This window comes from Somniosus microcephalus, chromosome 6 (genome assembly GCF_052327205.1).
Source record: "Somniosus microcephalus isolate GS21.2 chromosome 6, FLI_Smic_1.0, whole genome shotgun sequence".
NCBI classification, from domain to species: Eukaryota; Metazoa; Chordata; class Chondrichthyes; order Squaliformes; family Somniosidae; genus Somniosus; species Somniosus microcephalus.
The window spans coordinates 87,677,544-87,749,632 of NC_140992.1; positions in this window are offsets into that span (position 1 = coordinate 87,677,544).

The following is a 72,089-nucleotide window of genomic DNA, read 5'->3' on the forward strand; positions in this document are numbered from 1 at the left end:
TTATATGCTGCTGCTTGGTGACATCATCCGAAAACACAGGTCTTATGTTCATTAATAAATAGACATTCTTATTATGAACACAGCTAGCTTTTGCTAGACACTTTTATTGAGCACATGTGGACTAGGTACAGTATCTGTAGAGGCTTCCATCTTGACTGCTGCCTTGTGGGTAGCCTAGTGCCTCATGGGTAATGTAGTCTTGATATACATACAGCTGGGTAGTGTAGTCTTATACATACAGCTATATACAGTTCTACACAGCTCTACGGCTCCACCTAGTGTCCACTATAGAATGACATGTTATTGATCATTACATCCCCCTTTCTTTGAGGTTTAACAAAATCAATATCAATCAACTTTCAAGAAAACAATAAAGATAATATCAGTAACACTTTTGTTAGTGCTCTATAAACATAAACATTTTCAAAACAGTCAACACATTTTCAAAGCTTTACATTGTACTCAAAGATTAAGTCTATCAGGCTTTTTTACTTCACGTGTGGATCTTCTCAACACGGGTAAGCCTGATGTGTCTTCATGAGATTGTTCTGGCGGTGAATGACAAGATGCAGTTGCGGCATTGTCATCAATCTGCTCTTGTATAGGTCGAGGTCTCCTTGCGATCTTTGCTTGGAGAGGGTTTCAGTGTTTCTTTCACTCTTCATGCCATAACTCTCAATGTAGTCAATGCACTCTCGAAAAACTGCTGGCAGCTGGATCCCATCATACAGCATAGTCCTCTCAGCAGCCTCGGCTAATGGAACACCAAAGATTGGCCTGAGGGAAGAAGGAGTATCCACCGGAACTGCTTCCTGCTCTGGTGCAGGCTTCTTCTTTTTCTTTTTCTCTTTCCACTGCTTAACAACATCTGCTGCAGTTATATCTTTGGACTTTTTCTCCTTGTGTTTTTCCTCTTTGTGCTTTTCTTCCTTTGGTTTCTCTTTGACCTTAAAGTATTTTTCTTTCTTCTTGGAGAAACTAGGCTTTTTGAAGACATGGATACCCTTTGGCTTTTTCATCCTTGATGGGCTCTCTGCTTCATCACCTGAGTCATCTGGTCTGCTTATGGCACAGTTTATACGGTAGACTCTCTTGACCAGTTCTAAGTCTTCACAAGCTTTGTCACCTAGTATCGAATCAAGTCTTTCAACCACAACAGAAAACATAAGATGATGCACTTTGTCTTTGACTGTCACTTTGAGTCTGCATACACCTAAGCTATCTATTTTCTGTCCATTATAGCTCTTCAGTAGTACTGACTTTTTCTGTATTTTGGGCTTTTCTTTCATATTTTTTATGTCACTCATACTGATTAAGTTTGCTTTTGCCCCAGTGTCTAGTTTCAATGTAACTAATGCTCCATTTATCTGCAGTGGGATCATCCATTTGTCCACTTTTACTGCATTGACTTTATGTTCAGCATTGTCCATTTCTGAGGGCTGCACATTTTCTGTATCTTTTTTGATATCGTCACATGACACCATTCCTACAAAAAATGTCTCACTTAAATCAGTGTCCTCAATCACATTAACTTGTTGCCCTTTCGTTGTTTTTACTTTTGAAAAGCATTGTTTGGCAAAGTGATTCTTTCCATTACACTTTGTGCACATTTTTCCAAACGCTGGGCATTGTCTTAACTGGTGTTTGTAACCACAGCGTTTACAATTAAAAATTTCATCCTCCGATTGCTTTTCATTTCTGTTCTGCCCACGTTTCTTCCCCTTGTAGGACACAGCACCAACAGCAGCATTATCATTCATTACAATCGCATCATTATTGATTTCACTGAAAGTCTTCATGTGCTTTCAAGCTAGCTCGCTGGCTTGGCATATTTTCACCGCATTTTCCAAATTTAGTTCGGTTTCTCTCAACAGACGTTCCCTGACTTTTTTATCATGAATACCAAACACAACCTGGTCACGAATCATGGATGATTTCAGCTCAGAGAAATTACATGTCTGTGCTTTCAGTTTCAGATCAGTTATAAAGCTATCAAAAGTCTCATTTTGTTGCTGTGTCCGAGAACGGAAGATGTATCTTTCATACGTCTCATTCTTTTTGGGAGAGCAATGTGCATCAATTTTTTTTAGCACATCTTCTAATTTTTCTCTGTTCTCCTCTGGATTAAATACAAATGTATTAAATACCTCTATCACCTGTGGGCCTGCAACCGTAAGCAGCAACGCTATTTTTCTTGCGTCTGGCTTCGTGCCGAATCCGATGGCAGCAATGTAGAGTTCGAATTGTTGTTTAAAAATCCGCTAATTGTAGTCAACATTTCCCTCGAGATTCAACCGCTCTGGTGGCTTCAAATTCTCCATGTCGATTTTCACAATTTTTTTGCAGATATTTACAACTCTTGGTATCCTGGTACCATCTTATGTTCATTAATAAATAGACATTCTTATTATGAACACAGCTAGCTTTTGCTAGACACTTTTATTGAGCACATGTGGACTAGGTACAGTATCTGTAGAGGCTTCCATCTTGACTGCTGCCTTGTGGGTAGCCTAGTGCCTCATGGGTAATGTAGTCTTGATATACATACAGCTGGGTAGTGTAGTCTTATACATACAGCTATATACAGCTCTACACAGCTCTACGGCTCCACCTAGTGTCCACTATAGAATGACATGTTATTGATCATTACAACAGGGGGGGCAATTTTCCCAGCCCTGGGGAGGCGGGTTTGGAGGCGGGACAGTTGGCAAAATGGCAAAACCTGAGGGCGATTCGGTCCTGCTTCCATCAGTCGGGAGAGGTAATTAAGACCCTTAAATAGTAGTTAAGGGCCTCTATAATCCTATGTTGATAGGCCTTCGTTACTTTACCACATTTTCAGTGTGTTGCACAGCCCTCCTAAACCATGCCAGCTAATCCTGGCGGGTTGACAAGTGGGTGGCCTCTGCACAGCTGCAGCTCCCCCATTAAAATGGAGCTTTCATCAGGGAGCAGTTGCCGGTGGCAGAACTTTTGTTCCAAAGGTCTTTCAGCACTTTTAGCAGGTTTACCGAAGTCGGAGGTGCTGCAGCTTCTATTTCGCAACTGTGAGACCTCCTTGGAAGACCCCCTCCCTGCTTGGGCTGAGCGCTTCCCCAACGGAGGTATCTGCCAGCAGCATGGGAACATTTATTTCCTTTCACCATGGACCTCAGATTCGGATGAGGAGCAGCCACAGCAGCAGCAGAACCAGGCAGTTCAGCAGCAGGAGCCCTAACCTCCTGCTCACCCACCTGATGCTGCACAGGGCAGAAGGCGCCAGCGCATGGAAGCACATTGTGCAAGGAATGCACTCATCCTGGCCAGATTTGCATAGGTTGCCCATTGTGGCACATGTGCTTGGCTCCTTCTTAACACATGATAGACAATGGACATGATTCTCTGGTCTCCTTTCACTCTGACCACCAATCTGACCACGCAAGTGTCGCGGAGCCCGCAATGTGGAGCTGCCTAAGCCGAAATAACAGATGCCATCATGCCAACAGTTTGCCATCACCTAATTTTAATACATTCCGACAGGGATGGCATTTCATCAATAAACAGGAACAATCACCTAATCTGCACACAGGTCTGGAGGTTGTATCCCTTGCCAGCTGGACCCACACAGCCTTGGTTTCTTTGGGAGGCCTCTTCCTCCCAGATGAGGGGAAGAGCACCTCCCTGCTAGCTCTCACCCCCTCAACCAACATACCCAGCGCCTCATCCGAGAACCTCGCAGAAGCCCTTGCCTTGGAGATGGCCATTCTTGAAGGAAATAACAGCTTGGAGGTGGTGCACCATCGACCAAAAACCAGTGGAATGAGCCAAGGCAGCAAGCAGCCCTTCAATGAAGCTGGATAAGTGACATTAGCAGAGGCGAGTTTCAGTCCCAAAACACTAATTGGCCTAGGGGAACCCACACCTCTGAAATCAACTGGCCAATTAGAGGGAAATCGCAAATTTTTCCCACCTCTCAGCGGAGGCGGGTTTGGAACCCACGCAAACCGAAACCCGCCTCCAACGGGAAAATCGCCCACAATGTGTCAGTTTTCTCATGTACAATACCCAGGTCTACCTCATTACCACTTCTCTTGACCCCTCCACAGTCTCTAAGTTTCTAAATATAGACGAGCAGAAGCCATTGTTTTTGGTTCCCGCCACAAACTCTGTTCCATAGCCACTGACTCCATCCCTCATCCTAACATCTGTCTGAGGCTGAACCACACTGTTCGCAACCTTGGTGTCATATTTGATCCTGAAATGAACTTCCGACCACATATATGCAGCATAACTAAGACTGCCTATTTCCACCTCTGTAACATCGCCCGTCTCCACCCTTGCCTCAGCTCATTCGCTGCTGAAACCCTCATCCATGCCTTTGTTATCTCTAGACTTGACTATTTCAACGCACTCCTGGCTGGCCTCCCACATTCTACCCTATGCAAACTTGAGGCGATCCAAAACTCGGCTGCCCGTATCCTAACTCGTACCAAGTCCCATTCACCCATCACCCCTGTGCTTGTTGGCCTACACTGACTCCCAGTTAAGCAACGCCTAGATTTCAAAATTCTCATCCTTGTTTTCAAATCCCTCCATGGCCTCGCCCCTTCCTATCTCTGTAATTTTCTTTAGCCCCACAATCGCTTCCCCCCCCCCCACGAGATATCTGCACTCCTCTAATTCTGCCCTCTTGAGCATCCCTGATTATAATCGCTCAACCATTGGTGGCCATGCCTTCTGTTGCCTAGGCCCTAATCTCTGAAACTCCATGCCTACACCTCTCCACCTCTTACCTCTCTTTCTTCCTTTAAGATGCTCCTTAAAACGTACCTCTTTGACCACGTTTTTGGTCACCTGCTCTAATTTCTCCTTGTGTGGCTCGGTATCAAATTTTTTGTCTTACAATACCCCTGTGCAGCACCATGGGACGTTTTACTATGTTAAAGGTGCTATATAAATACAAGTTGTTGTTGTGGTTGCTCTCCTCGCTGCAGCGTATTCAATTTGGAAAACCAGGAAATCTTGGTAAGTCAGCAACCGTGAGATTGGCGCGCAAAACAGCGACATTTATAGCGTATGTCGCCGATCTTGTTGCTGCAGGAAATTCTGGGCTGTTGTGTCACATATTCGTCAAAGGCACAGGTTTTGAGGTGGGACATTTTAAATCACTCGTCCTGGAGGTGACTCTTCAAATTCTATTTGTCAGGCAAAGAGAAAAAAACAGTAAGACTCCGTTCAGTCATTTAACACCAAAGCTTAGTTTTTTCCTGTAAAATTTCATGCCTTTCAAGATATAAAGGAGAAAAATGTGACGCCTCTCATCACTTCTACTGTAGTTTATACATGAAGAGCCAGTGGGTATGGGAAGTGCATAACAACGGGTGATATTATGATGGCCAATCACAAAACACATGCAAGTATAAGTTCATGCTGCTAATGCTCCAGTTCGTAAATGTTATGACAGGTTTCTTCGCAAATCAGGTGTAAGCATTCCCAAGAGGATAGAAATAAAGCCCCTTATCTAATCGTCTGCACAGAAGAACGTGTCAGTGACTCACCGCTGTCACAAAAAACAATAAGCAGAACCATTGAGTAACTGATATGAGGATCCCACTTGTAAAAGCAAAAGAAAACTGGTTCTCAGTATCAAACAAACAGTATATATAGCAAACTCATTCAGCTGTAAGGTTTTTGGTATTATACACACATTCACAGAAGGTTTTGGTAGGATCCTAGAGTAGCCATTCTCAAACATCCACCAGGCTGTGCTCTGTTCTATTCACCACATTTGGTGTCATTGCTGCGAATCAAGACCTATTGGCAACCATTTTGCTGAAGGTACATTTTCACTATCCATGACTTTTGCAGCTGTATATGTAAGGTCCGCGCCTCAATAATACACGGACTTCGGGAGAACAGTTTAACAGGTACTTTACTGAACAAGAGGCAGCTTGAAACTGAAACTACAGAAGCCTGCTAGGGCCTTTTATACAGGGGTGGTCACTGCCGGTACTGCAGTCTAAAACCAGTTATTCACTTAAAGGTACATACACAACAATTCCTCCCCTTTTAGATAAACAGTACATAACATTCATTTAACAACTAAATAATAACTAATTACAATTACAATTTTCTCAGTAATATATACATCAACTGAAATAGTCATTTAAAAGTTCAGTCTTTGAGGAGGCTTCCTGATCCGGACTGGATAGCGCCTTTCTCGAGTATCCTGTTCTGGCGGTGGAGTCAATTCTGGCTCATTGTCATTGGTTGGTTCTTCAGTTTCCAATACCCCTGCTTCTGAGGTAGACGCAATCTATACTTCGGGCTCATTACCAGGTGCACATGCTTGTGGTACAGGTTTGGCTTGTTCCTGTGACTCTAGAATCTGGTCAGCATGGCGTCTCATGATGCCCTCTTCAACGTCCACTGTGTACATTAGTGGTCCCTGCTGTGTGCATATCGTGCCTGGCTGCCATTTTTCTGTTCGGTAGTCGCGGGCCAAGACTGGTTGCCCTATCTTGAAGCTCCTGGTTGGCTTCTCATTTATGTGCTGGAACTGCTTATCCTCAACATCTCGTCTTATGTTTGGTTTGAGCAAATCCAAGCGACATCTTAGTCTCCGGTTGAAAAACAGTATGGCTGGAGTTTGGTTGGTTACTGCATGTGTCGCATTCCAGTAAGCAAACAGGAAGTTATCCACCTTGTGTTGCAGTGGTATGTCGTCATTTTACATTGCCTTTATGGCCTTTTTAAAGGTCTGAACAAACCTCTCAGCCAATCCATTTGTGGCTGGATGATATGGGGCAGATGTGTAATGTTTCACCCCATTATTCTTCAGGAACCTCCGGAAATCCTCAGACACAAACTGTGGGCCATTGTCGGAACAGATCTGTTCTGGCAACCCATTCCTGGCGAAGATGGTCCTTAGGACGGCAATAGTTTTCTCCGTGGTGGCGGAGGACATTTTAATGACCTCTGGCCACTTCGAATGGGCGTCCACAGCGATTAGAAACATTGAGTCCATAAATGGACCAGTGAAATCAATGTGTACCCGTTGCCATGGAGATGAGGGACACTCCCATGGATGTAGCGGGGTCTGTGGTGGAGCGTTTTGGACCTTCTGACATCCTGTGCATCTCTTGGTCATATCCTCGATTTCTTTATCGATTCCCGGCCACCACACAAACGCCCTGGCTAGGCTCTTCATTTTTACCCCTCCCAGATGACCCTCGTGAAGCTCATTGAGTACTCTATCTCTCAACTTGGGTGGAATTACCACTCGGGATTCACACATCAAGGTTCCCCGGCACACTGACAGCTGTTCCCTCCTTGGCGCGAATGCTGGCAACAGTGAGTCGCCATATGCTGGCCATCCCTTCACCGTCAAATCATAGACCCGAGAGAGTGTCGGGTCATTTCGGGTTTCCTTCTCAATACTTGCATTTGTAACAGGCAAACATTCGACTATGGTCGCATGGAATATCTCCACAGGGTCCACTGCAGGTGCTTCTTCCGCCATAGGCAACGGTAGGCGCGACAGCCCATCAGCGTTTCCATGTTGTTTCGTACCTTTGTACTCTATGTCATACTGATGTGCCCCTAGAAAAAGTGACCATCTTTGCAGACGTTGCGCCGTCATCACCGGAACGCCCTTCTTTGGGTTAAAAATTGAGACCAGGGGTTGATGATCAGTCAGTAGGGTGAATTTCTGCCCGTGCAGATAGTGATTGAACTTCTTCACCCCCCACACCAGGCTGAGGGCCTCCCTGTCAATCTGGGCGTAGTTACGCTCGGCTGAGGTTAGCGAGCGCGATGCAAAGGCTATTGGCCTCTCTGAACCATCACAGAATTTGTGTGACAGCACCACTCCAATGCCGTAAGGTGACGCATCACATGCCAACCGAATCGGTGGTGTTGGGTTGTAGTGGGCCAATACTTCTTTTGAAGTGATTTGGCATTTACATTCCTGAAAGGCACGCTTACACTCATCACTCCATTTCCATGTTACACCAGTTTGAAGGAGGGCGTTCAGTGGGTGCAGAATTGTAGATAAATTCGGCAAGAACTTATGGTAGTAGTTCACTAACCCGAGGAACGACCTCAGTTGCGACACATTTTCTGGTGCTGGAGCCTTGACTACAGCCTCAATCTTGTCCGGCGACTTATGCAACCCTTCCTCAACAATCATGTGGCCACAATACGAGATTTGTCTCCTGAAGAACTCGCATTTGGGACGATTGGCTCGTAGCCCATATTCTTGCAATCTCATGAGCACCTGTTCCAGGTTGGCAAGGTGTTCATTTTCATTTTCGCCCGTAACCAGGATGTCGTCCAAATAACACTGGGTCCCCAGGATCCCTTGCAGGACTTGTTCCATTGCCCTCTGCCACATAGCCGGGGCCGATGCTACCCCAAATACCAGTCGATTGTACTGGTAAAGGCCTTTGTGAGTGTTTATCGTGAGGTATTTCCTAGATGCTTCTTCCACCTCCATTTGTAGATACGCTTGAGCCAGGTCAATCTTTGTAAAACGTTTCCCTCCAGATAGTGAGGCGAAAATATCTTCTATCCACGGAAGCGGATACTGTACTGTGTGCAGGACTGGGTTCACAGTCACCTTGAAGTCCCCACAGATGCGAACCTTCCTTGGCTCCCCAGGCATGCTGCTCAATGCTTTCTTCATTACAGGAACGATGGGTGTGGCCCACTCGCTCCAGTCCACCTTAGACAGCACCCCCGAACGCTGCAGACTCTCCAGTTCAGCTTCCACAGCTGGGCGTCTCGCGTATGGCACCGGTCTGGCCTTGAAAAATTTTGGGGTTGCGTTATCCTCAATCTTTATGGTTGCCTTTACTCCTTTTAGAGTCCCAAGTCCTTGTTGGAACACCTCTTCTGCGTCAGATTGAATTTGTGACAGACGTCCAGGTGCGACATCATCATCTTTTTTGTCAGTCACAGTTAGTGCCAGAATGGAATGCCAATCCAATTGTATTCTTCGGATCCATTCACGTCCCAATAATGGTGGTCCTCCATCTCGTAGTATATACATGTATAGTTTCTGTGTTTCCTTTCCGTTATATTCAACTGGCACCCTTATTTTTCCTCTGGGGTAGACCTTTTGCCCCGTGTATGTCTTCAATACAATGGACGTGTCCTTTAAGGGTATGTGTGAGAATAGCCGCTCATAGTCTCGTCGATTCATGACAGTTAGGGCTGATCCTGTGTCCAATTCCATCTTCACTGGGGACCCTGCTATCATGAGGGTGACCCAAATGGTTCGGTGATCTTCTTTTGCGATCACGTTGTGTAACTTTAAACAACTTAGTCGCCTGCTCCCGGAGTCCTTATCACTCTCCTGATCTTCTGAACTACTATCTGTCAGTTTCTTTACTTTCCTGTACTGTTCCTTAGTAGTTCTTGTCGTGTTGGTCTTCTTTCCCAACCTGCAGACTCTTGCTATATGTCCCATCTTCCCGCATTGCCTGCATATTTTGTCTTTAAACCAGCAGTCCTTCTGCTCATGGGTTGTTCTGCTGCAACGATAGCACTTTTCGGCTCCATACACCATTTCGTTAGCGCTGTATTCTTGTGGTTTCTGTTGTATTTCCGCAGCTCCCCGTGCTGCTGCTTCGTAGGATACTGCCACACTGAAAGCCTGTTCTAGCGTCAGGTCCTTTTTTGAAAGTAGTCGTTTCTGGGTTCCTTCACTCTGGAGCCTGCAGACAAACTTATCCCGTAAGGTGTCTGCCAGTCCTGCTCCGAACTGGCAGTGCTTCGATAACTTGCGTAGTTCCGTAAGATAGTCAGCATTGCTCTCATCTTTGTGCTGGTTTCTTTTATGGAACTTGAATCTTTCTGCTATCAGCAGTGGTGTAGGGCTTAGGTGTTCCTGTAAGATATGAACAATCTCCTCAAAACTTTTCTCCATTGGTTTAGCTGGGGTAATTAAATTCCGCAATAGGCCGTACGTATTCGCACCCATCAGATTTAATAATACCGATGCCCTCTTTCCATCGGCCACCTCATTTGCCTTGCAGTACACTTCGATTCTTTCTACATACGTGGTCCAGTCTTCTACCTCGTTGTCAAAAGCAGTGATACTGCCACTTTTCAGCATCTTGGGCGATTTAAAATGGCGCCTCCCGCGCTTTTGCTTCTTCCCCAATGGAATAAAATGGCGCTTCCCGCGCTTTTGCTTCTTCCCCAACGGGATAAAATGGCGCCTCCCGCACTTTTGCTTCTTCCCCTTACTGCCACGCTGCTCCTAGCATTCTACGGGGTAATGGCGGCGACCCGTAGCTTCGGCGCGTCTCGCTTTCCTTCCCCCCCGTTTAGTTTCTCTCCGCTGTCCTGTTCTCGAGCACCGACCGCGCCCTGTGCGCTCCACCTTCTCTCTCTTGTTTTCTTTTCCCGGCGACGCTGCGCGGCCCGATTTGTAGAGCCGCTCAATCGAGCTTGAGCCCGCCGCAGTCCGGAAGGGTCAGCGCGTTACCTGCTACCAGCACGATTCGCTGGAACCACAGTCTCTCCCGCAATTCTCCAAACACCGATGGATTCTTTGGGCGGTTGCCCTAAGTCGACGCCCGTTGCTCAGACTACGACCTTCCAGAACCTTCCTTTCAGGCGAGGTCTCTGTGAGATGATGCCACACTGCAGGTGAGTTCGAACTTACTCGTCGCCACTGTAAAGTCCGCGCCTCAATAATACACGGACTTCGGGAGAACAGTTTAACAGGTACTTTACTGAACAAGAGGCAGCTTGAAACTGAAACTACAGAAGCCTGCTTGGGCCTTTTATACAGGGGTGGTCACTGCCGGTACTGCAGTCTAAGACCAGTTATTCCCTTAAAGGTACATACACAACAGTATATGCAAGAAAGGGAGGGGGAAATGATGCCATAACATCTCTATAGTTAGTTCTATTCGTGATTTGTTGCTTTTGCACATTTGAAAGTTAAATTCTAAAAGGATTGTATGAATCCTTTTCTTCAAAGTGCAAGGATCAAATCTGCTAGTTTCAGCAAACAGATGTTTGAGGAATTTATTTAGAAATAAGACACAGAGGTGGTTCCGAGTATCTGCATGCTTACATCATGATACAATATATCATCACAACACAAACATGCAGACCAGTACAGGAGGTGCCGAATCCAATAGCAGATTGCAAAACCCATGAAGATCTGGGTCTGCAATGCTGTCAAGACTCTTGCTGTTGGGTCATTTCTATTTGAGAGTGCTAATAGCATTAGAGGAACTGTGTGTCAGCTATTGATGGCACTTGTTGAAGTTAAAAATACCCAAACATATATGCACATAAGTCTAACACACCAGTTCTACTGTACTTTCAGTGCCAGAGGGCTTTGAATTAGACTAAACTTCACTCCCTGTGGGCACTTCTGAACTCCCTGTGACCACAGCAAACAATATCAGTACAAATAACGCAATGTGCACTTGATGACTTGAAATGGATTTTAGCAGGGCTAGTGCAACCACATCGATATCTGGTGCATCCGGACAAAAACGGAACCATTCTGATTTCTGGCAGCAGTAGTAAGTATTGCCAAGCAATCCTAAGCCAGTCTCCTTTTGAACTGTAATCTTATAGTCAGACGGTTACAAACCACTTGAAGAGACTCTGTTATTTATAGCCTTTTATGGGTGCATATAATGAGATCAGTGATTAGCACAGGAATTCTAATACTGAACATTTCCAGTCTTCCTGAGGTTATACAACATCAAACAGCAACATTTGATTTGCTCAACACACCCATAACAGTACAAACAATATTACAATAATGGAGTGTAGTTATTCTCAGTACAGATTTTGAAAAACAGTAAATCTGAGCAGTCCCAAACTTTTCAATTTATGATTATGCTCAAGCACGTGAATAATGACCACTTTGAGGTCCTGGACCATGCCCTGTGAAACAGTATCCCAGCTAGGAGTCAAGGGAAAAAACTGCTGGAAAAAAGGGGAAAAAATAGACTTTGCATGTGTGTTTGTAGAAAGCGTAAACAACATCCTAAAGCATTCTGAAAAATGAATCTGTGTAATAACATATTCATGTAGTTAGTGAAACGTGGCCATTCCATCAGCATGGTGTAAGGTAACATCTGCTGCAGTTTGTCTTACTGTTCTAGATTAGATGATTCAATATCTTTCCCAATCAAGAGGGAAATACACTATTCTGGAGGTGTCACTTTTCATAAAAGTGGTACTTGGTTAGGAATAATTATATTTGACAAAATCTACACGTAGATTATCATGAATTGTTACAATGAAGCGTTTCTACTTCCTGCTGTCACGCAATTCATAAAGATTTGAGCAGTTGTGGTAAGGAATTGCCTCTACTGCTAAGCTGCTTAGGCTGTACATGTCGAGGCTGTCCAAAGCAGACTCCTAAGAACATAAGAAATAGCAGCAGCAGCGGGCCATTTGGCCCTTTGAGTCTGCTCCGCCATTCAATAAGATCATGGCTGATCTTCTACCTCATCTTTACTTTCCTGCACTATCCCCATATCCCTTGATTCCCATAATATTCAAAATTCTATCGATCTCTGTCTTGAATATACTCAAGGACTAAGCATCCACAGCCCTCTAGGGTAGAGACTTTCAAAGATTCACCACCCCCTGAGTGAAGAAATTTCTCCTCATCTCAGTCTTAAATGGCCGACCCCTTATTCTGAGACTGTGATCCCTGGTTCTAAATTCCCCAGCCAGGGGAAACATCCTCCCTGCATCTAGCCTGTTAAGTCCTGTAAGAATTTTGTATGTTTCAATGAGATCACCTCTCAATCTTCTAAACTCTAGAGAATATAGGCCTAGTCTACTCAATCTGTCCTCATAGGACAATCCTGCAACCCCCCGCCCCCCCATCCCAGGAATCAGTCTGGTGAACCTTCATTGCATTCCCTCTATGGCAAGTATATCCTTCATAGGTAAGGAGACCAAAACTGTACACAATAATCCAGGTGTGGTCTCACCAGGGCCCTATATAATTGCAGTAAGACGTCTTTACTCTTATATTCAAATCCTCTTGTAATAAAGGCCAACATACCATTTGCTTTCCTAATTGCTTGCTGTACCTGCATGTTAACTTTCAGTGATTCGTGTACAAGGACACCCAGGTCCCTCTGAATACCAACATTTCCCAATCTCTCACCATTTAAAAAATACTCTGCTTTTCTATTTTTCCTACCAAAGTGGATACCTTCACATTTCTCCACATTATATTCCATTTGCCATGTTCTTGCCCACTCACTTAGCCTGTCTATATCCCCTTGAAGCCTGCTTGCATCCTCCTCACAACTTACATTCCCACCAAGCTTTGTATCATCAGCAAACTTGGATGTATTGCATTTGGTCCCCTCATCCAAATCATTGATGTAGATTGTGAATAGCTGAGGCCCAAGCACTGAAGTTACAGCCTGCCAACCTGAAAATGATCCGTTTATTCCTACTCTCTGTTTTCTGTCCGTTAACCAATCCTCAATCCATGCTAGTATATTACCCCCAATCCCATGAGCCCTAATTTTGTTTAATAACCTCTTGTGTGGCACCTTGTCAAATGCCTTCTGAAAATCAAAATACACCACATTCACTGGTTCCCCCTTATCTATTCTACTAGTTACAACCTCAAAAAACTTCAATAGATTTGTCAAACATGATTTCCCTTTCATAAATCCGTGTTCACTCTGCCCAATCCTATTATGGGTTTCTTAGTGCCCTGTTACCACGTCCTTAATAATAGATTCTAGTATTTTCACTACTGCTGATGTCAGACGAACTGGTCTGTATTTCCCTGTTTTCTCACTCCCTCCTTTCTTAAATAGTGAGGTTACATTTGCCACCTTCCAATCTGCAGGAACTGTTCTAGAATCTATAGAATTTTGGAAAATGACAACCAATGCATCCACTATCTCTATAGCCACCTCTTTCAAAACCTTAGGATGTAGCCCATCAGGTCCAAAGGATTTATTGGTTTCCAGTCCCATTAATTTCACCAGTCCTTTTTTTTACTAATACTAATTTCTTTCAGTTCCTTATTCTCGCTAGACACTTGGTTCTCCACTATTTCCAGGAAGTTTTCTGCGTCTTCTTCCTTGAAGACAGACACATAGGGCTGGATTTTACCAACCCTGAAGAGGCGGGTTTGGAGATGGGACTGCTGGGAATGTCAAAAAGAATGGGAGCGGGTCCCAAACCCGCACCTAACCCACCTCCATACAATCTTCCCGGGAGTCGGGTCCCCGATTTGCGCAGGGACCCGACTCCTAGCGGCGGGAAGAGGATTATAGCCACTTATCTGCCTGTTAACAGATAGTTAACAGGCAGTTAAGAGGCTTTTCCCAATTTTTCCACTGCTGCTGCAGGCTTCCCGATGTCAAGGAACCCTGCCAGGGTAAGTGAGGCGTGTTGTGGGTCTGTTGTTATGTTGGTGTTTGAATGACAGCTGCAGAAGTGGTGTGAAGGATGCCAAGTGACAATGGTTAGTATCAGAGGTAAGGAAATATTATGGAAGTAATTTATATTGTGATTAGATGTTTCTGCAGGTGACAAGCTGTGAAGTGTTTGTGTAGCCTCATCTCATCGGGAGAAGTGACAGACGGCTTCTGCAATCTCAGCTGTAGCGGCCATCTGTTTTATCCTAAGAAGAGAGTAATTGGAGAGCCTGGGTGCAAGGGCTCAGCTTGGACAGTGATTGTCAGTGTTTGACAGTACCTCAATGCTGTCAAAGACTGACAATTCATCTGTCAAACAAGTGTGGTGCATATGCCTTTAAGAAAACCGGCAGATGAAGCATCATCAACTGACGTCATCTGACACCGGCTTTTCCTTCATTGGCCGGCAAGCCCGCAGGGTGGGCTTAACAAGGCCAATCAGGGCAAAATAGCATCTGTTCATCAGATGTCACTGGGGGCGGGACTAGAACCCGGAAGGTAGCAGTCCCGCCCCCAACTCGTCTCGGTAAGTAAAATCCAGCCCAAAGTATTTGTTTAATTTATCTGCCATTTCCTTATTCCCCATTATAATTTCTCCTGTCTCAGCCTGTAAGGGACCCACATTTACTTTCTCTAATCTTTTCCTTTTTACATACCTATACAAGCTTTTACAATCTGTTTTTATGTCTCTCGCTAATTTACTCGCATATTCTATTTTCCCTTTCTTTAGCAATTTCTTGGTCCTCCTTTGCTGAATTCTAAAACCCTCCCAATCCTCAGGCTTACTGCTCTTTTTGGCAACATTATAAGCCTTTTCCTTTTATCTAATACTCTCTTTAACTTCTCTTGTTAGCCACGGTTGGACCACTTTTCCTGTGAGGTTTTTGTGCCTTAAAGGAATGTATATTTGTTGTAAATTATGTATTAATTCTGTAAATGCTAGCCATTGCTTGTCTACCATCATACCTTTTAATGTAGTTTCCCAATCTACCTTAGCCAACTCGCCCCTCATACCTACGTAGTTTGCTTTGTTTAGATTTAAGACCCTAGTTTCGGATTTAACTAAATCACTTTCAAACTCAATATAAAATTCTATCATATTATGGGCACTCTTCCCTAAAGGCCCCTTTATTACAAGGTTATTAATTAACCCTTTCTCATTGCACAATACTAGATCTAAACTAGCCTGTTCCCTCGTTGGTTCCTCAACATACTGATCTAGAAAACTATCTTGCATACATTCTGTTAAATCTCAAGAGTTTAATAACCTTGCTTGTATAACAATTAAAAGAGTATGCAGGAGGCAGACTTCAGTTAACAGCCATCTTTCCACAGAGTCTTCTCCACTTCATGCACTCTATTTCCCATAGTGCATTGCACATCACAACTACGGTAAGCTATGTGGGACAATTCAAATACAACATTCAAAATACACAACATCTCCTCCCCTCTTACATTAGATGTCCCAATAGAACCACAAAATTTAAAAACACAATAATAATTCAAAATTTTTAAAACATAGATAAAGGATAAGCCTCTGAACTATAAGTTCAAACGTATAGGGGGCCGCCGCTCTCTGGTTGGATACCGGTGGTCAACCTGGCTCTCCAGCTCATTGTTTCTCACAGGTGACGTCAACACAGGTCTACGCGGCTGAGGTGCCTGTATACAGGTATCCCTTGCTGATGAGATAGGGGCTGAAGCGGCTGCTTCCTCAGAAGGTGAGCCTCTCGGTGTAGAAGGGGGATGACCCACAGTGTCACCCAATGGCAGATAAACTGCTGTTGGTGGTTCAGTGGGTGTTGCTGCACTTCGTAGAAGCTGATCGGTGTGTCTCTTCCAGACAATGTCCTCAGGTGTCTGTACAGTGTAGGATACTGGACCAGTCTGTGCAATGACAGTAGCAGGAACCCATTTAGGTCCACCACTGTAGTTCCGTGCCAACACATGTTCACCTGGACTGAAGACTCTGTCTTTGGAGCGTTGTTCACGTCACTTGATCTGCTTGTCCTGCTGATACTGTACCACGTCTTTCACCTTTGGCGGTTTCAGCAGGTCAAAGTTGGTTCGTAGCTCTCTTTTGAGCAGTAGAGTGGCAGGTGATGCTTTTGTGGTCGCATGTGGTGTGTTCCTGTAACTCAACAGGAAACTATTCAGGTGCTGATGAAGCACTCCCTGGCCTTGCGATGCCTTTAGAGAGTGTTTCATGGTCTGAACAAACCTCTCAGCTAGACCATTGGTTGCAGGGTGGTATGGTGTAGCCCTGATATGTTGTAAGCCATTCACCTGCAGGAATGTAGCCATTTCTTGTGACACCCACTGTGGACCGTTGTCTGAGACAAGTTGCATCAGAGATCCAAATCAGCTGAATGCCTCACCTAACTTCTCGATGGTCTTCTCAGCGGTGGTGGACCTCATTACAACAACTTCTGGCCACTTACTGTGCGTGTCAACAGCCACCAGGAACATTCCTCGAATGGACCTGCAAAGTCTGCATGAATGCGGTGCCATGCTTCCTCCGGAAAGTCCCAGGGGTGAAGAGGTGCAAGCTGTGGCACATTACGAACTCTCTGACATGAGGAACAGGTTTTAGCTTTGTTCTTAATCTGTCCATCCATACCCGGCCACCAGAAGTAGCTCCTCACTATTTCTTTCATACGAACCATTCCGCAGTGTCCAGAGTGTAGTTGCTGTAACACTGGTTGCCGTAGCGATGGTGGAATAACCACTCTCCTCCCCCACAGCAAACATCCAGACTGCACCGACAGTTCGTTTCTCCTTAAGAGATATGGTTTCAGGTTTGGGTCATCGCTGTCAAGCTTGCCCCTGACGATAATGTCCAGCACTGCAGACAACACTGGGTCGTTTCTGGTGTTTTGTCGGACCTGTGTCGAAGTAACAGGCGCGTTCTCCACCTGCCTAAAATAGCAGATGTCCATGCTACGCATCATAGGCTTGGTGACAGGCAGCAGCAACCTGGAAAGACCGTAGGCGTTGCCATGCAGGTCAGACTTATGATATCTAATGTCAAATGTGTGTGCAGAGAACAGCAGCGCCCACCTTTGCATTCTGCTCGCAGCAAGCGACGGAATCCCTGTATGTGGCCCGAAGATGGTCGTGAGAGGGCGGTGATCTGTTAGTAGGGTGAACATGTCTCCCGTACAAATATTGGTGAAACTTGCGAATGCCAAAAACGATGCTCAGTGCTTCTCATTCTATTTGGGCGTAGTTAGTTTCAGCTCTGTTCAAAGTCCTGGATGCGAATGCTATCGGCTTCTCTTCTCCGTTTGGCATGATATGAGAAACGACTGCTCCCACACCATATGACGATGCATCGCAAGCTAACTGTATTGGTAATGAAGGGTTAAAATGCGTCAAAGCCTCTGACTTCAGGAGCGTGTCCTTTGCTGTCATGAACGCCTCCTGGCACTTGTTAGTCCATTCCCACTTCTTGTCTTTACATAGCAACCAATGCAGCGGCCTCAGCATCGAGGCTAGGTTCGGTATGAATCGTCCATAGTAGTTCAGTAACCCTAAAAAAAAATGCAGCTGGCTGATATTTTCAGGTGCTGGGGCATCCACGATTGCCTTGGTCTTGGACGGTGCCCTGTGAAGGCCTGTGGCATCGATCACATGACCGATGTACTCAACTGATGCCAGAAAAAAATCGCATTTATCCCTGCGAACTCTGAGTCCGTAATCCCTCAGTCTCTGTAGCGTTGCATCCAAGTTACGCAGATGGCCTTGGTCATCACACCCAGTAACTAAGATATCATCTAAGTAGCACTGGACTCCAGGCAATCCACTAAGGATCTGGTCCATAGCACGTTGGAAAAGCGCTGGAGCTGATGTAATTCCGAAAGGAAGTCGACGATACCTAAATAGGCCCTTGTGCATCACAATAGTCAGCATTTCTCGTAACTGTTCATCCACATGCATTTGCAGGTAGGCTTGACAGAGGTCGATTGTGCTAAACTTCTGGCCCCCAGCAAGTCCCGCAAACAAATCATCAATATGGGGAAGCGGATATTGCTCCACTGACAATACAGGGTTAACAGTTACTTTAAAATCTCCACATATCCTAACTCCACCCCCTTTCTTGAGCACTGGTACGATGGGCGTTGCCCATTCACTCCCGCTGACTGGTTCTAGTACTCCGCTTTCAACTAGGGCTTCTAAGTCAGCCTCGACTTTTGGTCTGATGGCATAAGTTACGGGTCGTGCCTTCATGAACTTGGGTTTGCTATCCTGCTTAATACGAAGCTTCACAGTAATATCTTTCATGCTACCCAGTTCTCCATTAAAGACTTCTGCATGTTTCTTTAAGATGGCGGATAAGCCTGGATCATTGTGTGACATCATGTAGACTGATAACCAGTCTAATTTTATTCTCTCCATCCACGAACATCCCAGCAGGGAGGGATAGTCTCCTTTAACTACGTAGAGTGGTAACTTCCTAGTTTGTCCATTCAACTGAACTGTGACCTCAGTGATATCTCTCACGGTTACTCTTTCACCGGTATATGTCTTCAACGCTATGTTAGCTGGCTGAAGTGGAAGGCGCTTTAATGTCTTTTTGTAGACTGTCTCTGACATAAGAGATACTGCTGCCCCGGTATCGATCTGCATTCGCATAGGCTGCCCCTCAAGCAAGGGTGAGACCCAGTAGCCATGCGAATCCCCAGCTACAGTCAGCACGTTCAGTAATAGTTCCTCCTCTGAAGTGTCACTTGCCTCTGTTTTGTCATGTTCTACAGAGCGGACATGCTTCTTTGTCTTTTGTCTGAATGTTTTTTTTCTTCCTTCCGTCTTTGACGTTTTCTGTGTCCCTTTTATTTCTGCATGCGCGCTGAATATGTCCCTTTTTACCACAGCTGTGGTAATCCATGTCCACACACCAGCATGCAGACGCAAGATACCCCGTTTAGCCACAATGGAAGCATGGCCCTTGGCTCTCTGTTCTTACTTTGTGCACTTTTTCTGTTGCACCCAACTGTTGAGCTTCCTTAGCTGCCAATTCCATGGAAATATTGATTTCAATGGCCTTTTGTAGAGTCAGATTACTCTCCGTTAATAGTCTCTTCTGTATGGCTTCAGTTCTCATACCACACGCTAGCCTGTCTCTTATAGTATCATTTAGCACGTCATTAAACTCACAGTGCTCTGATAGTCTTTTTAGTGCAGCTACAAACATGGTCACTTTTTCTCCTCCTTCCTGGTTACGCCTGTGGAACCTAAACCTCTCAGCTATGACTCGGGGTTTGGGTGAAAAATGCCCTTTTAGTATCTCCACAATTTTGCTATATTGTTTAGTCCCTGGTTTATCTGGATGCACTAAAGTACGCAAAAGATTGAAAGTCTCTGGTCCCATCACACTTAATAATGTAGGTACTATTTTGTTCCCTCCAATGTCATTTGCTTGTGTGAAGTATTCAAATCATTCTGTGTGTGAGCTCCATTGTTCGACATTCTCATCAAAAGGTCCAATGTTACCGATAATTCCAGCCATTTTCCTTCTCTCAGGCTCCTAATTATCATTCACTAAGGATCCTTCCAATGTTGAACTCAACTAAAATCATTATCAGTTAAGTGCTTCAATTCACAGATCGTTTCACAGTTGAATGAAAGTCCTTTCCGATTTACTCACTGTTTTTCCTCCCCTTCCTCAAGTCGTTAGTACCTTATACGCCGTCTCATCTTCCCGCCATTTCAAGCTCCTTATCCTCGAGCCAGCCTCACTTTAATTAACCGTCCACGGCAAAAATAACAGTTTTAAACACGTAAAACCCGACTATCTTCCGCACAGCAGAGCCACGTAAGTTCAGACGTCCTCGTCGCCACTTTTGTTAAATCTCAAGAGTTTAATAACCTTGCTTGTATGACAATTAAAAGAGTACACAGGAGACAGAGTTCAGTTAACAGCCATCTTTCCAGAGAGTCTTCTCCACATCATGCACTCTATTTCCCATAGTGCATTGTACATCACAACTACGGTAAGCTATGTGGGACAATTCAAATACAACATTCAAAATACACAACACATTCCATGAATTTGTCCTCCACACTTACTGTAAATTTGGTTTGTCCAGTCTATATGTAGATTAAAGTCCCCCCAAAATTACTGTATTTCCCTTGTTATGTGTACCTCTAATTTCCTAATTTATACCCTGCCCTACATTACAACTACTGTTTGGGGGCCTATAAACAACTCCCACCAATGTTTTCTGCCCCATTGTATGACTCATTGTATGCTCCAATACTTTATCATTCTCCTGCAAGTCCTTTCAGTATTCCATGATGTATTGTGCCTTTTTGTCGCAGGTGCTGTATTTTCAGACTATCCATAAAATTATCTTTAATCGGAAAGTGCTGTGCATGCTCACTTACAAAAACATATGATATTGTAACAGCTATTGCAAGTTACTGGTCTGATAGTAAGGAATGGCTTGGAGTAATTAAAAGATGAAATATTTGCTAAGATTGCTGTGCTTTTTATTACATTCTACAGAAATCTGTTGTCCGTTGTGTTTCTGTTGACAACTCTTACAGGATATGTAGAACCATATGAATTCACATCTATATGTATAAAATGGTCTGTCTTTCCGTCTGTCTTTCCGTCTGTCTGTCCGGCTATACAATCAAAAGTTATAGAGCATACCTACACATATGTTATATCAAAAGAAAGCTTATCATTAGGGGACTCTAATAGGTGTATTTACTTTTTGGCCAAACAAAAATTGTTCCGACAATATACAAAAAAGGTTCAAGAAACGGCAACATTCCACTCATTAGCGTTGAGTGACGTGATGGTTGACCAATCGTACAGGGGATTAACCTGATGGTTGACCAATCGGTGCATCACGGGGGGCGTTTCATTGCTTGTGTGGGCGGGCCTAATCCTTCTGAGCTGAGGTGAGTGGCTGCCATCTTGATTCCTAACGATTTATTTTTCCCACTTTCTGTGTGTTTATTTTTCCCACTTTCTGTGTGTGTGGAGGGGAAATTGTTTTTAAAAAAAGTAAATTAATTTGTAAATATTTTTTCTAAGCTGATTAATTTTCCTACCTTTCACCCTCTTTTTATCCTCTTGACTCGCTACCTCCGCCGGGCGCTGCAACCTTGGAGGCTTACCCCACCTGCAGGCCTCGAAGCCTCGGCCTCTCCTAGCCAGCCATGCCTGAGCTAGGCACCGCCCGTCCCCGCCCCGTGATCGCCGCCATCTTGGTAAAGGCTGGTGGCGCGGGACTGAGCCGAGCGTAGCTATCGCCACCATCTTAGTAAAGGCTGGCGGGGCGGGAGTCAGTGGGCACGTCAACGTCGGCCCGGAGCGCCACCTGGGCTAAGGTTAGTCCAACCGGGCCTCACGTGCTAGGCCGCGCACCGGCCGGCCCTGAGGCGCTGATCCGCGGAGGGGGAGGGAGGGAGAGGAGGGGGGGGAGGGAGAGGAGAGGGGGGGAGGTAGGGAGGGAGAGGAGGGGGGGAGGGAGGGAGAGGAGAGGGGAGGGAGGAAGGGAGAGGAGGGGGGAGGGAGGGAGAGGAGAGGGGGGGAGGGAGAGGAGAGAGGGAGAGAGAGGAGAGGGGGAGGGAGGGAGAGAGCTAAGGTGAGTCCGGAGAGCTAAGGTGAGTCCGACCAGGCCTCACGCGCTAGGCCGCGCACCGGCCGGCCCTGAGGCGCTGATCCACAGAGTGGAGGAGGGAGAGGAGAGGGGGAGGGAGGGAGGGAGAGGAGAGCGAGGGGAGGGAGGGAGAGGGGGAGGGAGGAGAGGAGAGGGGGAGGGAGGGAGGAGGAGAGGGGAGGGGGAGGGAGGGAGAGGAGAGGGGGAGGGAGGAGAGGAGGGGGGAGGGAAAGGAGAGGGGGGAGGGAGGGAGAGGAGAGAGGGAGGGAGAGGAGTGCGGGAGGGAGGGAGAGAGCTAAGGTGAGTCTGACCGGGCCTCACGCGCTAGGCCGCGCACCGGCCGGCCCTGAGGCGCTGATCCACGGAGGTGGAGGGAGGGAGAGGAGAGGGGGGGAGGGAGGGAGGGAGAGGAGAGGGGGGAGGGAGGGAGAGGAGAGGGGGAGGGAGGGAGAGGAGAGGGGGAGGGAGGGAGAGGAGAGGGGGCAGAGAGGGAGAGTAGGGGGGAGGGAGAGGAGAGGGGAGGGAGGGAGAGGAGAGAGGGAGGGAGAGGAGAGAGGGAGGGAGAGGAGAGAGGGAGGGAGAGGAGAGGGGAGGGAGAGGAGAGGGGGAGAGGAGAGGGGGAGAGGAGAGGGGGAGGGAGAGGAGAGGGGAGGGAGTGAGAGGAGAGGGGGAGGGAGAGGAGAGGAGAGGGGGAGGGAGGGAGAGGAGAGGGAGAGGGGGAGGGAGGGAGAGGGGGGAGGGAGGGAGAGGAGAGGGAGAGGGGGAGGGAGGGAGAGGAGAGTGGGAGGGAGGGAGAGGAGAGGGGGAGGGAGAGTGAGGAGAGGGGCAGGGAGGGAGCGGGGAGGGAGGGAAAGACTGAGGGGGTGGGACAGGGAGGGAGAGCTCGCCTTCTTCCTTCCTTCCTTCCTTCGCAGGGGTTGATCGGGCCAGGCCTGAGGTGCTCCTTCCCCCCCTCTCTCTCCAGGCTAATCCCAAACTAAATCCAGCAGTCTCTCCCTCTCTCTTCCCCCCGTCTCTCTCTTCTCCCCCCAGTCTCTCTCTCTCTCTCTTCCAACAACAACATGCCCTCAAAAAACCCTTGGCACCGCTGGGCACTCCAGCTTCTATATATATAAAACGGTTGGTCTGTCTGTCTTTCTGTCTTTCTGTCTGTTTGTCTTTTTGTCTGTCTGTCCGGCTATACAATCAAAAGTTATAGAGCGTACCTACACATATGTTATATCAAAAGAAAGCTTATCATTAGGGGAGTCTAATAGGCATATTTACTTTTTGGTCAGACAAAAATTGTTTGGACAGTATACAAAAAACTTTCAAAAACGGCAACATTCTGCTCATTAGCGTTGAGTGACGTGATGGTTGACCAATCGTACAGGGGATTAACCTGATGGTTGACCAATCGGTGCATCACGGGGGGTGTTTCATTGCGTGTGTGGGCGGGCCTAATCCTTCTGAGCTGAGGTGAGTGGCCGCCATCTTGATTCCTAACTATTGATTTCTTTTTCCCACTTTCTGCGTGTTTATTTTGAAATATAGATTGCCAGCAAAAAAAATGTTGCTTTTAAAAGAAAAAAAAATCCTTTTGCAAAGGGGACTCGGGCTTCCCCCCCCCCCCCGCCCTCAGTGGTGGATGAGCTGCCTGCAGGCCTCAGGCCTCGAAGCCTTGGCCTCTAATCGCCAGCCATGCCCGAGCTAGGCACCGCCCGTCCCGCCCCGCAATCGCCGCCATCTTGGTAAAGGCTGGCGGCATGGGACTGAGCCGAGCGTAGCCATCGCTGCCATCTTAGTAAAGGCTGGTGGGGCGGGAGTCAACGTGCGCGTCAACGTCGGCCCGCAGTGCGACCTGAGCTCAGGTGAGTCCGGCCGGGCCTCACGCGCTAGGCCGCACACCGGCCGGCCCTGAGGCGCTGATCCACACACGGAGGCTTCAGCTCACCGCGTCCGGGCTCTGAGGAAAGGCAGAGAGAGAGGGGGAGGGAGGGACAGAGAGGAAATCAGGCAGAGACAGGGGGAGTGAGAGGAGGGGGGAGGGAGAGGAGAGGGGAGGGAGAGGAGAGGGGGAGGGAGAGGAGAGGGTGTAGGGGGAGGGAGAGGGGGGGAGGGAGAGGATGGGGGAGGGGGAGGGAGGGGAGAGGGGGAGGGAGAGGAGAGGGGGTGAGAGGGAGGGGGGAAGGAGAGGAGGGGGAGGGGCGAGGGAGGGGAGAGGAGATGGGGAGGGAGGGGAGAGGAGAGGGGGAGGGAGAGGAGAGGGGGGAGGGAGAGGAGGGGGGAGGGAGAGGAGAGGAGGGGGAGAAGGAGGACGGGAGGGGGGGAAGAGGGAGGATGGGAGGAGGGGAAGAGGGAGGAGGGGCAGGGAGGGAGGGGAAGAGAGAGGAGGGGAGAGGAGAGGGGAGGGAGGGGGAGGAGAGGGGCAGGGAGGGAGAGGAGAGGGGAGGGAGGGAGAGAGATTAAAGCAGGGAGAGACAGGGGCAGGGAGACAGAGAGGGTGAGGGAGGGAAAGAGTGAGGGGGTGGGACAGGGAGGGAGAGCTTGCCTTCTTCCTTCCTTCCTTCCTTCGCAGGGGTCGATCGGGCCAGGCCTGAGGCGCTCCTTCCCCCCCTCTCTCTCCAGGCTAATCCCGAACTAAATCCAGCAGTCTCTCTCTCTCTCTTCCCCCCCGTCTCTCTCTTCTCCCCCCAGTCTCTCTCTCTCTCTCTTCCAACAACAACATGCCCTCAAAAAACCCTCGGCACCGCCGGGCACTCCAGCTAGTAATAAATAAAAACATCCATTATAACAAACCATTCTCAGGTGGATTGGGACTGTTCTAATCCAGCAAGCTTACTTGGAGGAAACAGCAGGAAAGCGTTTTAAATGGTTTATATAGAGGTGAGGATCAATCACCAATTTCTGAGTGGAAACTGCAATTGTCAATCATTTTACAGCAAATTAAGTTACCCTCCCGATATGGGCTGGGCTGTTAGCCATTTTGACTGAATCTTTAGTAGCAATTGGCCATTTGAAAAAGATTGGGAAGAATCTTGGACAGAACACCTACAATATCATTAAGGCACAGATGACGCCCATTTTTGAGCGCAACAGCAATGATTTCAGATTTTTGAGAAATGAAAGATATAAAACACAGTGGAAAAAAATTGATTTTTTTTAAGACTTCCAGAAATGTAGCCAAATTAGAGAAATTGTGATTTGTTTTTCTGGAAGTGTTTACACTGATTTTACTTAAATACTTGTTTATTTCCCACAGCATTGTTCAAGGAGTTCAGTGCTAGGGTGTAACCTGGTTTGGTGGCGAGATCAAGTTCTCTAGGCTGCAAAGGCTGGGGCGTTGTGTGAACGAGGAACCCGTGGATAAGGGAAATGAAAGAGTGTGCCAAAGATTTACCAGCTTTTCAAATTCTTGTCCTGTATTTGTTTCTGTTTCATTTCTGTGTATGATCATTTTGCTGAATTTCTACCGGTTGGAAGCTGCAAAGCAACCATTTTGAGGGCTCAAGTTTCCAGTGACAGCTCCATTCCAATGAGATTTGTTTCTCTCTTTTACTACCCTCAACAGAACCCCACCCTTCCCCTCTCTCTCCCACCTGCAATGGCAGTCTTTTTCTCTCTCCTGTCTACCCTTGAAAACAAGGGCCGCGATTTTGCGTTCGGTGTCGGGATGGGTACGGGTCAGCTGGTTTCCAGGTTCCGGTCCCGCCCCCAGCTGCCTCCGCTCCACAATCATGATTTTCCCTTGATTGACCTGGTTAAGCCCACCCTGCAGGCTTGCCGGCCAATTAACAGGAAGCGGGTCTGATGATGTCATTTGATGATGCATCAATTGTCGGTTTCCTTAAACGGACCATGCACAATTTTATTTTGACAGTTGATTTCTCAGTGTTTGACAGCATTGAGGTGCTAAAAACACTGACAATCACTGCACAAAGGTGAACTCTTGCACCCAGGCTCTCCAATGACTCCCTCCATATGCTGGAACAGATGGCAGCTGTAGGTGAGATGACAGAAGCGATCTGTCACTGGTGAGAGAGGTTCTCCCAATGAGGTGGCACTGGACATATAGTTGGATTTTAAAACTTGTAAGCTAAATAAATCTGTTTTAAAAATGCAGTCCAAAGATGTGCGGGTTAGGTTGATTGGCTATGATAAATTGACCCTTAGTGTTAGGGGGATTAAATACGTGGGGTTACGGGGATAGGGTGGGATATGTGTTGGTGTAGGGGTTACGGGGATCGGGTGGGATATGTGTCGGTGCAGGCTCGATGGGCCGAAATGGCCTCTATCTGCACTGTGGGGTTTCTGTGATTCTGTGATAACCAACATTTTCTTTGCTCTGAAACTCACCATGTGCAACATTGCATCCTTCACACCACTTCTGCAGCTGTCATCATTTCACAAACATTACACCAGACTCACAACATGCCACACTTACCTGGCGTGGTGTCTGAATGCCGGGAAACCAGACCCAGAAGCGGGAAAATCGAAAAACAGGCTGAACACTGCTGACAAGTACCTGTTAATAGGCAGGTAATTGCCTTTAATCCATTTCCTGCTGCTAGGTGTCGGGTCCATTCGCAAATCGGGGACCCGACACTTGGGAAAGCTGTTTGGAGGCGGGTTGATGGCAGGTTCAGGACCCGCCGTCAATCAATAGGACTTTAACCTCTGACCTGCCTCTCTGAGCGCTGGCAAAATTGCAGCCTACGTCTCTCTCTTCCTTCCTCAACAGCATTTCTTTCTCTATTCATCTCCCTCAACAAAGTCTCTTTCTCACTCCATCCCTCAATTGTGTCTCTCTGCCCTTAACAAGATATTTCCCGCTCCTCATTTCTCGTGTAACACAGACCCATCGGAAGGCCAAGGTGGAAGCTGCATAGCGAGACTTATGCTCAGGAGTAGCCGGGTCCCATAGTGGGGACTTTCAATAATTCTGCCACAACACAATTAGAATCTCAATCAATTTCTCTCTTTGCCCCATTCATAATGTTCTTCATTAGGCCCCATCATGATCCATAGACAACTTTACAAAGGTCAAGGCTCAGAGTAAGACCAGGCCCCAGGTTCAGCAGGATCTGGAAATGGCAACTGGGCCAGGAGCAAGGAGTCGGGATCAGGGGTCACAACAGGAGTAAGGCATCTGCCTTGGGAAGGGAGGGAGAGAAGGGCCTGTGTCTCTGGATCCTTGGTCCTAGCACCAGTATTTAGGTTCTCTATGTAGTTTCCAAGATGGTGGCAGAATGTAGTTCTGTTCGGTTCATTTTGTGGAATTTTATTTATCCCAACAATCACGCAGTTGGGAGGGTGCAGTATGATCCAGGGATCAAACCTTCACTGATGGCCCGAGTTTTTAAAAAATGTATGAATAGGTGTAAATTATCTGAATTGAAATAAGAATTTTGAACAGTGTCCTAAGGAGGTTTTTTTCCCAGATAACTTTTCTGCTATGTTTTTGTAATGAGTAATTATTTAATTTCTATATATCTATCTTCCTTAACTATTCCCGCTTCTCTCAGTTCTAATGAATTATGTTTTGACTATTACCAGCATTTGTTCTGCTGCATTACAGTGAATATGCAGACTTGGGTTATCAATGGACCTATTCTATAGCCTGATTTGTATTTCCATCTGACAGAACATACAGCAAAGGAGAATAATTCATTATCACTTTGTAAAAATTATTTGCTCCTGACACAACACTGGAATCCGTTGCTTTGTAAAGTAGTTGCTAGTTATGTAAGTCACTGAGTAAGGCCATTATTGGAGCTGCTCTTGCTCAATGATCTTCCCGTTGCTGTTTTTGCCAGTGGTCTATACCTGCTGCTGGGGAACTTCTGACAATTATATCTGCATTGATCTTTCAAATAAACTTACACAAGCATTTCTATTAAAAACTAAATGGGACAAAAACAAAGAAAGCTTCAACAATGGTAATGGTTTTTAAAATTGCCATTACAGGATTCCAGTTTCATTTTCATGGAAAATGCTCAACTGTTTTGGGTCTAATCTGTTAAGTCAATCTAGAATATTAGATCCACAGCTTTTGAAGAGGTTAGCAACAGCAATAGAAGTTGCATTAGAGCATGAAGAGGCCAGGGAAGCCGATATGTGATAAGGCCAACAGGAGCATTTTCATTCAACATCCAAAACACAGCAACGCATTTATACGTGTATCATGAAAAGATATTTAATGTTCACTGTTATATTTGTTAACTTTGAGTGTTGAAAAGTCTTTGTACAATCTTCAAAATATAAACATATTTCCGTTTGCAATTTTGTTGTTAATTCCTAATGATTAAAGTTAATTCCTAAATTTAAACCACTATCTTCAGGAATGATGGGGAGTAAATCAGTGAGTGGAGGGAGGGGTGATGTCCCATTGTTACACACCTCCCTCCCTCCACTCACTGATTTTCTCCCCATCATTCCTGAAGACAGTTCTCCATGCAGAACAGTTCTGGCCAATTTTTCCTTCCCTAGTTCAGAACACACTAAAACTAATTTAAAATACCCTATTATTGCCTTCACTGACATCAGCTATCTCATCCCAGGCCAGGAATTTGAGACTTCCCAGGTCTGCCTCTCTCGGTACCACAGCATACAGAGCCGTCACTCATTTTCTTTACTGTAGCGCATTTGGTTAGTTCAGTGCTGGAGTCTGATTATCACTGCACCATCACAGAGACACATCAATTTCTTAACCAACTAAAAAATACTTTACAGGAATACTCTGCAAATATACAATTGAATGATAAAATCAAATGAGCTAACTGTTTAATGGGTTATGTGACAGCCAGAGTTATGGAACAGAGTATTTTCCTGTATTCCAGTAATTTTCAACTAGTTTCTCTCAATATTAATGTGGTCCTTTTATTTAAAATAAATAAAATGTCAGGATGCTGATGACCCACGGTTATATTATATTTTTTGTATTTCTTGTAGGTCATAAAATATCTTACTAGCCATATCTCATTACATGTTTCCACTTTCTACTGACCTCTGCTGGAAAGTGTACCTATATGGTCATCAAAGAGGTGAAAGCACTCTTACCACACAGATACTTAAATGGAATTTAGTTTAACTGGGTAAACATCTACTTTGCTGGTATAAAAATCACACTGTGGGCCAATCCAGCCATAGAGGAAGAAATGGAGGGACAGTGTGGACACCAGAGCCTATGACCTCGATTTTAACCACCTCTCCACCCCAGACAGGTGGTAGGGCTACCTGACCCCAACCCAATCCTTTACATTTTAAAGAGCAGAATTCAGGTCATGGACAAGCAGGAGTGCTCCACCCAGCACCTTAAGGAAACATTCGACCTCCCCCAGCCCCAATCTCCAGTCTCCTGCCTGCCTGTCCATTTGGCTGGCTACAGGGCCAAGATGTAAATGAGGCATTTCCATTAAGATCAGCAGAGCCTCCACGTCCCCGGCCTTGCCGGGTTATTCGGCCATTTTCGGCCTCACCTGCACCCTCCCCGTAAATATCGGGGCCCATGATTTAGTGAAAGATATCTGCAGGATGTGATCAATGGTATGAGAAAGAGAATTGCTTTGTACAATACAGAAGAGCGACGAGTATTAACAAGTCTAAAACACATACAGCAAAATAGCCAATCATACAATTCATATTTTTCTTCTCGACAGAAAAAAGCATGGTGCAACAATAAACACCAAGCACAGATGTGCATGTGCTCTCAGGAAGCCAAATCCCACTACAAAAGGTTATAATGGAGGTCATCAAATGGGAGGAATACACAGGGTGGGTGATAGACTAAGCTGAAGAACATGCTCTTGCTTTTTATAGTTGCAATGACAAACCTTATCTGTGCTATGATGTTTCAGCTGGTGTGAAGCAATATATGTGGTGTCTTGTGAAATGTGTCATGTATTATCTATACAACCACATTATGGAACAGTCTGCAAAGGCACTTATCATGTGCGCCTTTTTCTCATTACAGATATGCTAGAAGCATATAATCAGCAACAAACCTTACCACACCACTGAGCGTCATCAACACTTGAAGCAGACACCAAGCCGGAATGTAGACCACTGATGGTTTCACAGATTTTCAGGAAGAAGCAGAGGGTGATCCACGTTACACAGGTGGGGAAAAGCAGAAGAGCAAGAGGCTACTGCTGAGCTGGGGCCTATGATCATCACAGTCCATATTTATTTACTTCACGATTCGGATTTCATGGGACCAGCTATGAAATCAAAAATATTCAGCAACACGAATGACTGCACCAATCACTTGCTTCCTTGCAGAGCTCGATGCAAACTTGCTTCAGTACAGTTGCTATCCAGTTGAGCAATGTCAGGCAGCCCAGATTTTCTGCTTTGCTGACTGCGATTGAACAGCATGCAGCATTAGCTTGAAGGCAACAAGCAGAATTGAAAGATTTCTTAGGAGTACACCCTCTGGTACTGTTGAGGCGCTAAAGTCTACTCTCTACGATGCGCTAATGGCTGTCCTCAGTATGCCAGAGAACTACGATTGAGCAATTTAAAATCTGAACAGTGCATCTCCTTGTGCTGAAGCTGGCATAAGGGTTTCGCCTCCAGAAGTCTGCAATTCACTAACACAAATAGCACAAGGGAGAACAAAAGTATCAAATAACATTCCACACCATATACCTCCTGCATTTTCCTCAGTAAAAACACAACACATCATTTTAAACTTTGTAGTCATTCCAATGTTTCCCCCTCAGAGATGAAAGGCTGGTTAAAAGCAGAGAATATCCAATGAATCATAAAAGTAGGCATCAAGTAAAGAAATGGCGAGCTTCCTGCACAGGCTGCTCTGCTTCTGCTAACTGATTGTCACCATCTTTCTTCTCCTGTACCATGGCTTGTTGCTAGTTCTCATCCACAAACAAGTGCTCACCTCCTTCCACTGTTGTGTCATGCAGGATGCATCACACCCCGAACCCTCGGACAGCTTCCTCCAAGGAAGGGTTCAGGTGGAAACTGTAGTACAAATAATAGTTCAAAAACAAAAGGGAAGAGAGTAGAGTAACAGTCAGAAATTGTGCTTTAGGCACTACATGTAAAGGAAAAACTGAAAGATGTATAGTGATTAAACTAAGAGAGAGAAATAAGAAACAAGTGAGTAAAATATTAGAGCTGAAGGACAGGCTAGGGTGTGTGGCTCAAATAAGCGTTCTTTATACAAATGCACGGAGTATAAGGAATAAATTAAATGAACTGCAGGCGCGAATTCAAATTGGAGGGTATGACATGGTAGCCATTAGTGAGACATGGCTACAAGACAGTCAGGATTGGAAACTAAATATACCAGGCTTTAAGATCTACAGGAAAGATAGGGAAAATGGTAGAGGGGAGGAGTAGCCTTAGTGATTATAGATGAAATGACTTCAATGATAAGAGAGGATATAATGAGAGGCGAGAGGTAAGCAGGCAGTGGAGACTTTATGGGTTGAATTAAGAAATAGGAAAGGATTTAAGACTGTAGTGGGAGTTGTGTATAGGCCCCCTGATAGCAGCTGTAAAGTGCTAGATTGTATAAATACAGAGATGAGACAAGCGTGTAGTAAAGGCGGCGTGGTTTTAATGGGGGATTTTAACTTTCATATAGATTGGGATAAGGTTGTCAGAGAGGTTGTGAATTTCTTGAGTGCGTCCGGGATAGTTTTCTCTAACAATATGTCCTAGAAGCAAGAAAGGTAGATACCATATTAGATTTAGTAATGAGTAATGAGCCAGATTTAGTTAACAGCCTAACAGTGTGTGAACATTTATCCAATAGCGATCATAACATGATAGAGTTCAACGTAGTGTTTGAAAGGGAGAAACGCAAAACAGCTACTAAGATTCTAGATTTGGGTAAGGCCGACTTCAATGGGATGAGGCAGAGGCTGTCCACAGTAAACTGGGAAAATCTGTTAATGGGTAAAACGACAGAAGATCAGTGGGAGATGTTCAAAAAAGAATTTAATGTGATAGAAAACCAGTTTATACCCCTGAGGGGCAAGAGCTCTACTTGCCAAAAACCCAGCCATGGGCGACTAAAGAGGTAAAGGACAGCATAAAACTAAAAGAAAAAGCATACAAAATGCAAAAAATAGCACAGATCCTAGCAAATGGGAAAGATACAAAGAACAGCAAAGGGTCACAAAACATAGTAAGAGCTACAAAAAGGGAGTATGAAAAGAAACAAGGGATATCAAAATCAACACAAAGAATATTTACAATTATACTAGGAAAAAGAGTGTAGTCAGGAGCAATGTTGGCCCCTTAAAAACTGATATCAGTGATATTGTCAATGATAATAAGGAAATGGCGGACATGTCAGTATTTACAGTAGCGGAAGAGGATAGCATGCTGGATATCGGGGACAGGGACTGAATAAAATTAACGTAAGTAAAACAACAGTGATGAAGAAAATGAAGAAAACAATGGCACTAAAGAGTGACAAATCCCCAGGATCAGATGGTTTCCATCCCAGGGTTTTAAAGGAAGTAGATGAGCACATTGCAGATGCCCTAACTATAATCTTCCAAAGTTCTCTCGATTCGGGAACCGTTCCTTTAGATTGGAAAATTACGCATGTCACTCCACTATTTAAGAATGGCGAGAGAGTGAAACCAGGGAATTATACACCAGTTAGCCTAACATCTGTTGTCGGGAAGTTGCTAGAGCCTATAATTAAGGATAGAGTGACTGAACACCTTGAAAATTTTCAGTTAATCAGAGAGAGCCATCATGGATTTGTGAAAGGTAGGTCATGCCTGTCAAACCTGATTGAATTTTTTGAGGCGGTGACTAAAGTAGTGGACAGGGGAATGTCTATGGATGTTATTTATATGGACTTCCAGAAAGCATTTGATAAAGTCCCACATAAGAGACTGTTAACTAAGGTAGAAGCCCAGGGAATTGAGAGCAAATTATTGACCTGGTTAGGAAATTGGCTGAGCGGCAGGAGACAGAGTGTAGGGATAATGGGTAGGTACTCTAATTGACAGGATGTGACTGGTGGTGTCCCACAGGGATTTGTGTTGGGGCCTCAACTATTCGCAGTATTTATTAATGACTTAGTTAGTAGGATAGAAAGCCATATATCCAAATTTGCTGACGACACAAAGATAGGTGGCATTGTATGCAGTGTAGATGAAAGCAAAAATTACAAAGAGATATTGACTGATTAAGTGAATGGGCAAAACTGTGGCAAATGGATTTCAATGTAGGCAAATGTGAGGTCATCCACTTTCTAAATAGTGAAAAGCTAAAAACAGTGGAGGTCCAAAGAAACAAGAGGGACCAGGTAAATAGATCATTAAAATGTCATGAACAGGCACAGAAAATAATCAAAAAGGCTAATGGAATGCTGGTATTTATATCTAGAGGACTAGAATACAAGGGGGTAGAAGTTATGCTGCAGCTACCAAAGCCCTGTTTAGACCACACCTGGAGTATTGTGAGCAGTTCTAGGCACCACACCTTAGGAAGGATACATTGCCCTTGGAGGGAGTGCAGCGTGGGTTTGCCAGAATGATACCAGACTCCAAGGGTTAAATTACGAGGCGAGATTACACAAATTAGGGTTGTATTCGCTAGAATTAGAAGGCTAAGGGGTGATCTGATCAATGTTTTCAAGATATTGAGGGGAACAGATAGGGTAGGTTGGGGATTCTAGGACTAGGGGACATAGTCTAAAAATTAGAGCCAGACCTTTCAGGAGTGAAATTAGGGAACATTTCTACACACAAAGGGCTGGATTTTTCCAACCTCGGTGGGTCCAGGGCGGGCAACGTCTGTGGCATGTGGGGACCTGGCATCTGTCTCGATCCCGGCCTTCAACAAGATTTTACGATGATGGGGTTTGTTAAGCCCGCCCTGTGAGAGTCCCAGCCAATTAATAGGAAGTGGGTCTGATGACATCATTTGATGCTAGATCGATTGACGCATGATGCTAGATCAATTGTCAATTTTAAATTTGAGATTGATAGATTTTTCTTAACCAAAGGTATTAAGGGGTATGGGCCAAAGGTGGGTATATGAAGTTAGGTCACAGATCAGCCATGATCTCATTGAATGGCGGAACAGGCTCGAGGAGCTTAATGGCCTACTTCTGTTCCAATGTTCCCAGACGGAGCCCAAATATCAAAAACATTTGGGGTAATTTTAACCTAACCCGCCTGTTGGTAAACTGATGAGAATGGGAGCAACCCTGGTTTTGCACCACACCTGATTTTACCCTCCTTTGTAGTTAATGGAAAGTAATATTAAGCATGGCGTAAAACGGGCGTGCCACCCGATCCTGTGGGTTTCCCGCCTGACAAGTTAGGTTAAAATTCTCCCCATTGTTTCAGCATGCCTGCCTCTTGCATGAAATTTGTTGTAGGCCCTGTGCTGAAGGGTACAGGGACGTGCATCAATGTAAGGAGCCACATGTTGAACAGATATCTCAGAGGAACGAACTGTTCCAGCTCTGGCCATGTTGGAAAAAGTAGGGATCCCATGATTCCTTTTAGAATATGAGCATCATGAGCACTGCGGCGGATAAAAGGTGAAAACCATAAGAAGAGTTTCCAAAGATAAATTCCATTGTCCGCAGTGGTTATAAGCTGAAATTGTTGAACTCAGTGTTGAGTCCAGAAGGCTGTAAAGTGCCTAACTGAACAATGAGGTGCTGTTCCTCGAGCTTCCGTTGAGCTTCATTAGGAGGATGTAGGAGGCCGAGGACAGAGCGGTCAGAGTGGGAGTGAGAGGAAGAATTAAAATGACAAGCAACTGGAAGCTCATGATCACGCTTGCGGACTGAATAAAGGTGTTCCATAAAGCCGTCACTCAATCTGCATTTGGGAAGGGGAGGGGGTGTTGGGGTGATGGAAGATTGGACCAGGGTGTCGCGGAGGGAATGGTCCCTTCGGAATGCTGAAAAGGAAGGGGTGGGGAAGATTTGTTTGGTGGTGGCATCAAGCTGGAGGTGACAGGAATGGCAGAGGATAATCCATTGAATGTGGGGTGGGGTGGAAGCTGAGATCAAGGGAACCCTATCATGGTTCTGGGAGGGAGGGGAAGGGGCGAGAGCAGAAGTGCGGGAAATGGGACAGACACGATCGAGGACCCTGTCAACCATGGTGGAGGGGAAACCTCGGTTGAGGAAAAAAGATATATCGAAAGAACTGGTATGGAAGGTGGCATCGTCAAAACAGATGTGACAGAGACGGAGAAACTGGGAGAATTGAATAGAATCCTTACAGGAAGCAGGGTGGGAGGAAGTGTAGTCAAGGTAGCTGTGGGAGTCAGTGGGCTTTAATAGGTATTGGTCGCCAGAAGGATATATTTGTGTTTTTCCAGAGCAAAATCTCTTATGAGTGTCCTTTAATTTTCAGATTTTCTGACTCAATTTAATCCAAGTAGCATGGTTAATGATATATATGGATATACAAGTATACAATGTAGCTTCTTTCTTTCTTTGGTTCTTTTCTGCTACTCCATAATTTTCATTTTTTTGCCCTTTTAACAGTTAATGCATTCTGTGGTAAACTCTTAACTAAATGACTAACACAGCAGCCCACATTATAATCCTATTGTTTCAAAAGGTTTTTTGAACAGGATACAGTGTAAATGTAAAGTTTCATCTCAATAGCTACACAGTCAACATTCTTCTACATGGCTCCATGTAAATCCTATTGGATTTTTAGTATATCTGGTGGGATGGAAATGATCCTTTCAAGACAACTTCAAATTTATACGGAATGAATGAGTACGTCAAACATACCTTATTGAATTATATGGAAACAATTATCATTTTAAATACCATGGTGTTAATATTAACGTATTAGTAAATCCGCATGCAATTTGTGTCTATATTTTACCCTGCTAAGCAAGCTATTGCTCAATAGTACTAGACTTTGAAACAATATTATTCCACTATCATTTTGCCCTCTGATCTTCAAATAAAAACAAAGACGAAATATCTAGGCCACAATTTTCTCTCAAGTTTGGAGCTGTCGAAAGTTGCCGTCCCTTCAGCTTCGACCACATTTGACTGTAGTTCACATTTTCAGACAGATGTCATCACCCTTTGGAAGATTTTACAAGGATTTGATTGTTCCAAATGTCATTCAGCTCCTGACCTGAGAGGAGGAGGTCATGTTTTCTCTGAACTCTGACTTTTGACAGGATATACGACTGCCATGTGGTTTGGGACCCCGCACCTTTAGGGTACTCCAAAAAAAAATCATGCATAAACCACTCCAAACTACATTTATACACACGCTTACAAGTACAGTACTTAAGCACAGTTCCCTACTTGAAATGCAATCTTCAAATGCATTGCAACCAATAAAGAAATTATTTTTTCTTGTTCGTCTGCCTGTGCAATTTGAACAGAATACCTAACTCATATTTGTAGAATTATCCTTATCTCTGATCCAAATTCATTTTTATATGGCATTTTCCAATTGTGTTTCCCTGTCATTAATTTAGGAGTTTAAAATATATTTCATGTCATGCTGTGCTTTTGCTGGTTCAGGAGGTACAGGAGTGCTCATTCCATGTTGTGATGTTCACTGCCATCTAGTGATTCAAGACTATAATAGTAGCAGCTTGTGGTTCCAGGCATATCATATAGATACTTACTCCTAATTATGGGTTGCAAGATGTTTAAAAGGACATTAGTCAGACATTGTCCCATTGCAATTTTGGGAGCAAAGGGAAGGATAAGTTGATTTTTTTCAACATCCTGAATAGTAGTTTGCTTTAGTGCCAATCAACAGTTCCATAACATGACATTCTTGCTCTTTAATAAACTTGCTTTGAAAGTGCCACATCAGATCTTAAAGGAGAAAAGGAAAGCTTACAGAACAATTTTTTTTCCCACATAGAGGTAGGATTTATTCCCCCCAAAATACAGGCTGCCAGATTATGTTTTGCCAATAAAGATATTTTGGGAATTATTAATCCTCAATACTGCGAACTTTACTCTCTTTGCTATACAATTATTGCGTCATAATTCAGCAACGATTTGCATAGTGCTTCACACCAAGATCATTTGTTTCAATTTCAAACCACGTTGAAAATAATGCCCATGTGTACAACCCTCTTGACCAAGCTTGACACATTCACCTGGATAAATAGTACTTGATTTATTAGTGTTGCCCAATTTATTCGCCCCACAGTCCATTTGGAGGCTACTGTCACAATCACACATAACCGTGTCACTGGCAAGGTAGGGTGGACTGTTGCACAGATTTCTCTATAGCGGTTATCCCATGCTCCACCAACATATGAGCCAATGTCAATGACCCTACTCTTCTATCTCCAAAGGTGCAATATCTCTGGTCTGTATGCAGCTCCATCTAGTGATCCAGCTAGGAAATTCTCTCGACTTAATGCAACACAAACCATTATTAGTGGTAAGCCTCCAAGCTCCTGAGCATTCCTTTATTAAACATCTTCTTGTGTACTATTAAAAATGAACCAAACACTGCAATCCTTTGTGGACATTGTAATTCCGGGCCTGGAATTTCCTACGTGGGCGCAAAATGGAAGTTGGACCCAAAATTCCAACCATTCCGCCAATGTCAAGTTACACTCATGTTTCCTGCCAATCTCATTAGCATATGTCCAAATGTAAAATGGGCGTAAGTCCGCCTAATGGTCCAGCATAATTTACATAGGATTACATAGGATATATGGCACAGAAACAGACCATTCGGCCAAGCAGTCCATGCCGGCGTTTATGCTCCATTCGAGCCTCCTCCCATCTTTCCTCATCTAACTATCAGCATAACCCTCTATATCCTTCTCTCTCATATGCTTATCTAACCGCCCCTTAAATGCATCTATACTATTTGCTTCAACCACTCCCTGTGGTAGCAAGTTCCACATTCTCACCATTTTCTAGGTAAAGAAGTTTCTTCTTAATTCCCGATTTTATTTCTTGGTGACTATCTTATATTGATGGCCTCTAGTTTTGCTCTTCCCCACAAATGGAAACACCCTCTCTGTATCTACTCTATCAAAACCTTTCATAATTTTGATGACCTCTATTAGGTCACCCCTCAGTCTTCTTTTTTCAAGAGACTAGAGACCCAGCCTATTCATCTTTTCCTGATAGGTATATCCTCACATTTCTGGTATCATCCTTCTCTGCACCCTCTCCAGTGCCTCTATATCCTTTTTATAATATGGCAACCAGAATTGTACGCAGTACTCCAAGTGTGGTCTAACCAAGGTTCGATAGAAGTTTAGCATAACTTTACTACTTTTCAATTCTATCCCTCCAGAAATAAACCCTAGTGCCTGGTTTCCTTTTTTATGGCCTTGTTATCCTGTGTGGCTACTTTTAGTGATTTGTACTCCGAGATCCCTTTGCTCCTCTACTCACACCCTCCAAGTAATAAGTGATCTCCCTATTCTTCCTACCAAAATGTAATACCTCACATTTATCTGTGTTGAAATTCATTTGCCAATTATATGCCCATTCTGCAAGTTTATTAATGTCTTCCTGTAACTGGTGTAGTCCTCCTCAGTATTGACTATCCCTCCCAATTTGGTGTCATCCGCAAATTTAGAAACTGTGTTTTTGATTTCAAGTGTAAATCGTTTATATGAACATAATTGGAATGGAATAGAACCAATGGGTTCCAAGGTGCTAGAGTGGAGGACTATAAAAATAGGAGCAAATAGTTGTTCAAATTTAAGGAGAGTTTAACATTGCCATAAAACACAGTTTGTAATTAAAATGTGTTTCTCAGAGTCTAGTTAACAATTTGTTGAAACCTCTACACATAGTTTAACTTTCTCACGCAAAGTTTTTACTTATTTGTAACAATTTGCACTTAGGTTATGAAACATTTTTTGTAAAAAAAACAGTCTTTGAAGTTAAAGAGAACTGTGCCTGACTCATCTTCTGGTTGCAACGAGCGTTCATTGTGTAAAAGCCTGCGCCATAAGCCTCGGTCACCCTTCCCTCTCGAAGTGATGCCTCATGTAGATGCACCATGGCCCTTGGCTCCGGTTCCCACAGTCCAGGATCTTCTGCTTCGATTGGCTCCACCCCCCGGTACGACAAGATCCAGACCTTCCATCATGGCATAGTTGTACAGGGTACAGCACACGATAACTATCCTGGCTGCCCTCTCTGGGGAGTATTGGAGGACACATTCAAGCACCTGAAGCAGTTCTTCAGCACTCTGATGTCCCCCTCAACCACCTGCCTGGTGGACGCCTGTATCTGGTTGTACCTCTCCTCTGCTTCGGTCTGTGGGATGCAATAATGTGTCAGCAGCCATGGCATCAAGGAGTAAGCCTCATCACTGGTTATCCATCCTTCTACAGGGCTCCCATCACCAAACATGCGTGCATCGACCAAGTTGCGCACATGAATGCATCATGACAGGTACCTGCGTGCTACGGGTATCGCAGGCCAGCTGAACGTTGAGGGAGTGGCAGCCCTTTCTGTATAAAAGCAAGCAAGTTAGGATGAACCTTTATAAAACACTGGTTCGGCCTCAACTGGAGTATTGTGTCCAATTCTGGGAACCACACTTTAGGAAGGACGTGAAGGCCTTAGAGAGGGTGCAGAAAAGATTTACAAGAATGGTTCCAGGGATGAGGGACTTCAGTTACGTGGATAGACTGGAGAACCTGGGATTATTCTCCTTAGAGCAGAGAAGTTTGAGAGGAGATTTGATAGAGGTATTCAAAATCATGAGAGGTCTAGATAGAGTAGATAGAGAGAAACTGTTCCTATTGTCGGAAGGGTTGAGAACCAGAGGACACAGATTCAAGATGATTGGCAGAAGAACCAAAGGCGACATGAGGATAAACCTTTTTACGAAGCGAGTGGTTAGGGGCTGGAATGCATTGTCTGAAAGGTGATGGAGGCAGACACAATCATGGCTTTCAGAAAGGGAATTGGATAAGTACCTGAAGGAAAAACAGTCAGGGCTGTGGGGAAAGGGCGGGAGAGTGGGACGAGCTGAAGTGCTCTTGCAGAGAGCCGGCACCGGCCCGCCGGGCATCTTAAAAGTAGGAAAGAGAGGTAGCGAGGTTTAGGGAGGATGAGAAGGGCTTCAATGCTTCCTGAAGCAGCTGATTTGTGCCTGCTTCAGGTGACTGCGGGTGCCTGTGCGCCTGAAAATCTGGTCACAATTTGAAGAGAGCCTCCAAACAAGCGCAATTGCAAAAAACTGTAATGGGGTGGAGGGGAAGGTAGGTGGAGATGTGTTTGGGCACAGGGCTCGATAGACACTCATAAAAGACCAAAGAGATTTGGGCGTATTGTATTTACATGCTTAACTCATCAAAATTCTGTAATCTTTTAGGCCGTGGATTGGCTTTGCGCCCGATTGCATATGTCTCGGGCGCAAATAGGCCCTGGTGTTTTTCAACTGGATGGCAAATAAAAAACATTTTTCATTGCTGGTTATCATGCTAAGTTAGTTTGTAGTGAAAAACACTTCTTCAAGAACAGATGGAAGCCATTGCTATTAGACTGAAAGGCTCAGATTCAGTGATAGAGAGCTGACATAAACTGGTTGGGGCAGAGAGGAAATTCACAAAGAACTTTATATTCAAAGTACTCCTCTGGTCGATGTAGAAATATAATCGGCTCACCATTAGTTTTGCTTGATGCTTTCCCAGAAACTTCAATTTTATTGCATGGATGGACACCATCAATTTGGGTCCTCCTCTTTGCTCGGCCACTCTAGTCGTATTAAAATGGGGAGCAACCACAAGCATCCCAGACTACTCCATAGTAAAATAAAAAGACTAGGTAGCAGTGGCTATACCTTCAAACTGGTGTGAGAGCTGATCCGAATCTGGGAAACCATGCCACAAGCTGGAGGTACAGATTTCCCAGGACGGAGCAGATCGACTTTCAGGCCACTTTGGAGTCATGGCCTTCACTCTGGGGCACTCTCAATCAGTGACATTATCACAGCAGCCGAGCAGGAAGGGAGACCCAACTCAAGTGTCTTAACACCATCAATAATATTCACGTTTCCATGGGGCCTTGGTTTAACATCTCATCTGAAAGCAAAATGGGCCCCTGTAAAAATGGCTTTTTTGACTTGCATCACTAGAACTACACTTCATGGCTGACTGGACAATGAGAACCAGATGGTGCAGCTCATGACCCATCTCCTGTGTCCTTGTCTTCATCTTTCGATCTTGCTGAAGACCATTAATTCTGGTAATCTTGGTGGCACTGCTGTTTTAAAGGATAGAAACAAAAATGTGAACACTGGAGAAAGAACAAGACAGCAACCATGAGACACACACAGATACAGAGCAACCAGTGAGCGAGAAAGACACACAGACACAGCAAGCGGTGACTCACACAGAGATACAGTAAACAATGAGAGAGAGACACACAGTGATACAATAGTGGTGCATCTATTATTTTCCTATATGGAATATGGGAGCACTTTGAATAAAAAGCATGCTCCCACAATCGAGTCCCTTTTGAGTAGTATTTACCTGGCACACAGGAATTCCTGTCGTAATCTGGGAGCTTTGCTTTTGTACTTGGGAGTACAACACAGCCCTGTTGTTATGCTAACAGGAAGCTGCTGTTAAATCCTGGCTTTGCACACACGACAGTAATACAATGACCCCTCTCCATTCCCAGGACAAATCATTTTTCAGCATCACTGTCACCCTGCTCTAGTTTTCGCCTTTGAAGCTTCTATCTGGGAAATGGGGCCAACTCAGATGAGTCACCTTTTTGCAGCACTCTTCACTTTCTCCACCCACTGACAGCTCCTATTACAACAGCAGCAGTGTTGAACGTTACAATATAGTTTATGCAGGCACCTTTGACAGTCCTGGGGATGTCACCCCTACGACCAACAAGAATGCCTGGAATAGCACAGGACACATTTGGTGTTGAGCGATTTATTCTTGAATGATGCAATTTGTTCCACAGGGAGAAAATTGTCATGTTCTTTTGAATCATCATTTTTTCAGTGATCACTAAGATGAGAGTTGCCAATGCTGGAGTGTGCAGTACTCTTTCCCATTGTCAGCATCAAGCACTCCCCGGTCAGATACAGCATAGAACTCACAGAGTACCCTTACTGCAACAGTGAAATGTCCTGCTTCTCACACCAACTATACTTACAATGTAAGAATATCAATTATAGTTTATTCCTGTAAGTTCCTTAATTCAAATTACTGGATAATTCAAACTGCACTCAAAGTGCCATTTTAATGCAATTTGAATGATCAGGAGACTAGTGTTAATTTGTTGGCAGTTTTACGCAGTGGGCTCTTGGCCATTATGTATTGGGTTGAGACTGTTCCAAGTTCATTTCATGTAGGGTATTTGTAGAACACAGAGGAGAAACTCATGATCATTCTGGACTAGAGTCAAGGTTAGATACTAGAGGTGAAATGCAAGTGGGCAATGCGTGATACCACCCAGATCTCCATATATTTTTACATTCCAGACATTGTGAAGCATTTAAGTACATAAAAGCTTGCCGCTCGGGGCAATAATACTCATCTCCAGTTAATCCGCTGACCCCTTAACCTTATTATTTCACACGCAACATAAAGCATTTCTGGAACAATGCAAAATACGCAGTTTAAATATAATGGGCCATATTTTCCGATCTGACGCCTCCTGCGTGCGGAGGCCTCCGATCTGGAAAAATCGACGAACTTACCTGAGGGCTTCCGAGGCGCCTATAATTCCGATCCTGGGCCTCTCCAAACTCCAAGTGCGCAGGGCAGTTCGCAGCATCCCTGGGTTCACCTGGGCCATGGGAAGCCAATAGGAGAAGGGAATCTCCCTTCATACACTTGACAGATAGACCTGCCAAATATATGAATGGAAATCACCCCAAAAACATAGTTAAACTTTAAATAATTTTTTTTTTAAATCACTTTTTAAAACTTAGTTGAAATTACAATAAATTAAATATTTAAACAAAAATTTAATTTTTTGAAAAAACTGATTAAAGTTTCTACAGGGCTAAAAATAAACTTACCTTTTTTAAAAGTATTTTTAAATGATAAATGAGTGAATTTTTAAAAAACTTTTTTTCAACTCTTATCCTGGTAAAAGCAGGCCTTACGCTTACTTATCCTGCTTTTAGCAGGCGTAAGAATTCTAAGGGTTTTCTGCGGGCACAGGGTCTCCAGAAAGCGGAACTCTCTGCCCGCGGAGTGCATTCTTGACAGATCAGAAATGCCGGTTTTCAGCGCATGCCTGAAACCGGCATTTCCCATGTCCCTACGGGTGGGTACACAGTGCATACACACCTGTAGGGATTGGAATATACGGCCCATTGAGGACAATTTTTATCTTCAAGTGTAAAATAGTTGGGGGCAAATTTTCAACTTGCCACCAGAGTGCAAAACTGGCATCGAGGCTGGGCTGCCTGTTATAGAAGTCACCCGCTCTGTTCCAATAAAATCAACAGAAATGAAAGTTGCGTGGATTCTATAATGGGTGGCCAGTTTTACACTCGTGCAGCAAGTTGATAATCTACCCCCTCTACTCTAGTTTGCACTGCTTTAAGAGCCACCAGAATTCCAAGTGCTAATAGTACTCATGTTTGAGTCTAAACTTATTTGCATAATGACTCACAACTGCATGTGCTAACTGCGCTGGATCTAGTGATGACACCAATGATAGGAGATGATAATTATATGCAAGTCAAATTTAATGAAATGGGGGCGATCAAAGGAGGGGACAAAAATTAATGTAGAAAGCTTTAAAAGGCATTTCAATCCATCAGCGACCTCTCTCAAGGCTGAAGGAGCCCAAGATTAAGAAATGGAAGGCCAAGATGAAATGACAGTGACCTGTGGGTGCAGGCATGAATCGGGAGACAAGTGACGGTAAAGCCCAGCACTTGCCCTCATCTTTATGACTGCTAAAGTCAAGGTGGTGCTGCATGAGATATATGCAAGGAGGGTTTTCCTCTGCATCACTCTACAGCACCATCCCACAGGTCAGCAGTGCAGCATGCCTGCAAGAAGGTGCAGCAAGTTTCAGGCCACAGGTGACCATTACTGTACCTGCACACGTGCAAGCTCTGTGCTGCATAGTAGCTGCTGGAAATCTTGCAGTGGCTGGCAGAGCTCGCCATTTTCCCCTCTGCTGATTCAGACACCGAGAAGGCAGGTTACCATGGTTATTTCCAGCTGGAGTTTGCGAGAGCTGGCAGAAATGGTTAATGGTATCTTGACAGGTGTGTCCAAAGATGGAATACTGGCTCCTGATCACCCTGGCATGCCTGCTTTCATGCAATACCATGTAAGGCAAAACATACTATGATTGGGTTGCTTCTAAAGAACTTCACAGCATCAGGGTTACACAAGCGTTCACATCTCATTGTGATGCATTGGGAGGTCTGCTTGCACAGCCGTCATTGGGAACAGAAGTCTGCCAATGTGAGGTTTGCTACCTCTCTCTGCAGATGTTGGAATGCGGGCATTTTTGTTTATTCGTTTATTGGATGTGGGCGTCGCTGGCAAGGCCAGCACTTATTGCCCATCCCTAATTGCCCTTGAGAAGGTGGTGGTGAGCTGCCTTCTTGAACTGCTGCAGTCCGTGTGGTGAAGGTACTCCCACAGTGCTGTTAGGTAGGGAGTTCCAGGATTTTGACCCAGCGACGATGAAGGATCGGCGATATATTTCTAAGTCAGGATGGTGTGTGACTTGGAGGGGCACTTGGAGGTGGTGGTGTTCCCATGCACCTGCTGCCCTTGTCCTTCTAGGTGGAAGAGGTCGCGTGTTTGGGAGGTGCTGCCAAAGGAGCCTTGGCGAGTTGCTGCAGTGCATCTTGTAGATGGTACACACTGCAGTCACAGTATGCCAGTGGTGGAGGGAGTGTATGTTTAAGGTGGAGGATAGGGTGCCAATCAAGCAGGCTGCTTTGTCCTGGATGGTGTCAAGCTTCTTGAGTGTTGTTGGAGCTGCACTCATCCAGGCAAGTGGAGAGTATTCCATCACACTCCTTACTTGTGCCTTGTAGATGGTGGAAAGGCTTTGCTGCAGAATACCTAGCCTCTAACCTGCTCTTGTTGCCACAGTATTTATGTGGCTGGTCCAGTTAAGCTTCTGGTCAATGGTGACCCCGCAGGATGTTGCTGGTGGGGGACTCGGCGATGGTAATGGCATTGAATGTGGTGGTTAGACTCTCGCTTGTTGGAGATTGTCATTGCCTGGCACTTCTGTGGTGGGAATGTTACCTGCCACTTATCAGCCCAGGCCTGAACGTGTTCCAGGTCTTGTTGCATGCGGGCATGGACTGCTTCATTATCTGAGGAGTTGTGAATGGCACTGAACACTGTGCAGTCATCAGTGAACATCCCCATTTCTGACCTTATGTTGGAGGGAAGGTCATTGATGAAGCAGCTGAAGATGGTTGGGCCTAGGACACTGCCCTGAGGAACTCCTGCAGCAATGTCCTGGGGTTGTGATGATTGGCCTTGAACCACAACTATCTTCATTTGTGGTAGGTGTTGTATCTGTGTGTTAATGAAGACCCGGAAAGCAGGAGTTGATTTAACAAGTGTTTACTGAACAAAGTCTGGAGGTGAACTAAACTATACAAGACGCTATACAGGCTTATATACCCAAGTGGTTACTACCGGTACTACAGTACACAGGGGCTTCAAAAAAACATAGTTCCTCTTAAAGGTACATACACCACAATTCCTCCCCTTTTAGATAATTAGTACATAATATTTTAAGTAATCATTAATTAACATTTTTACAAGAACAATAATCTACACATTTGCTGAAGTTAATCAACTACAAATTCAGTCTCTCTGGAGGCTTCCTGACTCAGTCCGGATAACGCCTCGGTGGTGTAGCAGGTTTCGGTGGTGTAGTAGGTTCTTTTGGCAAGGTCGATTCGGCTTGAATGCCAGTGTCGGGTTCATCTGGTTCCAGTATCACCGGATCGGAGGTAGATACTATGGGTATCTCTGCTTCATCATTAGGCATATAGAGTTGTGGTGTAGGTTGTCCCTTTTCGGATGACTCTATGATCTGGTCAGCATGGCGCCTTATTATGCTTTCTCCAATGTCCACGGTATACATCAGCGGTCCTAGTCGTGTGCAAATAGTTCCAGGCTGCCATTTTTCGGTACGGTAGTCCCGGGCCAAAACTTGTTGACCTATCTGGAAGGTTCTAGTTGGCTTTTCATTCATGCCTTGAAATTGCCGGTTCTCTACGTCCCTTCTGATGTTTGGCTTGATCAAATCCAGCCGGCATCTTAGTCTTCTATTGAAAAACATCATGGCGGGTGTTTGGTTTGTAACCACATGTGTTGCATTCCTGTACGCAAACAAGAAGTTATCTACCTTATGTTGTAGATTTATGTCTTCATTACCCATGGCCTTTATGGCCTTCTTGAAGGTCTGGACAAACCTTTCAGCTAATCCATTGGTGGTGGGATGGTATGGGGCGGACGTGTAGTGCTTAACCCCATTGTTTTTTAAGAACTTCCTGAAATCTTCGGATACAAATTATCAGAACAGATCTGTTCAGGCAGCCCATTTCTGGCGAACATGGTCCTTAATACTGTGATGTTTTTTTCCGCGGTGGTGGAGGACATCTTTATTACCTCCGGCCACTTGGAGTGTGCATCAACCACGATTAAGAACATTGGCCTAGAAATTCGGTTGGCTTTGCGCCCAGTTTTCGCCCAAAGAGGGCTTTTGCGCCAATAGAGGAGTTCGCACTGATATTCAGCGCTGCGGTAATGGCGGCGGTAGCCGGTAGTGCAGCGCCGGCACCGATGACGTCATCGGTGTGCGCAGTGCCCCGGTTCCGCCCCGATGCCGGCCCGAATCCCATATTCAGTTGCCGCCGCCTCCTCCGTGGCGGCCGCTACTTACATCCGGAGACCAGGGCCTTACTGCAGCCTTAGTGGGGCGCATAAAGGTGGAGGTGCGGCCGGCCGCTTTTTCGGCGGCCGCCTGCCCGCACCTCCTTCCCCGGCCTCCTCCACCACCACCCCCCCGCGGCATTGCCGGCTGCTTTCCGCGAGCCCGGCACTTCTCCGTGGTGCCGGGCTCATTTGCCGGCACAATCCAGCGGCGATCTCCCCGTTGCAGGCACCTCCACCTTAAGAGAAGGAGGAGGCCTGCAGTACCGCAGCCTGCCGCACCGCATTGGGTGGCACAGCGGCGCCTACAGCGCTGAAATTCAGTTTCAGCGCCCCAAGCTTGGGCAGCCACGCCCTGGAATAGCGCCCGGTTCCGACTTGGGGTGCAAAAACTGAATTTCTGACAGTCGCAAATGGCTCCCCGCCCAGCGCTAACTTTTGGGCGCAAACCAGCTGGCGGGCCCAAACTGAATTTCTAGGCCATTGAGTCCATAAATGGACCAACAAAGTCAATATGTACCCTTTGCCAAGGAGATGAGGGCCATTCCCATGGATGTAGAGGGGCTTGTGGTGGGGCATTTTGGACCTTCTGGCATCCTAGACAGCTCTTGGTCATTTCTTCGATGTCTCCATCGATACCTGGCCACCACACAAATGCTCTGGCTAAGTTCTTCATTTTCATTCCACCCAGATGCCCCTCGTGAAGCTCCTTTAGCACTTTATCCTGGAGTTTGGGTGGAATCACCACTCTGGATCCACACATCAAGGTTCCTCGGCACACTGACAGCTGTTCTCTTCTTTGCGAGAATGCTGGTAACAGTGGTTTGCCATGTGCTGGCCATCCCTTCACCGTTAAATCGTAGACTCGTGAGAGAGTCGGGTCATTTCTTGTTTCCTTTTCAATGGTAGAATTTGTCACTGGTAGACATTCAACTATGGTCGAGTGGAACATCTCCACTGGGTCCACTGTAGGTGCCTCTTCTACCGTTGGCAACGGTAGGCGCGATAAACTGTCAGCATTCCCATGCTGTTTTGTTCCTTTGTATTCTATGTCATATTGGTGTGCCCCTAGGAAAAGGGATCACCTCTGTAGCCTTTGCGCTGTCATAATGGGAACGCCCTTTTTAGGGTTGAATATGGAGACGAGGGGTTGATGGTCAGTCAACAAGGTAAATTTTTGTCTGGGTAGGTAATGGTTGAATTTCTTCACCCCCCACACCAGGCTGAGTGCCTCCCTGTCGATCTGGGCATAGTTACACTCAGCTGAGTTCAATGAGCGTGACGCAAAAGCTATCGGCCGCTCCGAGCCATCAGGGAATTTATGCGATAATACCGCTCCCACGCCGTAAGGGGATGCATCGCACGCCAGTCTGATTGGCAGTGATGGGTTGTAATGAGCCAACACTTCCTTGGACGTGATCAAGCCTTTGCATTTATGGAAGGCACGTTTACAGTCTTCGCTCCATTTCCAAATTACTCCCGTTTGTAGCAGTGCGTTAAGAGGGTGCAGAACCGTTGACAAGTTCGGTAAAAATTTATGATAGTAATTTATTAATCCCAGGAACGACCTTAATTGTGAGACATTTTCAGGCGCTGGGGCTTTTACAACCGCTTCAATTTTTTCAGGTGATTTATGCAACCATTCTTCGTTAATGACATGGCCACAATATGATATTTGTTTCTGGAAAAATTCGCACTTGGGGCGATTTGCTCGTAGGCCCCGTTCTCTCAGCCTCGTGAGCACCTGCTCCAAATTGGCAAGGTGCTCGTTGTCATCTTCTCCTGTTACAAGGATGTCGTCTAGGTAGCATTGAGTCCCTGGAATCCCTTGCAGTACTTGCTCCATAGCTCTTTGCCAGATAGCTGGAGCTGATGCTACTCCGAAAACTAGCCAATTGTACTGGTACAGGCCTTTGTGTGTGTTTATTGTGAGATACTTTTTAGAGGTCTCCTCAACCTCCATCTGTAGATATGCCTGTGACAAGTCAATTTTGGTGAAACGTTTCCCTCCGGATAGTGAGGCGAAAATATCTTCTATCCTCGGAAGAGGATACTGTACCATATAAAGAACCGGGTTTACAGTCACCTTGAAGTCCCTACAGATGCAAATTTTTCTCTGTTCTTCAGATTTATCATTATTCAACGTTTTCTTCATGACCGGGACGATGGGTGTTGCCCACTCACTCCAATCTACCTTGGATAACACGCCTGCTTTTTCCAAATTCTCCAGCTCTGCCTCGACTGCTGGACGAATTGCGTATGGCACCGGCCTTGCCTTAAAAACTTGGGAATTGCCGCATCTTCTACTTTTATTGAGGCGGTGGCGCCTTTCAGGGTTCCTAGTTCCTGTTGAAACACTTCTTTGGCGTTAGCCAAGATTTCTTTTAATCATCCAGGGATGATGTCATCATCATTTTTTTTCTTACTGGTCACCGTCAGTGCCTGAATGGAGTGCCAGTCCAAACGTATCTTTCTGATCCATTCACGTCCCAACAATGGTGGACCACCACCTTGCAGAACGTATAAATACAACTTCTGTATTTCCTTGCCGTTGTATACAACAGGCACCCTTATTTTCCCTCTGGGGTATACTTTCTGCCCCGTATATGTCTTCAAGATAATGGATGTGTTTTTCAAAGGTATATGCGGAAATAGCCGCTCGTAATCCCGTCGACTTATGACGGTCAGAGCTGATCCTGTATCTAGCTCCATTTTAACTGGGGACCCCGCTATTGTGAGGGTAACCCAAATGGTCTGGTTATCTTCTTTGGCAATTACATTATGTAATTTGAGACAGCTTAGTCTCTTGTTTCCGGAGTCGCTATCGCTCTTCTGGTCTTCGGAGCTACTGTCCGTCATCATTTGTACCTTCCTGTACTTTTCCTTATTGACCTTTTTACTGTCAGTGGATTTTTTTACAGATCGGCATACGCATGCAATGTGTCCCATCTTTCCGCATTGCCTGCATGCTTTGTCCTTGAACCAGCAGTCCCTCTGGTCATGGGTGGATCTGCCGCAGCGATAACATCTCTCGAAACCCCGTGTCATTTCATGGGTGCCGAAGTCCTGTGGCTTTTGCTGTATCTCTGCAGCTCCTCTTGCTGCTGCTTCGTATGATACAGCCACACTGAAAGCCTTGTCCAGTGTCAAATCTTTCTCAGAAAGTAGTCTTTTCTGTGTTCCTTCGCTTAGGAGACCACAGACAAATTTGTCTCATAGAGAATCTGCCAGTCCTGCCCCGAATTGGCAGTGCTTAGACAGCTTTCATAATTCGGTGAGGTAATCAGCGTTACTTTCATTCTTGTGCTGATTCCTCCTGAAGAATTTGAATCGTTCCGCTATCAGCAGCGGTGTTGGGTTTAAGTGCTCCTGTAGGGTATCAACAATCTCCTTAAAATTCTTGTCCATCGGTTTGGCTGGAGTGATCAAGTTTCGTAACAGCCCGTATGTCCTTGCGCCCATCAGATTTAGAAGTACCGATGCCTTTTTATCATCCGCTACTTCATTCGCCTTGCAATATACCTCCACTCTTTCCACATATGTGGTCCAATCCTCTATATCACTATCGAAAGCAATAATATTGCCAGACTTAGGCATCCTGAAAATCAAAAATGGCGCCTCCTGCGCTTTCCCGCCGCTGCCGCTGCTGCCAACGCTGTTCTCCGCGGTTTTTAATTACATATATATTTTTGAACAGTTTCTCCGTCACTCCGTCGGACTCTCTGGGACTTTCCCCTCCCTTTGCTTGGTCCGAACGCCGACCTGCTTTGCAGCGCCGGCCATGTCCTGAGTGCTCCACCCTCTGTCTCTGTTTGCTTCTGCCTTACGACTCGCTGACCGGCCCCGCTGCAGAGCTACCCGATTGAGCCGCAGCCCGCCTCCCAGGAAGGATTAGTGCAGTACCTGCCACCAGCCCGTTCAGCTGGTGAAACCACAGTTTTTTTTGTGTTTTTTTTCCTTCGACCTTCGTCTGAGGAATCGATCTCCTTGAGGTGCTGCTGAATTGCAGGTAAGTTCGTTTCTAACTCGTCGCCACTGTTGTATCCGTGTGTTAATGAAGACCCGGAAAGCAGGAGTTGATTTAACAAGTGTTTACTGAACAAAGTCTGGAGGTGAACTAAACTATACAAGACGCTGTACAGGCTTATCACAGAAATCACACGGAAATCACAGAAACCCCACAGTGCAGATAGAGGCCATTTCAGCCCATCGAGCCTGCACCGACACATATCCCACCCGATCCCTGTAACCCCTACACCAACACATATCCCACCCTATCCCCGTAACCCCACGTATTTAATCCCCCTAACACTAAAGGTCAATTTATCATAGCCAATCATCCTAACCCGCACATCTTTGGACTGTGGGAGGAAACCGGAGCACCCGGAGGAAACCCACGCAAACACGGGGAGAATGTGCAAACTCCACACAGACAGTCACCCGAGGCCAGATTCGAACCCAGGTCCCTGGCACTGTGAGGCAACAGTGCTAACCACTATGCCACCGTGCTATATACCCGAGTGGTTACTACCGGTACTACAGTACACAGGGGCTTCGAAAAAACATAGTTCCTCTTAAAGGTACATACACCACAGTAGGTATGACTCCAGCCAGTGGGGAGTTTACCCCCCGATTCCCATTGACTTCAGTTTTACTAGGGCTCCTTGATGTCACACTCGGTCAAATGCTGCCTTGATGTCAAGGGCAGTCACTTTCACCTCACCTATAGAATTCAGCTCCTTTGTCCATGTTTGGACCAAGGCTAAAATGAGGTCGGTAGCCGAGTGGTCTTGGCGGAACCCAAACTTGGCATCAGTGAGCAGGTTATTGGTGAGTAAGTGCCGCTTGATAGCACTGTCGACGACACCTTCCATCACTTTGCTGATGATTGAGAGTAGAATGACGGGGCGGTAATTGGCCGGGTTGGATTTGTCCTGTTTTTTGTGGACAGGACATACCTGGGCAGTTTTCCACATTGTCGGATAGATGCCAGTGTTGTAGCTGTACTGGAACAGCTTGGCTAGAGAGGCACGGCTAGTTCTGGAGCACAAGTCTTCAGCACGATAGCCGGGATGTTGTCAGGGTCCATAGACTTTGCTGTATCCAGTGCGCTCAGCCGTTTCTTGATATCACGTGGAGTGAATCAAATTGGCTGAAGACTGGCTTCTGTGCTGGTGGGGACCTCAGTAGGAGGCCGACATGGATCATCCACTCGGCACTTCTGGCTGAAGATGGTTGCAAATGCTTCAGCCTTGTCTTTTGCACTCATGTGTTTGGCTCCACCATCATTGAAGATGGGGACATTCATGGAGCCTCCTCCTCCTGATAGTTTTTTATAGGTCCACCGCCATTCAGGACTCGATGTGGCAGGACTGCAGAGCTTTGTTCTGATCCGTTGATTGTGGGATCGCTTAGCCCTGTCTATAGCATGCTGCTTCCACTTTTTAGCATTGATGTGGGTGAGAGGACTCAGTTCCTCTTAGGCAGCTTGACTTTCCTGGCATCCTTCTGCTGGTCCCCTTTTTCTCCAAATTTGTTAGCATGAAGGTATCTTGGTGGCAAACTCTCTGGTGCCAATAAAGGGAGCCTGGGGTAAAATGGATAACTAAACCTGGCATAAATGCTCATGAAAGCCTAAGTGCCAACTGGAAATAAAAAATAACTACAAAAAGGGCCTTCAAAAAGGCCAAACATACCTTTAAAGTGTATGGGCCTTTTAAGTACCCTCATGCTGCATATCTGCCCAAGGCCTTGTCCCCTGCCAAGTTTCATTGTGCCCTGGAGACTTTGCGCCCAGTACACCCTCGGCCTAGAAGTGGAGCACTTCCCTGCCCCCTTCTGCATTCAGACACCTGCAACAGGCCCGACCCGAAGATCAAGCAGGGCCTTAAACAAGCTAAAATCCAGCGGAACTAATTTCGGCTGAATTGCTGCACCTCTACCGTCCTGTGTCAGCACCAAATCATGGCAGTAGCGAGACGACAATCACCTCCAATGAAACACAATCAATTTTTGTTTAAAAGCGAATGGTAGGACTGCTTTCTTAAAAAAAAAGCGACAATAATAGAATGAGTTGAAACATGACTCCCAGAAAAACGAGCGTAGTGATGTCCATGATTTTATTTTAAGTGATACTTAGCAGTGCCACTGTAGTTTAGTGCCTTGACCACGGTAGAATGGACAGTGACATTAAAATAAATCATTGAGGTACAGTAAGCATTCTCCAAACCATTTTATTAATAAAATAACTTTTGAGGAAGGGGGGTGGGGGTGGAAATCGTGCGTAACAGCCTGCCCTTTCACTTCTATGTCTGAATTGAAGTATGACTGAGAATTTCCCGTCTGCTCACCTTGAGTTTCTATTTGAAATGACCTTGGCACAAACTCAACTCAGTTCCCACTGGATGGAAGTCCACAGCGTAACACTGATCAGAATTTGGCACTTCATTAACACAAAATTTAACAGTTTCACTCAGAGACGCCACAAGTACGAGTTGTTTGGATAAGAAAATGTCGGTAGTGTCATGGGGTCCTCTTCTAAGGCTGAAGTAAAACAATTTGTTAGGGAGAGCAGAGAATGTTTTAGTGTGCATCCGGCCCATATTAGATCTGATTTGACAATACAGTCTGCATGAGTGAGATTGCCGGTTTAGTGCCTAATTCTCAGCCGTTTTGACCTGTGGCCTCATGCCCACTTCGAATTGGGCTGAGGCTGCCCAAGCTTACTGCATGTCAGATGCTCGCAGTCAGCAAGCAGAGGAGAGTTTCATGCCATCAAATTGTGGCTAAATTTGGACACGGTTCAGAGAAGAGAAGACTGTGCTGACCCACTGCACTGCCTTGTTTTAATTAAGTTCAATTGTTTTCTTTTGTCTGCCTTATTCTGTTGATTTATTGATTTTTGTTTTGGTCAGTGAGTGTTGATGGAATTATTGGGGATCTGAACTGGAAGAACACTTGAGTCAAGATATTGCAAGGGAGCAGAGTTAACCAAATCACTCAGGCTTGAATCAAGACAATGTAAGGGAGCAGAATTATCATCCACAGTTGAAATGACAATTCCTGAAATCCCCTGGGATAACAGTAATAATGATCATTGACATTTCAGCTCGCTCACAGAATGAAGCTCAGAAACTGCCCGGTTCTCCGATCAGCACTCTCAATTTAAACAAATATATATTGCAAATAAATAAAAATAGGAAAAAATGTTTTTGTAACCATTTGTTTTTGAAAAGGAATCCTGAAGCTGAACTTGTCTAAGCTTCTATCAATTAAATGCGTGCACTCCTGCTTTTCCTGGTCCACAAAGAAACTTCAAAGTCTTCTTTTTTAAACTTAGCCTTGCTGGGCCTCTTCTGGCCCTGGTTGCTTTTCCCAGCAGGTTTTGCATGGCAGGGAAGCCATCATTGCTCCCCCACTGAGGCCTCAGGCTAAAATAAAGTTGTGCCCTGATTACATCGTCGTAGCCCAATCTGCATATTTAATTAGGACCCTGCTGGATTTTGGTGGGTGCCTGGCTGCCTGCAATTTAAAAATGTAGCCAGATCGGGGCAGGAAAGAAGGAGGTAAGTCCCCCGCTACACGATAACTGCCCGCCCGCCCCCCGCCCCGGGCCTGGTTTCCGCCAAGCTGGGCAGGGGATTTAAAATCGACCCCCATTAAGTTTACAATTCTGCAGTTGTAGAGTGCTCCCAAATCCATGAGGATTCCCATATGGGAAGAAGAGTCACGTAACTAATAATTGAAGGATTTCCCATTTGAGTCCTTCCGATGTACTAAGAAAAATCAAACATGCAAAATTGCATATTTTCTTTGAAAATTTTGATGAATCTTATCAACTGTTTTGGTTGTAATGTACACATGCTGTTTATTATTTTGGATCCAGGTGGCAGCAACTTAGGAAGTGAAAGAAAGATAAAAGTTAAAAAAAAACAAAGAGAAAGTAGAAAGAAACAGGAAGAGAGGGGAAGTTAGAGAAAGCAAGTGGCCAGAGATACCACACTGAGAGATGGGAAAACACAGATAGCTCCGAAACCATAAGAAAATCCAGAGAGAGAAAAAAGAAAAACAGTGAGGAGGAGGACTGGGAAAAGCAGAGATTGAGAAGAACAACAATGAGAGAAAGCAGAGTTAGTAACATACTGTGTAATCTTACATCAAAATCCTTTTAATATGCACGAGTGGCAATGCCAAAGGGATGATTCATTGTTTCCATAAGGGATCTATTTTTGGTGTGATAATTATTTTTAAAGGAAAACAAATACAGGAATATGGGAAAGCAAAACACAGTTCTCCCAAAATCTGTGGAATTTTTATTAAATTAAAAAAGACCAGCAGAGTATTATATTGCTGTTCATTTCTGATGTCTATTTTACAAATGACACATTCCAGGGGCAGTTTCATGTTTAAAGATTAAAATCTTGTTAACAACATTACAAAATTTTACATGTGTAACAATGCAGGCTTTATTCAGGATGTCTGCTATGTTTTACATTGTAGGGCCGAAAAAACTGATCCACTTTTGTATACCTGCCAGAACAGATTCATAGCAATTCTAACTGACCCACTAAACTTAGGGGCACTCAGTATTTAAGCACATATTTACTGAGGTTTATTACACTTGGAAAGACACCAACATGTTGGTATTGTAAGCACTATAATTAACCAGAACATTCTATAAATGAGAAATATATGAACAGATATATTCATATATTTCTCCAAAATATTAAACACATTATACATTCCACATTATACACTCCACATTAAAAAACTATTATAGAATTTACCCAAACTACTTTGCATAAAATGTCAACAAATAGGGATTAAGCCACAGCAAGAGGACTGATAGGAATTACATTTACAACTGCAGTTATCATCAGTCATCAGGGGGATTCTTTTACTGAGGGCATGTTCCCAATCTGATTACCGCAGTGTTGAATTAATGGGTTATGCTAAATAGTGATGATCTGATCGAGAAGAATTTGATTCTCACCATGGTGTCTCAATTAATCACCTTTTCCAGAATTAAATACAATACATCGCAGACCAATGCCAACTGTCATTTGCATTGTTTGTACAAATGGCATTACAGGAAACTTTCTGGTAGCCGGCACGGATGGGGCCGACGTGTTGCCGGTTCATCAACAATTCCGGATAACCGAACGCTATAGTAAAAGATACGGAGCTGAGAGCTCCGTATAAAGCAACAAACCCTGTTAACAGCTTCAAAACAATCGGCACAAGTTGCAAGCGTCTCTGTAGCTTAGCAACAGCTTCAGCTATACCCTTGCACAGCAACAAATGGAGTAAAAAAAGTAACTAAAAGTAAAAAAAGTTACCTGAACCGACTCCTGAATTTTGCCAGTGCATAGAGCGTTCCGGTTATTTAGGGGCCAGTTAATCGAAAGTTTCTTGTATATGGGGATGCAGAGATGCAAACTTATAGTGGTTAATAAAGAGACACCGAGCTTTTCAGAAAAACGCACTGCCCAAGATCTCAAATTTTCGACAGGTTTCAATCATTTCTGCATGACTCAAAATAATCAACTTTAGCTTGTAAACATTTTAACCCAATTTCCTTCTGTTTCTTTGGTTCCATTTCACTTCAATATTAGTTTTGGAAGTTTTTAAACTAACTTAAAAAAAAACACACCTGGGAAATGAAACGTGATCCCACCTCCTGCTGAAGGATTTTAATCAATCAGGAACACAAGAGGTTTGAGATGAATACAGTAGAGTAAATGGACATATGCACTGGTTTGGATGACGCTGTGCTAGGAGCGGAAGTTTGCTGGCTTCAGTCATTTTTTGGGGGTGAACTTTTCCCCCTGAAAATCTGTGGGCAGATGTGAAAGGAATCAGTCCTAGGTTCTGATGAGGAATACCCGACAAGTTTTAATGCATCCTCTTAGGCTGCAAAAACCTGAGATTTTTTTGAGCATCTCTTGCACCTCCCACCCCACCCACTGTGGGGATGAAAAATGAGGAACTATGGAGAGGCTTGCTGACATGGAGAAGGTGAATATTAACCGAGTGACTGCATGGGAGCTGAAAAGCAGGTTTGGCAGGAAATGGGCGAGAGCAATGTTCATGTAATTTTTTCTTTAGTCCTGATACATTATCCTCAGTAGTAAATTGCACAAAACTTCAAAGTCATCTGCGTATTATAACTTGCTTAATATCCAATGGTTTTGATTTCCTTGTTAATGTTCCTTATTCAACTTTCACCATCAAAAACAGATTAACGGGTCACCTCTGTGGGACCTTGCTGTGAATAAACTGACTGCCATAAATGCCTCCATAACAGAATCTGCATTTTAAATCAATTAATTATATGTGAAGCACTTTCAGGTGTTTCTGAGAGATATGATAAGGTGTTATATAAATTAGTCTTTCTTTCTGTTCTGGTTTCATACTCTGAGGATATTGCTGCAAGTTCAAGCAAATTCAGCTGAGGTTCACTGCTGAATATTTGTGTCAGCCATGGCTCAGTTGGTAGCACTCTCTCCTCTGAGTTAGAAGTTTGTGGGTTCAAGTCCCAATCCAGACACTTGAACACAATAATCTAGGCTGATACTCCAGTGCAGTGCTGAGGGAGTGCTGCACTGTCGGAGGTGCTGCCTTTCGGATGTAACGTTAAAACGAGGCCCCGTCTGCCCTCTCAGGTGGACGTAAAAGATCCCATGCCACTATTTCAAAGAAGAGCAGTGGAATTGTGTCCAGGCCAATATTTATCCTTCAACCAACATCACTAAAAACAGATTATCTTATCATTATCAAGTTGCTGTTTGTGGGAGTTTGCTGTGTGCAAATTGGCTGCCGCGTTTCCTAAATTACAACAGTGATAACACTTCAAAAAGTGCTTCATTTGCTGTAAAGTGCTTTGGGACATCTGGTGGTCATGAAAGGCGCTTTATAAATGCAAGACTTTCTTTGTGTGCGGTCCCTTTAACTGGCTGTGTGGCCAATTCAAATTTTCGCGCATGCGCGGTTATTCCCATTGAAAAACCGGCGAGTGGCCTGCATGAGAACTCCAGGCCACGCAGTTTAGCAGGAACGCTGGGTGAGAGCTATCGTCAGGCGGAGTAAGGCGGTGGACATGGGGGTGGGCGTTAGTATAAAATATGGCGGGGAGGGGAGGGTGCGTAATGGGCCCATAGTGTAAAACTGGCTATATCGGATCAGCTGCTTGTTATACATATCTCCCGAATTTCTTTCCCAATGGAAACGAAAATCAGGAGAGATGCATAATGTGCGGCAGATCCGCTATCACCTGCCCAAAATACAAATTACCCACAGGGTGTGTAGGGAGAAGAAAATTTGACAATACTGCAATGTAAAGGAGAGTGGTGAAGAGGTCAGAGGTTAATATAAAGCACAGGCTATGGGCTACATTCTCATTTTTATGGAGATAATTTCAGTATTTTAACATTTTTAATGTTGGTGTATCTGGGAATATAATATTTAGGTTTTTATGTGGAAAATATGACAGAGATTTAGAGAAAGAGAGCAGCTGCCCTCTTGAATTACCAGTTTAAATGGACAGGATATGTAGCATTAATTACTTAGGGGGAAAATTCGGTATCGCCCCATATGGGGCGCCATTACTGGCGGTGCTCAAAGTTTAGCGCCTGGCGCTAATTATCGCCTCCGACAGCAAACTTGGATTTTATCGCCCCTGGAGGTGATTGGAGCGCTAAATCAGGCGCTACACAACTCTCTTAAGGCGCTAAGGCCAAGGAGCGAGGCGCTAACTCAGAAGGCAGGTGCAGCGCAGGTGCTGTCAGTTAGACACACTGGCGCCGGTCAGTTCTTAAAGGGGAGGGTCGATCTTGCTCTGCAGCCACACCCTGCTCACTGGAGCCTTGAATCTCGGCCTGGGCAGACCTGTGGCTAAATCTAGCAGCCAGACATTATGGAAAGGGCCAGGGAGCGAGCACAGCACTTCTGTGAGCGAGCTTTGGAGGCTCTGGTTCGCGGGGTGGAGCGCAGAAGATCCATTCTGTACCCAAAGAGTGGCAGGAGGCCTTTGCCATGCGAGTACAGAAGAGTGTGGAGGGAGGTGGCTCAAAGCGTTTCCTCAAGCAGCATGGTGCCTAGGACCCATCTCCAATGTAGGAAAAAGTTCAACGACCTCACTCGGGTCGTCAGGGTGAGTGCCTTTTTTTCAAAACCTCTTCATCCCTCCATCTCAACCTCACTTTATGGCCAGAGGGTCTTGAAAGCCCCGATGCCCAACACTCATCCAACACTTATGGCCCTTTCATCAAACACACACGCACATTGCACACTTTGCATACAGTAAGGGCTGTTCAACTATGGGAGACATATCAGGCAAGACCATGGCTGCATATGTACTCAGACGCCGTCCTTTTTCTTGCAGGCCAAGCTGTCTCATAATGGGAGACAGCAGCAATGGACCGGTGGAGGGCAGTCTCAGCTTCAACCCCTCAGCGATCTTGAGGAGCGTGTCCACAGGATTGTGGCAAGCCAGGTGATTGGTCCCGTCGCCACTGGAGACGCCGACCCCGTTCTGGACAGCAATGGTAAGGTCATCACCTTTTTGTCCTCTCTCCTTCCACTTGTTCCTCACAACACCAGCCTTTGACACTTTCAATCCAAATCACTAAATCGCTGCACTCATGCCTCCCTTGCTGCCACCCTGTCCTCACGCTAAAGCCACTCTTGTACCTCCCTGCTTTCAAATGGTGATTCACCAGGTGAGGAGACGGGCCCTCAAGCTGCCAGTGAGAGTGAAGCTGAAGGCGAGGAGGAAGAGCAAGCCAGACCATCAGCGCCACCCTCTACCGAGGCAGCCCATGCCCATACTGGGGACACGCCTTCCCTGGAGGGGAGCAGGGGGGAATGGTCTGATGAGGGTGAAGCTCCAGGACCCAGCAGGCTGCAGCAACGTGATGGGGGTAGGGAAGCTCGGGGGTCTTCTCCCCGGAGGGAGAGTATGGCAATGAGTCCTGCTGCACTGGACGCAGACGAGGAGCGGGTCCTCGCTGAAATGAGCGCCCAGGCGGAGCAAAGGCACACTGAGCTCATGGCTGCAGTGGCAAGGTTGCCCGAATCCACTGAATCATTGGCAAAGAGAGTGGAGCACTTCGCTGTAGCACAGGCGGCTGCCACGCAAATGCTAAGTGCTGCAATGCAGTCAGTGGCTGGTCTCATGCAGATGCAGATTGAGACCACGCGAGCACTGACTGCTGCCACCCTCGCTGGATCGGGCACATTTCCCCAGGGCTCTCACCACGCCGTAGCAGGCCAGCAATCTGTGCTCCATCAGATTGCTCCGGACGCTGAAGTGCTGCCCCATGGGAGTGCCAGTGTGTCGGTCGAGCAGGGAGTTGCTGTCCTCTCTCAAGATGACAGCATTCCTGCTGCCACCACTGGCACTTCTCCACTGCAGTTGCCACCACCTGTAGGACAGACTGCTGCCGCCCATGCAGAGTTGGTGCAGTCAGCAGCTGGGCCCTCCAGGCCCAGAGCTGGTCCAGGCCATCCCTCAAGGGCATCTGCAGTCTCAGTTTCTGACACTCAGCGGCCTTCCCCCAGCCTTACTCCAGCCACTGGGGTCCCATTACGGAGGAGCTGCAGGGTGGGAAGAGGGCAATTTCACAAGGGAAGAGGATCACCCTCGAAGGGCAAAAAGTAGGAGGTGTGGCAAAATGTATTTCATTGTTTTATTGAAGGCTGAGGGTCGTGGTGAAATTTTTGTTACTGTCTTGGATATTGTCTCCAGGTTGTGAGAGCCAGTTATGTGAATGACTGCTTTTTTTTGTGTTTCTTCCTATTACATTGTCATGCGGAAATGAGACACACAGAGTTTGTGAAATAAAGAAGTGTCTGTATTCAAAATGTACATGTTTGGTCTTTGCACTCATTGTTGCCTTGACCGGCTTAGGGGTTGCGGGATGGTTTCATCCAGGTTGTTTGAATGGCAGAAGCCATTCCCTCAGAGGGGGCCTAGAAGCGACTTGCTATGAGCCTTTGACGGACGGCCCTTCCACTTTGTGCCTCCCTCCCGCCTTGGAGCTGCTGATGATCATCCTCCTCATCTTCCTCCTTCTCCTCCTCCTCTGCTGGTGCTCCAATGCCTGGTGGCATTGGCTGGGTCCTGAGGATTACCAGGTTATGCAGCATGCAGCACACAACAACGAAGTGGGAGACTCGCTCAGGCGCGTACTGCAGGGCTCCTCCAGAATGGTCCAGACAGCGGAACCGTTGCTTGAGCATGCCGATTGTGTGCTCAACGATGTTCCTGGTAGCTTGATGGCTCTCGTTGTATCGTAGCTCAGCAGGGGTGCTGGGCGAACAGAGCAGTGTCATCAGCCAGGTGCACAGAGGATATCCCTTGTCCCCGAGAAGCCAACCTCCTGGGTGATGCAGTGCCTGGAAAAGGTCTGTCACAGAAGTCTGGCGCAGGATCAAGGCATCGTGGCTGCTGCCTGGAAAGTGGGCATTGACAGCAAGTATCAGCTGTCTGTGGTCACAGACCAACTGAACGTTTAAGGAATGGAAGCCCTTTCGGTTGCGGAAATCCTCGGCATTCTCTGGTGGCACCCGCAAAGCCACATGCGTGCAGTCAATGGCGCCCTGCACCATGGGGAAGCCCGCTATCATCGCAAAGCCCGTTGCGCGTTCTTGCTGCTTGTCCGGGGTCATGGGGAAAGAGATGTACTCTCGTCTCCTTTTAAAGAGAACATTTGTTGCCTGACAGATGCAGGAATGCACCGCGAACTGGGAGATATTGGCGATATCCCCAGTAGCTGATTGAAATGAGCCGGTGGCATAAAAGTTGAGAGCCACTGTTATCTTCACTGCCACTGACAGAGACATCCTGCTCTTCAGTTGAGGCTGCAGATCTGGCTGAAGCAGGTGGCAGAGCTCAGTGAGCACCTCCTTGCTGAATTGCAGCCTTCGCAAACAGTGCTCCTCAGACATATTAATGTAGGAGAACTGTTGGCGAAAAACCCTGGGAGGGTAAGGTCTCCTGTACCGAGGCCTGTTGGCCCTCCTCCATCTGGCCATGATTGCCACTCTCTTTCTGTGTCTCTGTGCCCTCTGAATGTGATGGAGAAGAATGATGTTCCCATCCATTGCATCCCCCATAGTATCTGGGCAATCAAAGTTATGAATGTCAAACAGCAAAGTACCTGCAAAGTTATGGTCAGAAGCCAAAACTACCTCAGACAGTGTTGACTTAATGCAGAAGTCTCTCTTTCTCTCTTTGTCTCTCTCCAAATCTCTCTCTCTCTCTCAGAACGAGTGGTGCAAAAATGGCTACCACACAAAAGCCAGGAAGAGGCCCCCTTTAAATAGCGCCCCCCCAGCCCCACAGTGACTGGGATGCGTTCCAGTCAACCTGTCGTTGGTAGCGGTAGGTGGAAAGGAGGGGGGTGCCACTGAATTTCCGGTCCGGGGCGCCCCAAGGGCATTGCACTCTCGAATGACGTCAAGATCTGCGTGCGCAGGAGATCGGGTGGTATTGTTTAGTGCCGCCGCAAAATGTCCGGTCAATTTCACGAGAGGCGCAGATATTGCCGCGCCCGGGCGCTAGTTGGTTTGCACCCTACTTAGCGCCCTCTTAAGGTGCTGATGGGTAGCGCTACCAACTGAATTTTTCCCCCTTAGTGTTAAAAGCTGGCGGTTCCTGAAGATCTGCTGCACAGTACCAGCCTGCTCATTTAGTTTTTCGTTCCTGGGATGTGGGCGTCGCTGGCAAGGCCGCATTTATTGCCCATCCCTAATTGCCCTCGAGAAGGTGGTGGTGAGCTGATTTCTTGAACCGTTGCAGTCCGTGTGGCGAAGGTACTCCCACAGTGCTGTTAGGGAGTTTAGTTATTAGACTGCAGAGGAAGCACACATTCAAAGGAGCAATATCGTCACAGTAACCTGCCTTTCAATGCCGGCTATTATATATTTATATAAAGTAGAAGGTGACCATCCAAATCTGCAATCAGCAGTACAGGTCATCGAAACGCGAGTTATGTGCAGAGCTATATTTAAAAAAAGGCAAATATTTCTGCTCCTGATCACTATCTAGCGACCCTTGCTAGAAGTGAATGTGTATCGATGTTGGATGAGAATAGAAAGAAACTCAATTGATGTGCCACGCCCCCATCCCCCCAAATGCTTAAATTACCAAATAACACTTACTGTAAAGGCTCATACATGAATAATGGCCACTTGGGCAAGCCAATGGAGGATGACAGTGTCTGCGAAACTGTACCCCTGCAATGAGCCATTGGAAATTGGAATCGTGAGCAGGGCAGGTCTGTCCAATTTCTGTAAGGAGGCCTAAAACAGGCGTTAGGCCACTCATTTACATACCGAACACCTGTTTTAAGCAGCCAGCAGGGACACCTGAAAAATAACCCCACCAAATTCCAGGTCAGATGTCTTTCAAACGTTCTTGGGATGCAAGACTCTCATCCCCAAATCTGGGCCCGGTTGCTGCCTCTAGCAAAGTGATGCCTGTGACTTGTTTGATACATCGGTGTGTAGCTGAGTAGTTGATTTACCAGGTGTCCCCTTCTGTGGCCTGGAAGGATCCTGTGGCATAAAATGCGAACACTATTATGACTCTCATAGTTCTAGGTGGTGCCACTGCATTCTTGGAGGAAGTCTGCAGATCTACCTGCAGCAGGTGGCATAGCTCTGTCACTTCCTCTCTGGTGATGCAAAGATGATGAAAGCAAGTCGTCTCATATGCCCAGGTACAATTAGTGGGATACCAGCGAAGGTGAACACAGCCCGAGTTGCCTTTTCACCTCCAGGTTATGGAGTGCAATTAGAACCCCCAAAGGAAGTCCTATCCTCCCACCCTGCCTGGCTATACTTGGGGACAGCAACAATAACAAGCAGGACTGTAGGCAAGTGTGACTTGCAGAATTACTCCCTCTGCCAAAATTACCAAAGTTATAGGGCTCGATTTTGTCAATGGGGAGCTTTTGGAGGCGGGACTCCCACTTTTTGGGTTGTAGTCCCGCCTCCATCGACTTGTGGCCAACCCACACTATTTTCCCTTGATTGACCTTGTTAAGCCCGCCCAGCGGGCTCAGCAGGCCAATTAAGGGACACCTGGTTACTGGTGACGTCAGTGATTGACATTTCATCTGTCAAGAGCTTTTGATGATGAAAAATCAGCGTTTGACAGCTCTGTGAAGCTGTCAAACGCTGACAATCTGTCTTCTAACTTGTGTCCTTCTACTCAGACTCAGTTAGAGAGCTCTCCAGACCAGAAAGCAGAGGCTGCAGCTTTTGACAGTTCAGCGGCCATTCTGCTTTCTGTGCCGGTGAGCTGAGGGACTCCTGAGAAGTGAAGGAAGGAAGCCTGCAGGAGAAAGTAAAGGTAAGTAAAACTTATTAAAACACTTTACACTTACCTCACACACTTACCTCTGCACACATGCACCCATCACTCACCTGCACAATGGACATCTCGACCCCTCCAACCCCTGCAGACCGACGGTCCGCCTCGCTAACTTGGCGTGGTTCGGAGCCATCGGACAGCCCACACTTCAGGGCTAAAAATAGGGATTAGGCAAAAAACTGCCTGTTAACTACCTGTTAACAGGCAGTTAATTGGCACTAATCCCCTTCCCGCCTCGGGGAGGCGGCTCCCAGCACAGGTCGGGTATCCGCCTCTTGGAACTTTGGCACGGAGGCGGGTTGGGGGCGGGATGGGTTCCTGCCCCCCAATTCTGCAATTTTCCCACCACTCCCGCTTCCAAACCTGCCTCCTCGGGGCTTGGAAAATCGAGCCCATAGTCTTCAGCACCGTGCGAGGTGTCCAATGCAATTGTCAGAAATGTTCAGCCAGAACAATCACTATGAAATTGCTGCCAAACAAACTGCAGCAAGCCCGTTTTAATTTAACCTTCAAAGCTGGCCAGTCCACTTTCAAAAAGATGCGCCCATTTTATGCAAGCAAGCAGCTTGCTGGGGGTGGAGTCCTGCCCTAAATCGAAGAATTCGACAGTGTGTCTCATTTACACAATTTCCTTGTGCAAGCGAGGGTCCACAAGCCGACAGCCTGACCCACTTTTTTTGCTGGCAAAAATAGCAATTGGGAAATCAGGCATCAGGGAATGCAGTGTGCCAGACTGGAAGGCCTGATTTTCTGACCCGCTCATGCTGCTAATGAGGCTCCATACACCATACAGAGTCTTTAGTTTATTGTTTCCATTACTAATTCTTCAGAGGCAAGACTGAAGAGCTTGTAGTGGTGGAAAGCAGCCCACCTGACAATGGTTATTGCCTCTGCAATTCTGATCTTGTGCTTAATATTTATATGGAATCAGCAAACGTCTTGTTTCTTTAAAGAGGGAACAATGTTAACTAAACCAACTGTTTAAGGGTTAAAGTGGAACTAGCTGATATATGAATAACATTATGGAGGAAGATGCTTAGATTTGGATCATATGATGATTCTGGTGAATTATCTTAGTCAGAAAACAAAATAGTAAGGAGCAGTTTGAAATGAAGATGATTTATGCAGTCTGAGGGATAGAGAACCTCAAGACATGTACACCCTTCAGCAGTTAGCTGGAGCAATGGTGAAATATTCAACAACAACAATGCAGAAAAACATCCCAAAGGCACTTCACAAAATGTGTGGAAAAAAATTGGATACCATGACAGAAGAGGAGATATTAGGGTGGGTGACCAAAAGTTTGATCAAAGACGTTGGTTGTAAGGAGCGTCTAGGGAGGAAATTCCAGAGTGTGGGGCCTAGATGGCTGAAAGCAGAGCTGCCAATGGTGCGGTGAAGATAGGTGGGGAGGGGGGGTTCCTCAAGAAGCCAGGGTTGGAGGAATGGAGAATTTGGGGTGGGGGTGGGGAGGGGGTTGTTGGACTGGAGGTGGTTACAGAGATGGTGGGTTGGGGGGAGAAAAAGGCCATGAAAAGGATTGAAACATGACGTTGAGAATTTTATATTTGAGGCTTTGGGGACTGGAAACCAATGTAGGTCAGCGAGGACATGAGCGCATTGAATAGTGGAGTCTACAGATGAGGTAGTAAATGGACTGAGGTAAGGGTTTAAGCTGGTGAGGTTATGGCGAGGAAAGTAGCCGATTTTTGTGATGGAATCATAGAATACTGCAGCATAGAAGGAGGCCATTTGGTCCATTGAGTTTGTGCTGGCTCTTTCAAAGAGCAATCCAGCTAGTCCCACTCTCCTGCTCTTTCCCCATATCCCTGCAATTTTTTCTCCTTCAAGTATTTATCCAATTTCCTTTTGAAAGCTACTATTGAATCTGTTTCCACCACCCTATCAGGCAGTGCATTTCAAATCCTAACCACTCATTTTTCCTCATGTCGCCTCTGGTTCTTTTGCCAATCACCTTAAATCTCTGCCCTCAGATTACTGACCCTTCAGCCATTGGAAACAATTTCTCTTTCTTTACTCTATCTAAACCCTTCATGATTTTAAACACTTCTATCAAATCTCCTCTTAAGGGATAAATTCCATTCGGATATAGTATTTCAGGAAAGATCAGTTTACATTATTCGGATTGGAACACTAAATAGCAAATTGTTGTCCAGCATCTGATTATCAAAGCAACATGTCATTAACTTAAGAAGAACCTTAGCAGGAGTTACATGGAAATTTAACACAGGATGGAGGACTTGCCGTTATGATAAGGTAACCATCACTTTCATCTGTCCAATGTGGATTGTAAATATACAGGGAGGAACATGACAAGTATTAAATGCTTTGTCAGAGAGACAAATTATTTTTTGAATCACTATAATAAGAGGTAATGGTAAAACAGAATACTAGCATTTGCTGAATAATAAATTCACACTATTTTTTTAATAGAAAGCAATAAATTATTAATAATAGTCACTTGAGGGTATTGCTATATAATAATGTGACAAATGATTGAATCTTATTGTTTGCTAAATAATTAATTGTATGATTTGCTTGTAATTAATGATGACATTTTAACTCAGTGTGCCCTGGGATCAGTTTTCTTCTCTTCTGCAATGTATACAGATACATTGAGTTAATAAGAATCTATCTATTATGACAGTGGGAGAAGCTCAGAATCATTCAGGATGAGTTATTGTTGACACTTCTCATTATCAAGTTATCAAGTGAAGAAGAAAGAACAAGATAGAAGACAGACAGAAATAGATGTCCATATTGCTTTAAATCCTTCTAATATTGAAGGGGGTGTTCTTGCCCCAACCCGGTTCAGGATACAATTGCGACAGTATCATGTTCAAGAACTGCGACAGGCGAATCGATATTTGATATCACACCAATGGTGGCAGCTTCAACCTTCATTGGCTGCGAGCTAAAACAAAAGTAATGCAGATAACCATCCACGGCCTGCTCTTCGCCAATGAGTGTGCGTTACTCACCCATACTCTCAAGGACATCCAGCTGCTATCCAGCTGATGTGTTCGAGCAGCAAAGTGTTTGGTTTTTACAATCAACTTAAAAAAGACTGAAGTCATGGTCCAGTTCATACCTGGTCATCCAGTCACATCCCCTATGGTTACAACCAGCAAGGTACCATGTAAGGCCACAGAAAATTCTGCTACTTGGGTAGTGTTCTCCATAATTGACGATGACATCACTCAACGGAATCACAAGACCAGCTCCACCTTTGGAAGAGATGAGGTAATAGTCTGCCAATAAAAGTCCCACACGCTCCACCACTGGCGAATTAATGGCTGAAGTGTGTACTATCTACAGGATGCACTGCAGCAAGTCGTCAAGGCTTTTACAGCAACACCTCCCAAACCTGCGACTTCCACCACTTATATGGACAAGAGCTGCAGATGCATGGCAACACCATCAATTCCAAGTACCTTGTGACGGAATAAGCCATATTCCAAGAGATACACCATCATATGAACAGATTTCTGATTTAATTAATACATGACATACTAGGATTAAAAGTCTGGAAAGCCTCGGCGACACAAGCTGTGTCAAAACAGGCTTCTGAGATAAAGTGAAGTGATAACACAAAAGTTGTAAACACCACAAGCTTTGAAATGGGAATTGGTTAAATATACCGAAACAATGGCCCTATTGAAATGGTACGATAGCAAAATACTGCAGATGTTGGAAATCCGAAATAAAAACAGAAAATGCTGGAAAAACTCAGCAGGTCAGGCAACATCCGTGGAGAGAAATTTGAGTTGACGTTTTGGGTCGAACCCTTCTTCAAAACTGGAAAGAAAAGAAATTAGATCGAAGGCAGGGCTGCGATCGGACAAAAGAAGTGAAAGAAACAAAAGAGCTAGACGAGATGGTAATAGGCTGAGATTAGGTGTAAAGTGTACTGGCAGGGCAAGAGATAGCTGCCAGGTGTGAGAAAGAAACAAAAAGAAAGGGGGGGGGGAAAGGAGTGGAAAAATTACAAGAAAAAATGTGTAATAGGGGCTGAGGTTATGATCTGAAATTGTTGAACTCAATATTGAGTCCGGAAGGCTGCAGAGTGCCTAATCGGAAGATGAGGTGCTGTTCCTCGAGTTTACGTTGAGCATCCGTGGAACAATACAAGAGGCCAAGGACGGTGAGGTCCAAGTGGGAATGGAGTGGTGAATTAAAATGACAGGCAACCGGAAGCTCGGGGTCACCCTTACGGACTGAACGGAGGTGTTCCGCAAAGCGGTCACCCAATCTGCGTTTGGTCTCCCCAATGTAGAGGAGACCGCATCGTGAGCAGTGAATACAGTATACTAGATTGCAAGAAGTACAAGTAAATCGCTGTTTCACCTGGAAGGGGTGTTTGGGGCCCTGGACAGTGGGAAGGGGGGAGGTATAGGGGCAGGTGTTACATCTCCTCCGCTTGCACGGGAAGGTGCCAGGTGAAGGGGAAGGGATGTTAGGGGTGATAGAGGAGTGGACTAGGGTGTCTCGGAGGGAGCGGTCCCTACGGAATGCTGAAAGGGGAGGGGAGGGGAAGATACGTTTGGTGGTGGGATCACTTTGGAGGTAGCAGAAATGCCGGAGGATGATCCGTTGAATGTGGAGGCTGGTGGGGTGAAAGGTGAGGACAAGGGGAACCCTATCGCGGTTCCGGGAGGGAGGGGCAGGGGTGAGGGCAGAAGTGCGGGAGATGGAACTGACACGGTCGAGGGCAGTGTCAACCACGGTAGAGGGGAATCCTCGGTTGCGGAAAAAGGAAGACATGTCTGAAGCACTGGTGTGGAAGGTGGCATCGTTGGAGCAGATACGGCGGAGATGGAGAAACTGGGAGAATGGAATAGAGTCCTTACAGGAAGTGGGGTGGGAGGAAGTGTAGTCCAGGTAGCTGTGGGAGTCAGTGGGCTTGTAGTGAATATTGGTCGATAACCTATCCCCAGAGATGGAGACGGAGAAGTCGAGGAAGGGAAGGGAAGAGTCAGAGATGGACCATGTGAAGGTGAGGGAAGGGTGGAAATTGGAGGCAAAGTGAATGAAATTGTCAAGTTCGGGGCGAGAGCAGGAAACGGCACCAATACAGTCATCAATGTATCAGAAAAAGAGGTGAGGGAGGGGACTCGAGTAGGACTGGAACAAAGATTGTTCCACATAGCCCACGAAAAGGCAGGCATAGCTAGGACCCATGCGGGTACCCATGGCAACACCTTTGATTTGGAGGAAATGAGTGGAGTTAAAGGAGAAGTTGTTCAATGTGAGGGTGGTGGTGGATGGGGACTGGTCGGGCCTCTGTTCAAGGAAGAAGCGAAGCGCCCTCAGGCCATCCGGGTGGGGGATGGAGGTGTAGAGTGATTGTACGTCCATGGTGAAAAGGAAGCGGTTGGGGCCAGGAAACTGGAAACTGTTAAAGTGGCGGAGGGCGTCCGAAGAGTCGCGGATGTAGGTGGGAAGAGACTGGACAAGGGGAGAAAAGATAGAGTCAAGATAGGAAGAGATAAGTTCCGTGAGGCAAGAACAGGCTGAAACGATGGGTCTACCAGGGCAGTCCTGTTTGTGGATCTTGGGAAGGAGGTAGAAGCGGGCTGTGCGGGGTTGGGGAACTATGAGGTTGGTGGCAGCGGGGGGAAGATCTCCAGAGGAGATGAGGTCAGTGACAGTCTTGGAAACGGTGGTTTGATGTTCGGTGGTGGGGTCATGGTCCAGGTGGAGGTAGGAGGAGGTGTCGGAGAGTTGGCGTTCAGCTTCCGCTAGGTAGAGGTCAGTACGTCAAACAACAACAGCACCACCCTTGTCAGCGGGTTTAATAACAATGTCAGGGTTGGATCTAAGAGAATGGAGTGCTGCAAGTTCAGAGGGAGGTAGGTTGGAGTGAGTGAGGGGAGCAGAGAAATGGAGACGGCCGATGTCACGGCGGCAGTTAGCGATGAAAAGATCTAGAGAGAGCAAGAGGACAGGGGGCAGGGTCCAGGTAGAACGGGAATTCTGCAAGTGGGAGAAAGGGTCAGTTGTGCGGGGGGAAGACTCCTGGCCAGAGAAGTGGGCACGGAGACGAAAGCGGCGGAAAAAGAGCTCAACATCGTTTTGAAGAAGGGTTCGACCCGAAACGTCAACTCAAATTTCTCTCCACGGATGTTGCCTGACCTGCTGAGTTTTTCCAGCATTTTCTGTTGTTATGCCCTATTGAAATTGCAGTTTGGTGCTTCCAGAAGGTCGGGAGTTTGGGAGAAACACAATGGAATGACCCAAGTAAAGTATTAAAAACTAACACTCAGGGAAACAGAAACACAGAATATTAAAAAACCATGTGCCTTCATAAAAGTAACATCAAATGAAAGATAGGAAACGTAACATCAAATGAAAGATAGGAAACATAAGATTATATATGCAACCAATTGAGATAGCTAGAAATGCATGAAACACCCTGGTTGAAGTGGTTTTAATTTACAGGTTGTAAATATGATACCAACAGAACACTTTGAAGATATGACTTCAATAGATGTACCAAGCAATCACATGGCTTTTGTATTGAACTTGGAACACCATGGAGTCACTACGCCTGCTAATAACCAGTTATGCCAATATTAAGAATTGAATGAAAGATCTTCGTGAGAATGGCATCAAAGAGATAAATCTGTAATAACCATTTTATGATACGTTTTTGAAACACCTAAACACAGAGACAGGATTCTAAAAGTTAACAGCTAAATTGACAGTAAGAATAGAAAAAAGTCAACAGGAAAATGAATAAAGATATTTAGCTTACATCAGCAGAAATCTTCAAAGGATAAACCACTAAAAAAAAGGTATAAAAATAAGAGTTTTTCAGATAGACAGTCAGAAGTCGCTGGGAAGATGCAAGCGATTCTCGGCTTCTGAACCACTCTGTAAACCTACAACTCTTGAGTCTCAGGTAATCAATTTATTTGATTTTGGTGGATATCCTGGATTAGAATTAAAAATAAGAAATGTAAAAATGTACAAAGTTAAGATTTGAGAATAAGGATCTCTGAGGATAAGAAATGTAAGCTATTTCTGTTAATGTTGTGATTGAATCAACAACTGTTAACTGTATGTCGGCTCTTAAATAAATCTACAGTATATAGAATTGTCTCAAGTAGTATTTCTGTATCAATCTCGCGAACCCAATTTCTGTGCACTCTTTTGTGAGGAGTTGCAGAATTCTGGGGGGTATTCCGGACCCTCATAATATCCAGAAGGTTACAGTCTAGTTAAACTTATTAAAAGTGCTATCCGGAGGATGGTAACATCTTCACGACGTTCCTTTCCTTTAGGGAGAGATAGTCTGAACCTTTAGACCCAATTAAGTGTCTTATAGAATTCGGCTATCTTTAACTTTAGTTGAAGGTGAACGTCTGGGGAATACGCCTGATCTGGGGTAGCCCAAAAAGGGCTAGGACTAGTAATTATCCCTTCAGCCTCTCTTAACTCACACACCATCCTGACTTGGACATATATTTGTCACAGGGCCGTGCATTCACGGGGCCGTTTTGCTAGGGTTTCGATAGTGGACCCAAGCGCAGGAAACCTATCCAAGGTCTCGAGACCAGGTAGAACTCGAAAGATGCTTCCTTGAGACTCGAGAACAACAGAGACATGGTAACACTCAAAAGGAGATTCAGTAGGGACTCAAAAACATAGAGACAGGGTAACACTCGAAAGGAGATTCACTCGAGAACGCCAGAGACACAGCAAGAGCGGTTACTTGCAGGCAGGTGAACCCAGGACTGAGCAAAGAGGACAGGAAACAGGAAGCTTAAATACAGGCCTGATTGGTCACATAACATAATTATTCAAATGAGACACAGGAGA